The following is a 72089-nucleotide window of genomic DNA, read 5'->3' as shown; positions in this document are numbered from 1 at the left end:
TGTGATTCAAACTGCCATGTTCGTTGTAAATATTGTGATGAATTACTTCAATTGCATCAAATGTTCAAATGTTCAAATGTTTGTGAATTCCTAAGGGATCAAACGGCTGAGGTCATCGGTCCCTAGACTTACACACTAAATAAACCAACTTAAACTAACTTACGCTAGGAACAACACACACACCAATGCCTGAGGGAGAACTCGAACTCTGGCGGGAGGCGCCGCTTAATTACTTCAAATCAGTCAGAAGACTGAAGATTCAATAAAAAAATGAACAAGTAAAATAAAATAAAATATAATAAAATACGCCTGAATTTGCTGTTGTGATTCAAACTGTCGCCTTTGTTGTTAATTTTGTGATTAATTATTTTGATTGCGTGACTGATATTTTAAAAGATTTCAAAATTTGCAAATGACTTCTAAAAAATTTAATACCTTACGAAATTTCTCCTTAACTTGTGAGATTTTAAGAGATTGCCGAATTTCTGCTGAATTTCGCTTTATATATATATATAAAGATAATAATGTTATATATATATATATATATATATATATATATAAAACATTATTATCTTTGTACTTTTTGGTATCAGTGTGAAACAAAAAGCGATGGACACTATCTTGTTTTGTCTTGTTCAGATAGGACGTCATTGTGCGCAGTCTACATACTAAAATGTGTGTATATTTTGTTATTTGAGCAGTGAGCTCCAATATATGTCTAAGTATTTCTGTTATTAATTTTAATTGTAACCTGCACCACATACCCCGTTTGCTTTTGCCATCATTTTTAAAAGAATTTCAGACGCCGCGTTGGCAGCAAGCTGAACATCGCTGGACGGCGACAACTGGTCGTCATTAAGCGGTAATTTCAAATTATTGTAATTATTATCCAGTTCTTTCCACAGGCGACGTTGGACATCGGCGATGTTATTTCTTTCATACGTGATCTGTAGGAAACTGTAGTACTTAATGATTTACTCGTACGACTAATGTTGCGTGGAATAGGACGTAATTAATGCACACGTAGGTCCTTATGTTTTGAAAATGGTGAAATACTTTTTTGTGTGTGTATATAGGCTATAATGATTAACTGTTTTTGAGCATGGTTTCGTCTAAGTGATTTCAATAATAATACAGGATCCCAACCTACATTTTTCTGTCAGTAAAATCTAAGAACGATCCGTACCTTCTCATATATTTGCAATGAAACCAAAATCAAAAATAAAAATAAAATGTCATCAATTTTTTGTTTGGAGTTGACAAACGAGCAAAATCAGCGTTTCCATTCTAATTAATAAGTCTCTGAGCGCTTACATCAAGGGTTATGCATTTATACGTGAAAGAATTGTCACTATTACCGTCAATTTATATGGCATTGAAACAGTTACAATAGGGGTGTATGGATCCAACAATGATGCGGCACAGCAAACCCAGGACTTTTCTACCAGAAATTAGCCCATCTACTGAACCAAGTCAAAAAGCACCAAGAAGTAATAACAGCAGGAGTTTTTATGCGAAGGTTATGTAAATGATGCAGCAGTAGGAAGAGATTGTCAAAATGTCATTAATAGTTCTGTAGAAAATCTTGTAAAATTCTGTAACTAATACGACTTGAAAATTCCGAACGCACGCTATTCACAAAAGATATCCTCAGATATACATGAGAGAGACCATCATTACAGCAGAAATCAATAATTGATTACATCATTACCAAGCAACGGCCAAAAATGGTAGTTAAAGACTGTAGAGACATGCTAGAAGGCAACTGTGTGTCTGATCACTACTCAGTTTTTGCAAGGTTGACACACCCATTTAGGTGAAAACCATCAACAAGTGGCTGATCACAGCAATGATGAGAAATTAGAGCAGGCAAGGCAGAAATTCTTTCTCCTGAAGCAGTTCAACATCAAGGATTTATTTGAACGTATATTAGAAAATGAACTAAAAGTGATTCCAGAAGATGACAATCATGAAGTAGAATATGAAAAAATGAGAAAAAAAGTACTTGCAAAAGTTTCTCTAGAGGTAGTAGTGACTGAGAGTAAGGGTCTAGGTAAACTGGATCCTCCATGGATGCACGATGACCTGAATGTGTTGATTAGGGAAAAGAAAAATCTCTACAAAAATGGTTATTAACTGAATCACTATAGGACAGGCAAAACTACCAGACAACAAATTACAAATTAGGAAACAGAATTAAAATAGGAAAGAACAAGATATGGAAACGGAAATGTATTGAAATTCAGAGTCTAACAGGTGGATCAGAAACAACAGAAGTGTGGAGGACAATTACCAGTACGAAGAAAACATAAGTAAACAAAGCAGTCGACAACCTAATGCCCTTAAAGGAATGGAAAAAGCATTATGCAAACCTTGTAACTGAAGATAGGCCATATTACTCGCAAGGAGTGAAGAGAAGATGGAAGTAACTTATCGAAATATCAACATTACAATAGAGGAAGTGAATTGTGCAACAATTAAAATGAAGAATGGCCTATCACCTGGTCCAGGAAACATTCCTGTTGAATTATTGAAAGCTGGAGGAAGACATCTGAAGAAACGAATAACCTGCCTGATGAACAACTGTTGTAAAAGGATTGAAATTCCCTCAGAATGGAAAAAGTCATATACGATTTCTATTTTCAAGAAAGGAAATAGAAGATACAAAATGCTATAGACGCGTTAGTGTCAACTGTACAACGAGCCGCTTATTTGGCAAGATCGTGTTTGAAAAACTTAGTCAAAATGTTGGCCACCATATTGGGGAAGACCAGAGAGCGTTTAGGCAGACCAGATCATGTACAGATAACCTATTCATTTTACAACAACTAACGGAGAAATTTGTAGCAGTAGGGAAGGAGCTACACATTGCCTTTGTGGACTTAGTAAAAGCTTACGATACAGTCCCTAGATCTAAACCGTTGGAAGCTATGAAAGATATTGGTATGGATGATCACCTTTCACAAATTATTATTGAAATGTACAGAGATAATGTGGTAGAGATGAAACGAGGTTCAAAGTTATCAGAACCTATTAATGTCACTAAAGGTTTGCGACAAGGTTGTAGAGTGTCACCCATATTGCTCAATTTGTATGTAGGAGTGGGTCTCCGAAATTGGACGAACATCTGCAGAGCAATCGGGATCACTGTCAACGATTTACAGATATTTTCATTAAGTTTTGGTGACGATCGAGCTATTACAGTGCAAAATGATAATGACCTAGAGTTCTTGATACGACGATTATGTTAGGAATACAACAGATGGGGACTACAAATGAGTCTAACAAAAACAGAGTATCTGGTGGTGAAAAGTGATGCTAAATTGGAAGTATGCATCAATGACAAAGCAGTTATGCGACAGGTAGAGAAGTTTAAATATCTCGGGGCACATAGTGATAAAAATGGATTGGTCCAAAAAGAAGAAAAATATGGAATACAAAAAAGGAGAAAAGTGTTCGGGTGTAAAAATTCTTTTTGGTGGGAAAAGAATATTTACAACAGCAATAATAAAAGCGTAGGTAATATAATGGTTGAATCAGTGCTATCCTATGGGTCTTAAATGCGGATCTCAGAAGAAGAGTAATAGCTGTGGAAATGGATTATTTGCATAGGTATGTCAGAATATCAAGAATCGAAAGAAAAGCTAATGACGAAGGAAGAGCTAGAATGAAAGCAAATGATACAGCGATAAATGGAATTGAAAGAAAATCATTAAAATGGTACGGGCATATGATGAGAATGCCAGATCATCGGTGGCCAATAAAGGTTTATGAGTGGAAACCACGCGACAGACGTAAGCGCGGAAGAAAAAAAATGGTTCACATGACTCTGAGCACTATGGGACTTAACTTATGAGGTCATCAGTTCCCTAGAACTTACAACTACTTAAACCTAACTAACCTAAGGACATCACACACATCCATGCCCGAGGTAGGATTCGAACCTGCGACCGTACGCAGTCCCGCGGTTCCAGACTGCAGCGCCTAGAACCGCTCGGTCACCAAGGCCGGCAAGTGCGGAAGACCATATAAATGGAGTGATGGAACATCGCAGCATAGCAAGGAAGATGCACTGAATAAAGAGGCTTGGAGGAGGATGACAGTAATACAACAAGATCTTGTTATTAATTAATCTTTGTATTGATTAATCCTGTAATAATAATAATGATAAAAATAATAATAATAGCTAAATTACATAAAGTATTAAAACCCCACATTCACATTCCATTCAAGAACACACACATTAATAGATTATAGATACATACACTACAGTAGCTGGATAGGAAAACAAGCAAACCTGATAATAAAACGCCAAAAGCAATAAAACTGTTTTATATAATAGCGAAAGAACTGAAGCGAGGTGTAGCAAAGCTAATGCAGTGAGCGCTCAGCTACGATCTACTCTCTTCTGCAAGAAGGAAGTCAGTACCAAGACTAAGTTATCTGTGCACCGTTCAATCTTTCGACCAACTTTGTTGTATGGGAGCGAAAGCTGGGTGGATTCAGGTTACCTTATCAACAAGGTTGAGGTTACGGATATGAAAGTAGCTAGGATGATTGCAGGTACTAGTAGATGGGAACAATGGCAGGAGGGTGTCCACAATGAGGAAATCAAAGAAAAACTGGGAATGAACTCTATAGATGTAGCAGTCAGGGCGAACAGGCTTAGATGGTGGGGTCATGTTACACGCATGGGAGAAGCAAGGTTACCCAAGAGACTCATGGATTCAGCAGTAGAGGGTAGGAGGAGTCGGGGCAGACCGAGGAGAAGGTACCTGGATTCGGTTAAGAATGATTTTGAAGTAATAGGTTTAACATCAGAAAAGGCACCAATGTTAGCACTGAATAGGGGATCATGGAGGAACTGTATAAGGGGGGCTATGCTCCAGACTGAACGCTGAAAGGCATAATCAGTCTTAAATGATGATGATGATGATGATGATATATCATAGACGAAACTGAGTCTGAAATTATCGCTACCTCTAAATGTACATCAGTCCTTCACAGGCCGCCTGACGGTGTGTGACTGAGGGTACTTCTCGTACCAGTAACTGATTCCGGCATCGCGAATGGCGCAAGGGAAAAATGATTATCAGTAAGCTTCTGTATTGGTTCTAATCCCTCGAATTTGCTCGTCGTGGTCGTTCAGTAGTGGATTTCGGTTCCTATATGTGCACAATACGTTGAACATTTCTTGACATTCAAGGTCAGCTACCAGAGCCTGCACCATTCATCAGTCGTCTGTCGGGCATTCTGCAAATCGATACTGTCTTCTAGTGTTGATGATTTATTATAAACAACAACATCATCTGCGAACAGTCGTAAAAAGTCACAAACGGCCAGAATCTTCAGCACATTCGTCTTTTGAAGAAAAGGCACTTATAGTCATAAAAATATTCGAGCATTGGAAAGGCGAGTGAAATGTAAGAATGTGTGAATCATTAGACTCCATATAAAACTTCACGTGTTACGAAAACTGCGTATCGCGATAAGAACAGACAACACAAATACAGGGTGTCCCAAAAGGTACTTCACAGCTTCAGTGTCAAATAAAACGACTTGTTGTTAATTAAGAGAAAAAGGTACAGTTTGTCTCATGCACCAACTCAAAAATCTATCTTCAGCTCCTTATTTAAGAACCTTACCTTCATTAACTTTCCTTTGTGCTTAAAAAGTTGATTCATATGATGATGCTTCATGCCTTAGAAATTATTCAACCCTATCGACTCGTAGGCCAGCGGCCTCGCCGCAGTGGTAGCGTCGGTTCCCTTCAAATCAACGAAGTTAAGTGCTGTCGGGCTAGGCTAGCCCTTGGATGGGTGACCATCCGGTCTTCCGAGCGCTGTTGGCAGTCGGGGTGCACCTAGACCCTGTGGGGCAAACTGACGAGCTACTTGATAGAGAAGTAGCGGTTCCGGTCTCTTAAACTTACGAACGGCCGGGAGAGTGGTGTGCCGGCCACGTGCCCCTCCATATCAACATCCAGCGACGCCTGTGGCCTGAGGATGACACGGCGGCAACCGGTGCCGTTGAGCCTTCGTGTCAAGTTTTTATCTACATCTACATCTACATCTACATCTACATGATTACTCTGCAATTCACATTTAAGTGCTTGGCAGAGGGTTCATCGAACCACAATCATACTATCTCTCTACCATTCCACTCCCGAACAGCGCGCGGGAAAAACGAACACCTAAACCTTTCTGTTCGAGCTCTGATTTCTCTTATTTTATTTTGATGATCATTCCTACCTAGGTAGGTTGGGCTCAACAAAATATTTTCGCATCTCGGAAGAGAAAGTTGGTGACTGAAATTTCGTAAATAGATCTCGCCGCGACGAAAAATGTCTTTGCTTTAATGACTTCCATCCCAACTCGCGTATCGTATCTGCCACACTCTCTCCCCTATTACGTGATAATACAAAACGAGCTGCCCTTTTTTGGACCCTTTCGATGTCCTCCGTGAATCCCACCTGGTAAGGATCCCATACCGCGCAGCAATATTCTAACACAGGACGAACGAGTGTAGTGTAAGCTGTCTCTTTAGTGGACTTGTTGCATCTTCTAAGTGTCCTGCCAATGAAACGCAACCTTTGGCTCGCCTTCCCCACAATATTATCTATGTGGCCTTTCCAACTGAAGTTGTTCCTAATTTTAACACCCAGGTACTTAGTTGAATTGACAGCCTTGAGAATTGTACTATTTATCGAGTAATCGAATTCCAATGGATTTCTTTTGGAACTCATGTGGATCACCTCACACTTTTCGTTATTTAGCATCAACTGCCACCTGCCACACCATGCAGCAATCTTTTCTAAATCGCTTTGCAAATGATACTGGTCTTCGGATAACCTTACTAGACGGTAAATTACAGCATCATCTGCGAACAACCTAAGAGAACTGCTCACATTGTCAAAAAATGGTTCAAATGGCTCTGAGCACTATGGGACTTAACATCTGTGGTCATCAGTCCCCTAGAACTTAGAACTACTTAAACCTAACCAACCTAAGGACATCACACACATCCATGCCCGAGGCAGGATTCGAACCTGCGACCGTAGCAGTCGCGCGGTTCCGGACTGAGCGCCTAGAACCGCTAGACCACCGCGGCCGGCCTCAGATTGTCACCCAGGTCATTTATATAGATCAGGAACAGCAGAGGTCCCAGGACGCTTCCCTGGGGAACACCTGATATCACTTCAATTTTACTCGATGATTTGCCGTCTATTACTACATATAGAGTAATGTTCTGAGTTTTGACTTGTCATCTGGTTTGATTTTCCGTATAACTATAGTCTGTAGAGAAAGAGGTGAAGACAATTTCGGAGTACGCATTTCACTGATAGCGGTCCTCTTGATGTCTTCTCCCGTTACCAACCGTGGAAGACCCGTCGAATTCTCTCCTTACCTTTGTCACTTCCCCATGGCCTGCTACATGGCGCTTTGCAAGATGTCAGGCTATCTGGGCTCTTCATACACTTACTACGGGCCATTAGGCAGCCTATCTAGCGTTCTAAAATACGAATTTGCATAGATACAAATTAATGTTATTTCACTGCAGTATTACACTGTCATGCAAATTAGGTAATAGGATGCTTTTTACTGACATGTTCATGATCTGGAGCAGGGTGTGTATATATCATAATTCTGTTCAAGTAGGAGAAGAGCGTGAACTTTTATACTGTGAGCAGACCAATTGCTCACAATAGCAGGAGTTGGAGGGATATCTGGTTACTGTGAACTGTGAACAGAGTCCCGAACGGTAGCTGGTGGCTTTTTCTTTTGATGTCGAATGTCAGGGGTCAGAGCGACGTATGCTCCCTCTTTTTTTACAATGGCTGTGGGAAGTTTTCTCACGAAGGCCTCTTGTTTTCGGGAGCAACGCGCTAGCTCGGCGCTACGGCTGTAGTATTGTTTTGGACGTTACGGAGAAAGGATTGGCGAGCTCCACCGGTGTAGGCGGCGGAACGGCGCCACACATATCACCCCAATTATCATCTTCTGTTTGCATCCGATGCCAGAAAACTTTCCGCTCAGGGTCCCGGCAGGGGTTTGACAGGCTGCTCGAACACACGTTTGCAGTCACCGTCGGGATTTGGCGGGAAGGAACAGTAGTGGGAGTTTAGACACAATTGTTGTGACGCAGAAGCTTTATTTATAGTCGACGATTGGCCGAATCCTGACTGCGGAGCGGTCGCTGTCTAGGCGCAACGCGGAAGAGAATTTGATGTTAGAGGGGGGGGGAGGAGGGGGGGCGGGGGCGAGCTGGTACCTGGCCACCACAGGAATCGGCTGCGTACTTTGCCGCCCTTACTTCAGATAATTTCATTCGCTGTTTCACTTGTCCGCCCATACGGACAAACACTGTGTTTTTCGCGCCTTGCGCCATACAAACGGTAGCATACATAGCTTGGGCCCGTACGGTTTTAGTTCCTTTTTCAGCTGCCGTAAATTAGTATTGAGCTTTCTCAGCGGTGGCATACATAGAACCACTTTGCCTTCTTAGGTGTATCGTAGTACTGCATCCAGTCAACCACTTGCTTATCCATTTGGGAAGAGCTTTCATGAGCTCAGTGATGACGTTATCAGCGCGTTTGTCAATATTATACAATTGGCCTGATCTTTTTGCTCTTTGTATTAGGTTCTTGTCAACACGTCTATCAAGTGAGCAGTATTTACATGTTTGGTTTATGTTAACACGCATGATTTCTCGTTGTACAATTCATGATCAGTTTTGTGTTCACTTTATAGAAAATAAATGTAATTTTAACATCTTGGGACAGCATTTACCTCCTACACATTCACACTCACAAGAATACTTTACCATCATCATTTTCGGAAGGAAACTTTGATCAGTTAATTTAATGTATAAATTGTAATATCGGCTACCCACCACACGTAAGATTTATATCGGCGTCATTATAAAACTGCGTTACACGCTTTGTACAGACTCAGTATAATCCCACTTGAGTGTGATTTACGTAACAGTGTAATTCTGCCCCCAAATTTGCATATCGATTATGGGTCCCACCATAATAAACACGCGGCTAGTGTCCAGATCAAATACACATTTCTTTTTTTTTCATGAATTTACTGTGCCATTTTCTTACGGTTGGCCGAAGTGTATGTGGTTTTCCGAATCACACTCTGAAATTTCTCTTAACTTGGATGTCTGCCTTCGTTTCAATGAACCAACAGACACACCGTGCTTTCTGCTGTGCAGACTCTATTCCTGGATTCTTTCATAGTTCTCCTACCACTCTGCAGTAATAAAGAAAAAACGTTTTCGGCTGTTATGCTGCTCTTGTCACTTGTGAGTTGGAGCATCTGACAAACTTCACCTTTTACTTTAAATTAATCACAAGTGGAGTTATATGTCACTGAGTTTGTAAACTACCTTTTGGGACACATTATACAAGCTCCTCATGCATGAAATTCTTTGTTTTTACTTCCTTGGATTCAGGAGTAAGGTGATATTATTCAGATGTTCGAAAGTATTTCTTCATGAATAAGTTGTAGCTTATATTAGTGTCCCAGCCAGATTCACCTCTTTTTAAATTTATTTCACCATCATCCATGTCTCTTTACGATTTACTGGTGCTTGGAACGCGAAAGTATAGCAACTATTTCTGTAAATAAGTATGAATATGGTTAAAAACAAACATCTTATGTCTGGCTTTTTCGTCAGTAGGGGCGCTAGTGTCATTCGAATTTTCAGACGATAACAACTTTCACGGCAGTGAGTGACTTTCCCCCGTTTGTAGGCGAATGATAAACGTCTCTTAATTGTCAAGCGAAGAAATCAGCATCCATCCTTGGTATTGCAAATGATATTTCCTTTGAGGAGGACTGGAGTGAAATTTATTCAGCTTCTTGAAGACAGATTGCGATCTGATTGAAAGAGATGTAGCCGTAGAGATCTGAAGTTCGCATTAAGGGTCAGGAGCTGTTTACATGAAGTTCCCTTGTGGGTCAAATGGTTCAAATGGCTCTGAGCAATATGGGACTTAACTTCTGAGGTCATCACTACCCTAGAACTTAGAACTACTTAAATCTAACTAACCTAAGGACATCACACACATCCATGCACGAGACAGGATTCGAACTTGCGACCGTAGCTGTCACGCGGTTCCAGACTGTGGTGCCTAGAACCGCTCGGCCACCGCGGCCGGCGTTTGACAACGATTCAGCCATCTTCAGGTGGGTGTTTTGCATGGAACAACGGGAAAATTTAAAGAACCAGACATGTTATCTCCAACAGCTTACAAAATCTTCTGCTATCCACACGCCACATGAAAAAATGAGGAAACCTATGGCTATTGCGAACACGGCAGTACTCTGTCGGGAAAGTGTTTATGCCTGCAAAGAATTTTCTTACTACTTTTTCAGATACTGTCGCCGTACTTGATGATATTTTCCGTTACCGGTCGACCTCATGTACTTCTCTGACTATAATCCTTAAATTTACTGGTGTTTTGAAGCAGCGATAATAAGCTGATGGGGTTTTATTTATCACAAGTAATAAAAAGTAATAAAAATGTAATATACAAGTATAAACCATAATATTATGAACAAATACAATATAGTTCCTGGAGAGATAAAGTTACTAACGATTTTCGTAATGAAAGTGGGTAATCAAAATGGATATGTTGCCCAAAAATGAGCATACCACTCTTTTCTCAAAGACTTTTAGCTTTGGTCTCTACTTGTCTTGTACATTCTTCGTATATGGATTTTCTTGGCTGTAATTAACTGACAACCCTCTGAGCTTGCGTATGAGGGCTTACAGATCTCCAGGAATTTGTTTCAAATGCCTGCACTGCATATGCGGGAGAATTCTATCCCAAGCTGCTTTAGTGCTGCTCTAAGATTTGTTCCGTCTGAATTTTCAAGAGACTTTAACACATTCAGACTATTGACATATTAATGTTCAATGTAGCAAACTGTATGATCGTTAAACATCTCCTGGTTCGCCTAGATACTGAGTAGTAAGCCCTAAGCTGACCCATGGTATCAACTCCAACTTTAACTTTGTTTAACATCGGAGACAAAATCGGGTAAATAAAAGCCAAGTCATACTCATGGTTGTGAGCAACATGTTTCTGTCAGTAGGATCCGATGTAAATAAGACATAATTTTCATGTCCTTGCTGAAATAAAACTTCGATCCTTGCATTATGGTAGAGACTGCTTTTAAAAAATTGACTCCGAATCCAGGGAAGTAAATGAAAAGAATTACATCAGGAGCACAACTGAAGAATATTACAAGCTGCCACAGAAAAACGACGATATTTTATTCTCGTAGCACCGCCACTCCTGATGCATGCGCAGTAAGTTTCCGCAACGATAAGCTAGCTGGCTTCATATTGAGTTACTAAGAATGGACGAGAGATAGCAGGTAAGATTTAATATCACTGTGGAACGAAAAGTTGCTGTGTAAAATTTAATAAAGTATGCTAGGCCTCTTCACTTACGAATCGCTGAGCAAGAATGATTGCCAAGAAGGTTCTATAATGCTTAAAATATTATACGTAGCTAAAGTATTCTAACAGGCAGGCGACTTGAAAGTAGTACAGAAATCGCTGCTTGGTTGCTTGCCTGATGGAATGTGGTGTCATCTACCAGTAAAATTTGCAACTGCTGGCCGCACTAGTTCGTCTCAATTGTGCACGGGCGTGCAGTTGGAACGCCTCCCACGGCGACTGACAAAGCACAGTTTCTTGCAAAATTACTACTCAGACGAGTTTAGTATCCTCGAATCTAACCAGAGTGACAGCATGAGCTGCATCTGCTCAAAGCGCCGCTCTTCATTCGCAGCTGTTGATTGCATATTTCTTGAGGTCGACAGCCCCAGTTGCCAAAAATATTGTAATTTTATTCTTATAACAGATACAAGCTAACTTACAAGAAATTCTATAACACACCACGCAGGGATTATTGGACTGGCACGGGAATCGTTAGATGTGTTGTACATGTGCAGTCAGACAAATCATTAAACTTTCAGAAAAAATGGATGATTTATTCGAGAGAAAGAAATTCACAAATAAAGCAAGTCAGTTACGCGTGGGTCGATCTATGGTCCTTATGCAAGCAGTTATATGGCTTCGTATTGAGTGGTATTGCTGCTGGTTGCCCTACATCTACATCTACATGGATATTCTGCAGATCATATTTAAGTGTCTGGCAGAGGGTTCATCGAAACGCCTTCGCAATTCTTTATTAATTCAATCACGTACAGCGCGCGGAAAGAACGAACACATATATACTTCCGTACGAGCTCTGATTTCCCTTATTTTATCGTGGTGATCGTTTCTCCCTATGTAGGTCAGTGTCAACAAAATGTTTCCGCATTCGGAGTAGAAAGTTGGTGATTGGAAATTCGTGAGAAGATTCCGTCGCAACGAAAAACCTCTTTCTTTTAATGATGTCCATCCCAAATTCTGTATCATTTCTGTGACACACTCTCCCATATTTTGCGATAATACACTCCTGGAAATTGAAATAAGAACACCGTGAATTCATTGTCCCAGGAAGGGGAAACTTTATTGACACATTCCTGGGGTCAGATACATCACATGATCACACTGACAGAACCACAGGCACATAGACACAGGCAACAGAGCATGCACAATGTCGGCACTAGTACAGTGTATATCCACCTTTCGCAGCAATGCAGGCTGCTATTCTCCCATGGAGACGATCGTACAGATGCTGGATGTAGTCCTGAGGAACGGCTTGCCATGCCATTTCCACCTGGCGCCTCAGTTGGACCAGCGTTCGTGCTGGACGTGCAGACCGCGTGAGACGACGCTTCATCCAGTCCCAAACATGCTCAATGGGGGACAGATCCGGAGATCTTGCTGGCCAGGGTAGATGACTTACACCTTCTAGAGCACGTTGGGTGGCACGGGATACATGCGGACGTGCATTGTCCTGTTGGAACAGCAAGTTCCCTTGCCGGTCTAGGAATGGTAGAACGATGGGTTCGATGACGGTTTGGATGTACCGTGCACTATTCAGTGTCCACTCGACGATCACCAGTGGTGTACGGTCAGTGTAGGAGATCGCTACCCACACCATGATGCCGGGTGTTGGCCCTGTGTGCCTCGGTCGTATGCAGTCCTGATTGTGGCGCTCACCTGCACGGCGCCAAACACGCATACGACCATCATTGGCACCAAGGCAGAAGCGACTCTCATCGCTGAAGACGACACGTCTCCATTCGTCCCTCCATTCACGCCTGTCGCGACACCACTGGAGGCGGGCTGCACGATGTTGGGGCGTGAGCGGAAGACGGCCTAACGGTGTGCGGGACCGTAGCCCAGCTTCATGGAGACGGTTGTGAATGGTCCTCGCCGATACCCCAGGAGCAACAGTGTCCCTAATTTGCTGGGAAGTGGCGGTGCGGTCCCCTACGGCACTGTGTAGGATCCTACGGTCTTGGCGTGCATCCGTGCGTCGCTGCGGTCCGGTCCCAGGTCGACGGGCGCGTGCACCTTCCGCCGACCACTGGCGACAACATCGATGTACTGTGGAGACCTCACGCCCCACGTGTTGAGCAATTCGGCGGTACGTCCACCCGGCCTCCCGCATGCCCACTATACGCCCTCGCTCAAAGTCCGTCAACTGCACATACGGTTCACGTCCACGCTGTCGCGGCATGCTACCAGTGTTAAAGACTGTGATGGAGCTCCGTATGCCACGGCAAACTGGCTGACACTGACGGCGGCGGTGCACAAATGCTGCGCAGCTAGCGCCATTCGACGGCCAACACCGCGGTTCCTGGTGTGTCCGCTGTGCCGTGCGTGTGATCATTGCTTGTACAGCCCTCTCGCAGTGTCCGGAGCATGTATGGTGGGTCTGACACACCGGTGTCAATGTGTTCTTTTTTCCATTTCCAGGAGTGTACAAAACGTGCTGTCCTTCTTTGAACTTTCTCGATGTACTCCGTCAGTCCTATCTGGTAAGGATCCCGCAGCAGTATTCTGAAATAGGACGGAGAAGCGTAATGTGGGCAGCCTCCATAGTATATCTGTTACATTTTCTAAGTTTCCTGCCAATAAAGCGCAGTCTTTGGTTAGCCTTTCCCACAACATTTTCTAAGTGTTTCTTACAATTTAAGTCGTTCGTATTCGTAATTCCTAGATATTTAGTTTAATTTACGGCCTTTAGATTTGACTGATTTAACGGGCTCCTTTTAGCACTCGTGTGGATGGCCTCACACTTTTCGTTATTTAGGACCAATTGCCAATTTTCGCACCTCACAGATATCTGTTCTAAATCGTTTTGCAATTTGTTTTGACCTTCTGATGACTTTACTTTTTGATAAACGACAGCATCATCGTCAAACAACCTAAGGCAGCTGCTCAGATCGTCTCCCAGATCGTTTATATAAATACGGAACAGCAAAGGACCTACAACACTACCTTGGAGAACGCCAGCAATCACTTCTGTTTTACTCGATGACTAAGACTGTGACCTCTCTGACAGGAAATGCTACTGAGGGCAGGGATTTAAAGTCAGATTTTGGCCAATTAGCGCGTTAGACGTCTAATTCTAGAGATGGCTGAAGCGCCCTGCGTATAATGCTTTAAACTTTCTCAACTGGGAAGAGATCGAAGGAACTTGTTGGCCAACGTACGCTTTGGCAAGTGCGTAGACAAGCACTAGTAACTCTCACAGTGTCCGAACGAACATTATCTTGATGAAATGTAAGCCCAGGATTGTTTGCCATGAAAGGAAATAATAGGGGGGGGGGGCGTAGAGTACCGTAGGCGTAACGCTCACCTGTAAGGCGGCCGCCGAGTCTTGTTGTGAAAATAAATTGCGCCCTCTACCGTCACTCGCGGTTGCTGTGCCATGCTGCAGGCGTCAGTCAGACTGATACCCGACCGTTCTCTAGGCCGTCTTCAGACACATCGGTCTGGGATCTCATTGACTGGAACACAATTTTCAGTGATTCTCCAATCCCAGATGACCAGACGACAAGACGCGTCTGGAGACGCCTCTCACTGCGGTGAGACACCAATCTCACTGTCGCCAGAAATACGGCCTCACAACCAAAAGCGATAGTTTGGGCTGCCTTTTGATTTAATAGCAAGACCTCATTGGTTGTCATCTGTGGCGCCCTTACAGCATAGGTGTGCGTCGACGATATTCTATGCCCTATCTCGTTGCCCCTCCCCTCCTCTCCCCACTTTGGTTGCCTCCTTCTTGTTTCCCTTCATGGCAAGCATCGTTGGCTTACATTTCAAGGATATAAAGACCCTCCCCCGAATACGGCGGGAGTTTCTAGTGCTTATCTTTGTTCTTACCAAAGCCTCCCTTGGCCAGCAAGGTCGCTGGATCTCTCCATAGTGGAGAAAGTTTGGAGCATTATGACTAGGGCCCTCCAGTCAACTTGGGATTTTGACAATCTAATGCGCCAGTCGGACAGAATTTGGCACGATATCCTCAGGAGGTTATCCAACAACTGTTTCAATCAATGTCAGCTCGAATAACTGCCTACATAAGGACCAGAGATGGACCAACGCATAATTGACTTGCGCGATTTTTCAAGCACTTTCTCTTGCGTAAATCATTCAATGTTTCTGAAGTTTTAGTGATCTTTTTGTCTGCATATGTACATCACATCCCCCGATTTCCGTCCTGTTATGGCAATTCCTTCGTGGTGGAACGCTTTTTAGTCAACCGACGTAAAAATCCCAACACCCGCTTGAAAATGACTTAATTGAGTGTAAACAGATTGTAAGAATAAAGTAAGAATGAAACTACAAGATTATTGGCAACTGGAGCGTTTAGTTTTAGTAAACAGCCAATGTCAACACGACAAAGGACGAAACTTAACACACAAAGGAATGTTTGCAGCCGATTCTAGCAAAGTTAACTTCTCTAAGCGCTAAGGAATACGCTTGTGAAGAGCACCCTGATATTCGGAAGAGGCTCTTTTTGGGTCTGTAGGTCTGTTGGCAGGTAGATCAAGAGGACGCTTACAGGAGAATGGAAATGTTGGATGCATATCGATATCCCTGTCGCTAGTTACATATTGTACATATTTAGAAGTGAAAGCAAATACAAGCAGTCAGACCACTAGGGGAGGGAAGGGGGAGGGGGACTGGAACACTTTTATTGATTTCTTTTCCCCTAAACAGTTACGTATGCTTCCGAAGAACTCTGTACATACCTCTTATGAAAAACGACATACTATTCGGATAGGGGGGAATAGGCGGGTAGTAAACGTGCAAAACAGTTTTTTGCCACTCCTGAAAAATTTTAAGAAATGGAGTTTGTCATGTTTGTAACTGGACTACTCACATATTTTCATTCAATTGGTATTGTTACTGGCGTAACTACCGCACAGTATTTCTTCACAGGCTGTGACATTCTCAGTCCCTCAAAAATTCAATATTCAGTTTCCACGCAGTCTTCCCACTCACTGAACATGCCAATCGTAATTATATTTTACTGCTATGTATTTTGTGTCTTAAGTAAATTTCTATGTTTCCAAAACTGTGAAAGATGTGGACTTGAAATATTTATGGTGAATTCACACTTCTACATAATTGCAACTGACGAGAATAAAGGTGGAATAACGGTGTTTTATGTGATTTAGATGTGTGTACATACTGCAGCACACTGGATGACGTGTTGCACAGTGTGGGAGCCAACCACCTGGGCCCCCCTCTCCCTACAGCACCTCCAGAGGCGCAGAACTGCCATTAAGAATGGACAAAAGATAAAATTATATAAATAACAGCTTGGACGGAATATACGTTGTTGTAAAGTCCAATAAAAAGTACCCTCCGCTAATGAGTTTGTGAAGTCCAATAAAAAGTACCCTCCGCTAATCAGTTCAAGCGAGTATAATCGGAACGTAGCATCTATCAAGAAAGCATTCTAAATTTCTATCATCTTCTATACGCCCGACTGCAGGAGTACACTGTAGCTAGAAGAGGGTACCCGAAGTATCAGAAAGTGCCCGTAATTGTGTGTACAGGAGATTATTACCGTGCAGAGACTGTCCTACATGCGAACAATACTTCCACACACCCAGCTGCTAAAGTTCTCTGTTTGTACCAAGCACCTATTAACATGCCATCAATGTGCTGTTTTTTAATAATTTGATTGTTTTGAGACTACTGTTCAGTGATGTAATGTATTTGATTCCAGTCAGATTGCAGTGTACACCAAATCAATATTTTGATCTCCTTCACGAGCAGTGTTTTTCAGTTCTATCATATTCCCCTGTACTACCATACGCTCGCAGTCAATTTTTTTATAAAGTAACTATGTGTTTGACTGTGACTATAATGAAGGTCTTTGTGTAGCCTGTCAATTATAGCCATAGACTTCTTCCCAGGCAACAGATATCTGACTTTCTTCCCATAGCTATAAACGCCAAATTTGCTGTTAAACTGAAGAAACTGGTAGAGTGTAACAAGTTTGGAGTCCGATTTGCCGTGCTAAAGATACTTTTCTGGATTTGTTAAGGTTTATCGAGACTGACTTTTCGCTGACTTTGTGGCTAAAACGTCTCTAAATCCCTAAAATCTGTAGATTCCATTCCCTTGTTTCACTATGCTTAGTAACTCCTTGTTTGACAGTAAAACGTCTGTCACAGGACGCAAAGTGTTCAGTGATATGTATTTTCTTCCCAATTTGTAGCTTAAAAAGTAAAAGAATCAGAAATACGTGTTTTGGAGAGTTATGTAGGTCGCTGTGAGGAGGAGAGGTGAGTAGAAAGATTTTGGATGAAATCTCAACTACAGAAGAAGAAATTAGAAGAAAACGTGGTTTACCTATTGTCGTCACACTGTCTTCGCAGTTCTGTCTGTTATGTGACTTGTACTGCTTTATACCTACTTCGGCACTCACATCTCCTCAAATAGTCATTTTGCCCTACTGTGACGCACATCTCACGTGTACTATCTAAACATCGTTAGGGCAACAGCAACTGAGCAATCACAGACGGCTATGAAAGCTGCAACTCCCTGCACGTCCTTGATACTTTGTGCAGCAGACAGACTTGCATAAGCGACTGCTGTATGTAGCGGCATTTCCTGCAGCTGCCTAGCTCTGAGTGACACACACATCTGCGCCGAGCCGAGGTCTCCCCTCACACAAGGAGACAACAGGGCAAAACGTGAGCACGGTTGCACCTGAACTACAGTCTAACACAGCGGTCGTCAAAATGCGGTCTGAAGGCCTCAAGCAACCCGAGTCGACTATTATTGCAGCCCGCGGTTCTCAACCATATTTTATAATAAAATCCTTCTCGCAACTAACAGCAGATTCCAAAAACTGCAAACTACGTTAACAGCATTTCACGAATGTTTTCTTCTTCCTCAATAGCAAACAAATGTACCTCTAGAGACAGTAACAGTTTAAAATTTGCTTAATTTTAATTAACTTTAGCGATATCGGCCGAGAGTTAAGTACACTACTGGCCATTAAAATTGCTACACCACGAAGATGGGTGCTACAGACGCGAAATTTAACCGACAGGAAGAAGAGGCTGTGATATGCAAATTTCGAGCTTTTCAGAGCATTCCCACAAGGTTGGCACCGGTGGTGACACCTACAACGTGCTGACATGAGGAAAGTTTCCAACCGATTTCTCATACACAAACAGCAGTTTACCGGCGTTGCCTGGTGAAACATTGTTGTGATGCCTCGTGTAAGTAGGAGACATGCGTACCATCACGTTTCCGACTTCGACAAAGGTCGGATTGTAGCCTATCGCGTTTGCGGTTTATCGTATCGCGACATTGCTCGCGTTGGTTGAGATCCAATGACTGTTAGCAGAATATGGAATCGGTGGGTTCAGGAGGGTAATACGGAACGCCGTGCTGGATCCCAACGGCCTCGTATCAGTAGTAGTCGAGATGACAGGCATCTTATCCGCTTGGCTGTAACGGATAGTGCAGCCCCGACTCGATCCCTGAGTCAGATGGGGACGTTTGCAAGACAACAACCATCTTCACGAACAGTTCGGCGACGTTTGCAGCAGCATGGACTATCAGCTCGGCAAACCATGGCTGCGGTTACCCTTGACGCTGCATCACAGACAGGAGCGCCTGAGATGGTGTACTCAACGACGAACTTGGGTGCACGAATGGCAAAACGTCATTTATTCGAATTAATTCAGGTTCATTTTAAAGCATCATGATGGTCGCATCCGTGTTTGGCGATATCGCGGTGAACGCACATTGGAAACATGTATTCGTCATCGCCATACTGGCGTATCACCCGGCGTGATGGTATGGGATGCCAATGTTTACACGTCTCGGTCACTTCTTGTTCGCATTGACGGCACTTTGAACAGTGGACGTTACATTTCAGATGTGTTACGACCCGTGGGTCTACCCTTCATTCGATCCCTGCAAAACCCTACATTTCAGCACGACCGCATGTTGTAGGTCCTGTACGAGCCTTCCTGGATATAGAAAATGTCCGACTGCTGCCCTGGCCAGGACGTGCTCCAGATTTCTAGCCAATTGTAAACGTCTGGTCAATTATGGCCGAGCAACTGGCTCGTCACCACTCTCGATGAACTGTGGTATCGTGTTGAAGCTGCATGGGCAGCTCTACCTGTACACGACATCCAAGCTCCATTTGACTCAATGCCCAGGCATATCAAGGCCGTTATTATGGCTAGAGGTTGTTGTTTCGGGTACTGGTTCTCAGTATCTATGCACCCAAATTGCGTGAAAATATAATCACACGTCAGTTCTGGTATAATACACTCCTGGAAATTGAAATAAGAACACCGTGAATTCATTGTCCCAGGAAGGGGAAACTTTATTGACACATTCCTGGGGTCAGATACATCACATGATCACACTGACAGAACCACAGGCACATAGACACAGGCAACAGAGCATGCACAATGTCGGCACTAGTACAGTGTATATCCACCTTTCGCAGCAATGCAGGCTGCTATTCTCCCATGGAGACGATCGTAGAGATGCTGGATGTAGTCCTGTGGAACGGCTTGCCATGCCATTTCCACCTGGCGCCTCAGTTGGACCAGCGTTCGTGCTGGACGTGCAGACCGCGTGAGACGACGCTTCATCCAGTCCCAAACATGCTCAATGGGGGACAGATCCGGAGATCTTGCTGGCCATGGTAGTTGTCTTACACCTTCTACAGCACGTTGGGTGGCACGTGCATTGTCCAGTTGGAACAGCAAGTTCCCTTGCCGGTCTAGGAATGGTAGAACGATGGGTTCGATGTACTGTGGAGACCTCACGCCCCACGTGTTGAGCAATTCGGCGGTACGTCCACCCGGCCTCCCGCATGCCCACTATACGCCCTCGCTCAAAGTCCGTCAACTGCACATACGGTTCACGTCCACGCTGTCGCGGCATGCTACCAGTGTTAAAGACTGCGATGGAGCTCCGTATGCCACGGCAAACTGGCTGACACTGACGGCGGCGGTGCACAAATGCTGCGCAGCTAGCGCCATTCGACGGCTAACACCGCGGTTCCTGGTGTGTCCGCTGTGCCGTGCGTGTGATCATTGCTTGTACAGCCCTCTCGCAGTGTCCGGAGCAAGTATGGTGGGTCTGACACACCGGTGTCAATGTGTTCTTTTTTCCATTTCCAGGAGTGTATATTTGTCCAAAGAATACCCGTTCATCATCTGTATTTCTTCTTGGTGTAGCAATTTGAATGGCCAGTAGTGTAAAATTTGCCGCTTCCTTTCAAATGGCTCTGAGCACTATAGGACTTAACATCTATGGTCATCAGTCGCCGCTTCCGTCGGGGCAGATTGGTAGGCCTATGTAGCGCGGCCACCGAAGGGTTAATAGATGTTATAGGGGGAATATTTTATTGTTGGTCTTAAAATGCTGACACTCACGAGCGTTTGCTTATAGCAACTATAAGCTACTACGGTATGAAAGTCAGACAAAAGACATGGGCTCGTGAATGTACCTTATGAAGACGGTCATCTTCGAATGTGGTACATCTATGTATCACATAATATGAACTAAAATTAAGGCTGTTGTAATACAATGGGATGAGTAAAATAAAATTATATTCAAAGGACTTAGTAAACATTTGTGATCGCGTCTCATATTACTATTACAGTCATTAACTATTATAACATACTAATTTATATAGGTTACCAATTAGCAGTAAGATTGGTAGAGAAAGGTATGGTAAAGTTGTAAGGGCGGCAAAAGCGGCTGCTGCATATGTTTTGCCCTGAACAACACTGCTGCCTGCCTAAAAGTGATCAGAATAGTTCTAACAAACACTGCCATTGTTGACAGTGAGAATGAAATAGGGAGCTTGTTCCGCTATTTCTTAGTATAAACTTTTTTGTGTTTGAGTCATCTGATGTAGGCTATGACGTTCATATTTTTCTTGTTATATCACTTGTATTGAGAGTGATAATATTTTACAATATAGATGTTTAAGCAACGTCTTTTCTTTTCGCCTAAAAATGTGGCTCCTCGTTTTTTTTTTCAAGTTGTTAGTATTATCTGTGGATCACAAATCATGGGGCCCGGTCGGAAAAAGCGTCCAACCTACTCCTCTGGAAATGCGGCCACGTTCTTTGCCCAAATAAATTACCTACGTAGAAAAACTATGCATGATACAATAGATATAACTACCTTCTAAAAGCTGTTATACACAAAGCTGTCATCCAAGATTCTATCCGTTTGTAACTATTTCGAATTAATTATTTCATACTATTTAAAACTGTCTCTGTTGTTTTCTATTTGATCTAGTACAAAAATCCGATTGCAAACGGTCTGCTGCAGCCGGCTGGTATTCTTTCAGTTAATAGGGCCCGAAGATGCAGGGAACAAATTCCCGGATATCAAAAAAGTAAACATCGGATCTTGTTGCGATGACACGTACCACATTATCCGCTTGGTTACGAAAAACTGGACACAATGTAAGCCTTCAAAATACACTCCTGGAAATGGAAAAAAGAACACATTGACACCGGTGTGTCAGACCCACCATACTTGCTCAGGACACTGCGAGAGGGCTGTACAAGCAATGATCACACGCACGGCACAGCGGACACACCAGGAACCGCGGTGTTCCCCTAAACAGTTACGTATGCTTCCGAAGAACTCTGTACTTACCTGTTATGAAAAACGACATACTATTCGGGTAGGGAACCTCTTCGTTAATGGACTTTTTAAATGAAAAAGTGAATAGAGCTCTTACCACACGTAATACCACGGCAGTGCATGAACAATGGTGACAATCGTATACGCGTCACAGGCTGACAGAACGATTCGATCCGTCACTGTTCCCCCTGTACTTTATAATCTCCGCCTTAGCCCTGTGCTGCGTTTAAGGACTCGCATCATTGGGAGAGAGATAAGACGAGAGCTGAACTAGTGAAGCCCCAATCGTATTCTTCTCACAAGATATCATCTGAGCCACGGACACAGCAACCAGGTTGGCCCGATATTTACAGACTTGAGAAGGGTATTTGATTCAGTTCCAGATCGAAATCTAAAGAAGCAATTGCATTTCTATAGGATGCGACTATGTTAAAAATTTCCTGACATGCTGGGCAGAACGTGGTCCAGGATAGAGACTCATCTACAAATACTGAAACCATATGTGTCTTGAAGGGAGAGCAATGAGGCTGGTGCTATTTATGTCATATGCTAATGACTTAGGGAACAGTATTACTAACAGTCTCCAATTTTTAGTAGATAGTGCGCTGTCACATGAAGAAATAGTGTGAGGTAAGAAATTTTACCAATTTGTATTTCGATAGACTATAGCCTGGTTCCAGGACTGAAAACTAGTTATTGATGCAGACAAATGAAAAGATGTGCCCTTTCCGGAACATAGATTATGGCATCTTTTGACAGTCTAATTGCAGAGTCAGAAGCAGAGTGAGTCATTTAATAAAAAAAATAAAAAAACTTGGAGGTAGGATGTGATGAGAAATGGAGTCGAGCTACCACACAAGTAGAGTTGTATGTAAGGGTACTATTCTTCCGTATGGTACTGGAAAACTGTAATTCAAATAAATTGTGTAAAAAACCATTTTATCTCATGTTTAAGTACTGAACACGTGTGTATGTCCCATATGGGGTCAGAATAACACGTGACACTGCCGTAATGTAACACAGAGGTTAAAGGACTCCTGAGAGCACTTAACGGGCAAAGAGTCGAAGAAAGAAATCGTACATTCTGTGACAAAAACGGTCGATGAATCCATGTAAGTTCTTAAATCTTATTTACCAGGTGACCGTTTTCGATCGTTGTACGAGCATCTTCAGACCATTAACACTCCGTGATGACGGAATTGTAAAGCTCTTGAACACTCACTGGAATGACGTTTATTGGAAAGCTAGACCTAAAAAATGAGTGAAAGAAAAAAAATTAAAAGACTTTTGCTGACTAGGAAGTCAAACTCGGTGACTGTTAGTGGAGACCTCAACTATAATTTCGAGATTGCGCAGCCTTGGTCAGTTATGAAGAAAGGTAAACGGCCGAAAGACATAAATCCTACGTAACTAGTTCCTGGCATCAGAGTAAATCCCTCGAAGGTACAAAATGTCAGGAAGTTGCTTCTAAAACACGACGGGAAGCAATGGAACAATCGTGAGGAACTCAGATGGTTTCAGAACATCATTGATGAAAATGACACCAAACAAGAGGTACCTGAAGAAGTTGACGGCTGTGACTGTCTCATTCAGAATAATGAGGCTTATTATGACGTTGGGGAAGTGATTGTATAACTTCACCAACTGAACACTGTTGTGGTATGTATAGAGTAACAGAACCACTTCCTTACATTTGTATGCTTGATAAAATAATCTCATGTTCTTCAATAAAATTGGAAGTTCTGAGTTTTTGTTAAACGTACCTACAATAAATTTCAACAGTACTGATGACTTTACAGTGTTAGAACAGTTCAGTTTCCAGAGTTCAGTTAAAGTTCATTACATACACGGCCAACCTCATTCCTTAGTTACAGACATGGCCAACTCCATTTTTCAACTATCATTTCCTACTTAGCTATGCTAGATCATATGAGAATATTGATGTAAATACGATTCTGACGATGCTAAGAAACTGACAATAATAACCAACTTGGAAGGCGGGTAGTAAACGTGCAAAACAGTTTTTTGCCACTCCTGAAAAATTTTAAGAAATGGAGTTTGTCATGTTTGTAACTGGACTGCTCACATATTTTAATTCAATTGGTATTGTTACTGGCGTAACTACCGCACAGTATTTCTTCACAGGCTGTGACATTCTCAGTCCCTCAAAAATTCAATATTCAGTTTCCACGCAGTCTTCCCACTCACTGAACATGCCAATCGTAATTATATTTTACTGCTATGTATTTTGTGTCTTAAGTAAATTTCTATGTTTCCAAAACTGTGAAAGATGTGGACTTGAAATATTTATGGTGAATTCACACTTCTACATAATTGCAACTGACGAGAATAAAGGTGGAATAACGGTGTTTTATGTGATTTAGATGTGTGTACATACTGCAGCACACTGGATGACGTGTTGCACAGTGTGGGAGCCAACCACCTGGGCCCCCCTCTCCCTACAGCACCTCCAGAGGCGCAGAACTGCCATTAAGAATGGACAAAAGATAAAATTATATAAATAACAGCTTGGACGGAATATACGTTGTTGTAAAGTCCAATAAAAAGTACCCTCCGCTAATGAGTTTGTGAAGTCCAATAAAAAGTACCCTCCGCTAATCAGTTCAAGCGAGTATAATCGGAACGTAGCATCTATCAAGAAAGCATTCTAAATTTCTATCATCTTCTATACGCCCGACTGCAGGAGTACACTGTAGCTAGAAGAGGGTACCCGAAGTATCAGAAAGTGCCCGTAATTGTGTGTACAGGAGATTATTACCGTGCAGAGACTGTCCTACATGCGAACAATACTTCCACACACCCAGCTGCTAAAGTTCTCTGTTTGTACCAAGCACCTATTAACATGCCATCAATGTGCTGTTTTTTAATAATTTGATTGTTTTGAGACTACTGTTCAGTGATGTAATGTATTTGATTCCAGTCAGATTGCAGTGTACACCAAATCAATATTTTGATCTCCTTCACGAGCAGTGTTTTTCAGTTCTATCATATTCCCCTGTACTACCATACGCTCGCAGTCAATTTTTTTATAAAGTAACTATGTGTTTGACTGTGACTATAATGAAGGTCTTTGTGTAGCCTGTCAATTATAGCCATAGACTTCTTCCCAGGCAACAGATATCTGACTTTCTTCCCATAGCTATAAACGCCAAATTTGCTGTTAAACTGAAGAAACTGGTAGAGTGTAACAAGTTTGGAGTCCGATTTGCCGTGCTAAAGATACTTTTCTGGATTTGTTAAGGTTTATCGAGACTGACTTTTCGCTGACTTTGTGGCTAAAACGTCTCTAAATCCCTAAAATCTGTAGATTCCATTCCCTTGTTTCACTATGCTTAGTAACTCCTTGTTTGACAGTAAAACGTCTGTCACAGGACGCAAAGTGTTCAGTGATATGTATTTTCTTCCCAATTTGTAGCTTAAAAAGTAAAAGAATCAGAAATACGTGTTTTGGAGAGTTATGTAGGTCGCTGTGAGGAGGAGAGGTGAGTAGAAAGATTTTGGATGAAATCTCAACTACAGAAGAAGAAATTAGAAGAAAACGTGGTTTACCTATTGTCGTCACACTGTCTTCGCAGTTCTGTCTGTTATGTGACTTGTACTGCTTTATACCTACTTCGGCACTCACATCTCCTCAAATAGTCATTTTGCCCTACTGTGACGCATATCTCACGTGTACTATCTAAACATCGTTAGGGCAACAGCAACTGAGCAATCACAGACGGCTATGAAAGCTGCAACTCCCTGCACGTCCTTGATACTTTGTGCAGCAGACAGACTTGCATAAGCGACTGCTGTATGTAGCGGCATTTCCTGCAGCTGCCTAGCTCTGAGTGACACACACATCTGCGCCGAGCCGAGGTCTCCCCTCACACAAGGAGACAACAGGGCAAAACGTGAGCACGGTTGCACCTGAACTACAGTCTAACACAGCGGTCGTCAAAATGCGGTCTGAAGGCCTCAAGCAACCCGAGTCGACTATTATTGCAGCCCGCGGTTCTCAACCATATTTTATAATAAAATCCTTCTCGCAACTAACAGCAGATTCCAAAAACTGCAAACTACGTTAACAGCATTTCACGAATGTTTTCTTCTTCCTCAATAGCAAACAAATGTACCTCTAGAGACAGTAACAGTTTAAAATTTGCTTAATTTTAATTAACTTTAGCGATATCGGCCGAGAGTTAAGTACACTACTGGCCATTAAAATTGCTACACCACGAAGATGGGTGCTACAGACGCGAAATTTAACCGACAGGAAGAAGAGGCTGTGATATGCAAATTTCGAGCTTTTCAGAGCATTCCCACAAGGTTGGCACCGGTGGTGACACCTACAACGTGCTGACATGAGGAAAGTTTCCAACCGATTTCTCATACACAAACAGCAGTTTACCGGCGTTGCCTGGTGAAACATTGTTGTGATGCCTCGTGTAAGTAGGAGACATGCGTACCATCACGTTTCCGACTTCGACAAAGGTCGGATTGTAGCCTATAGCGTTTGCGGTTTATCGTATCGCGACATTGCTCGCGTTGGTTGAGATCCAATGACTGTTAGCAGAATATGGAATCGGTGGGTTCAGGAGGGTAATACGGAACGCCGTGCTGGATCCCAACGGCCTCGTATCAGTAGTAGTCGAGATGACAGGCATCTTATCCGCTTGGCTGTAACGGATAGTGCAGCCCCGACTCGATCCCTGAGTCAGATGGGGACGTTTGCAAGACAACAACCATCTTCACGAACAGTTCGGCGACGTTTGCAGCAGCATGGACTATCAGCTCGGCAAACCATGGCTGTGGTTACCCTTGACGCTGCATCACAGACAGGAGCGCCTGAGATGGTGTACTCAACGACGAACTTGGGTGCACGAATGGCAAAACGTCATTTTTTCGAATTAATTCAGGTTCATTTTAAAGCATCATGATGGTCGCATCCGTGTTTGGCGATATCGCGGTGAACGCACATTGGAAACATGTATTCGTCATCGCCATACTGGCGTATCACCCGGCGTGATGGTATGGGATGCCAATGTTTACACGTCTCGGTCACTTCTTGTTCGCATTGACGGCACTTTGAACAGTGGACGTTACATTTCAGATGTGTTACGACCCGTGGGTCTACCCTTCATTCGATCCCTGCAAAACCCTACATTTCAGCACGACCGCATGTTGTAGGTCCTGTACGGGCCTTCCTGGATATAGAAAATGTCCGACTGCTGCCCTGGCCAGGACGTGCTCCAGATTTCTAGCCAATTGTAAACGTCTGGTCAATTATGGCCGAGCAACTGGCTCGTCACCACTCTCGATGAACTGTGGTATCGTGTTGAAGCTGCATGTGCAGCTCTACCTGTATACGCCATCCAAGCTCCATTTGACTCAATGCCCAGGCATATCAAGGCCGTTATTATGGCTAGAGGTTGTTGTTTCGGGTACTGGTTCTCAGTATCTATGCACCCAAATTGCGTGAAAATATAATCACACGTCAGTTCTGGTATAATACACTCCTGGAAATTGAAATAAGAACACCGTGAATTCATTGTCCCAGGAAGGGGAAACTTTATTGACACATTCCTGGGGTCAGATACATCACATGATCACACTGACAGAACCACAGGCACATAGACACAGGCAACAGAGCATGCACAATGTCGGCACTAGTACAGTGTATATCCACCTTTCGCAGCAATGCAGGCTGCTATTCTCCCATGGAGACGATCGTAGAGATGCTGGATGTAGTCCTGTGGAACGGCTTGCCATGCCATTTCCACCTGGCGCCTCAGTTGGACCAGCGTTCGTGCTGGACGTGCAGACCGCGTGAGACGACGCTTCATCCAGTCCCAAACATGCTCAATGGGGGACAGATCCGGAGATCTTGCTGGCCATGGTAGTTGTCTTACACCTTCTACAGCACGTTGGGTGGCACGGGATACATGCGGACGTGCATTGTCCTGTTGGAACAGCAAGTTCCCTTGCCGGTCTAGGAATGGTAGAACGATGGGTTCGATGTACTGTGGAGACCTCACGCCCCACGTGTTGAGCAATTCGGCGGTACGTCCACCCGGCCTCCCGCATGCCCACTATACGCCCTCGCTCAAAGTCCGTCAACTGCACATACGGTTCACGTCCACGCTGTCGCGGCATGCTACCAGTGTTAAAGACTGCGATGGAGCTCCGTATGCCACGGCAAACTGGCTGACACTGACGGCGGCGGTGCACAAATGCTGCGCAGCTAGCGCCATTCGACGGCTAACACCGCGGTTCCTGGTGTGTCCGCTGTGCCGTGCGTGTGATCATTGCTTGTGCAGCCCTCTCGCAGTGTCCGGAGCAAGTATGGTGGGTCTGACACACCGGTGTCAATGTGTTCTTTTCTCCATTTCCAGGAGTGTATATTTGTCCAAAGAATACCCGTTCATCATCTGTATTTCTTCTTGGTGTAGCAATTTGAATGGCCAGTAGTGTAAAATTTGCCGCTTCCTTTCAAATGGCTCTGAGCACTATAGGACTTAACATCTATGGTCATCAGTCGCCGCTTCCGTCGGGGCAGATTGGTAGGCCTATGTAGCGCGGCCACCGAAGGGTTAATAGATGTTATAGGGGGAATATTTTATTGTTGGTCTTAAAATGCTGACACTCACGAGCGTTTGCTTATAGCAACTATCAGCTACTACGGTATGAAAGTCAGACAAAAGACATGGGCTCGTGAATGTACCTTATGAAGACGGTCATCTTCGAATGTGGTACATCTATGTATCACATAATATGAACTGAAATTAAGGCTGTTGTAATACAATGGGATGAGTAAAATAAAATTATATTCAAAGGACTTAGTAAACATTTGTGATCGCGTCTCATATTACTATTACAGTCATTAACTATTATAACATACTAATTTATATAGGTTACCAATTAGCAGTAAGATTGGTAGAGAAAGGTATGGTAAAGTTGTAAGGGCGGCAAAAGCGGCTGCTGCATATGTTTTGCCCTGAACAACACTGCTGCCTGCCTAAAAGTGATCAGAATAGTTCTAACAAACACTGCCATTGTTGACAGTGAGAATGAAATAGGGAGCTTGTTCCGCTATTTCTTAGTATAAACTTTTTTGTGTTTGAGTCATATGATGTAGGCTATGACGTTCATATTTTTCTTGTTATATCACTTGTATTGAGAGTGATAATATTTTACAATATAGATGTTTAAGCAACGTCTTTTCTTTTCGCCTAAAAATGTGGCTCCTCGTTTTTTTTTTCAAGTTGTTAGTATTATCTGTGGATCACAAATCATGGGGCCCGGTCGGAAAAAGCGTCCAACCTACTCCTCTGGAAAAGCGGCCACGTTCTTTGCCCAAATAAATTACCTACGTAGAAAAACTATGCATGATACAATAGATATAACTACCTTCTAAAAGCTGTTATACACAAAGCTGTCATCCGAGATTCTATCCGTTTGTAACTATTTCGAATTAATTATTTCATACTATTTAAAACTGTCTCTGTTGTTTTCTATTTGATCTAGTACAAAAATCCGATTGCAAACGATCTGCTGCAGCCGGCTGGTATTCTTTCAGTTAATAGGGCCCGAAGATGCAGGGAACAAATTCCCGGTTATCAAAAAAGTAAACATCGGCTCTTGTTGCGATGACACGTACCACATTATCCGCTTGGTTACGAAAAACTGGACACAATGTAAGCCTTCAAAATACACTCCTGGAAATGGAAAAAAGAACACATTGACACCGGTGTGTCAGACCCACCATACTTGCTCCGGACACTGCGAGAGGGCTGTACAAGCAATGATCACACGCACGGCACAGCGGACACACCAGGAACCGCGGTGTTGGCCGTCGAATGGCGCTAGCTGCGCAGCATTTGTGCACCGCCGCCGTCAGTGTCAGCCAGTTTGCCGTGGCATACGGAGCTCCATCGCAGTCTTTAACACTGGTAGCATGCCGCGACAGCGTGGACGTGAACCGTATGTGCAGTTGACGGACTTTGAGCGAGGGCGTATAGTGGGCATGCGGGAGGCCGGGTGGACGTACCGCCGAATTGCTCAACACGTGGGGCGTGAGGTCTCCACAGTACATCGATGTTGTCGCCAGTGGTCGGCGGAAGGTGCACGTGCCCGTCGACCTGGGACCGGACCGCAGCGACGCACGGATGCACGCCAAGACCGTAGGATCCTACGCAGTGCCGTAGGGGACCGCACCGCCACTTCCCAGCAAATTAGGGACACTGTTGCTCCTGGGGTATCGGCGAGGACCATTCGCAACCGTCTCCATGAAGCTGGGCTACGGTCCCGCACACCGTTAGGCCGTCTTCCGCTCACGCCCCAACATCGTGCAGCCCGCCTCCAGTGGTGTCGCGACAGGCGTGAATGGAGGGACGAATGGAGACGTGTCGTCTTCAGCGATGAGAGTCGCTTCTGCCTTGGTGCCAATGATGGTCGTATGCGTGTTTGGCGCCGTGCAGGTGAGCGCCACAATCAGGACTGCATACGACCAAAGCACACATGGCCAACACCCGGCATCATGGTGTGGGGAGCGATCTCCCACACTGGCCGTACACCACTGGTGATCGTCGAGGGGACACTGAATAGTGCACGGTACATCCAAACCGTCATCGAACCCATCGTTCTACCATTCCTCGACCGGCAAGGGAACTTGCTGTTCCAACAGGACAATGCACGTCCGCATGTATCCCGTGCCACCCAACGTGCTCTAGAAGGTGTAAGTCAACTACCCTGGCCAGCAAGATCTCCGGATCTGTCCCCCATTGAGCATGTTTGGGACTGGATGAAGCGTCGTCTCACGCGGTATGCACGTCCAGCACGAACGCTGGTCCAACTGAGGCGCCAGGTGGAAATGGCATGGCAAGCCGTTCCACAGGATTACATCCAGCATCTCTACGATCGTCTCCATGGGAGAATTGCAGCCTGCATTGCTGCGAAAGGTGGATATACACTGTACTAGTGCCGACATTGTGCATGCTCTGTTGCCTGTGTCTATGTGCCTGTGGTTCTGTCAGTGTGATCATGTGATGTATCTGACCCCAGGAATGTGTCAATAAAGTTTCCCCTTCCTGGGACAATGAATTCACGGTGTTCTTATTTCAATTTCCAGGAGTGTATGTGTGCAGTTTCTATATAACGTTTTATTTTTGACCTAAACTGCTTGGTGTGATACCTTATAAAACGTAGATTAGAGTATGTTAGTCGTAAGCTTTTATCGGTACCCATGGTTCGCTGAAAATGGAATTTCTCTTTGAGCAGCCACTTAACACCCCCCCCCCCCCCCTCCCTGGCCTCATCCCCCACCCCCAACTCCTTCTACGGCCCAGGGTGTAAGTTATCACGCCACCTAACGTCAACACTGGTCCTTGACTGAAATAGTTGACGCCCACTGGAGTTACACCTGTACTGAACACACCCCTATTCAGTCTTGTTATACACTACCACAGCAGCGCTCCAAGCGGACAGTCACCAGGACTTTTGAATACGATATCGGATGAGAACGAATAGTATCGTTTATATTAACGTAATTTCACAAGAGGGAGTGAATAATGCATTGAAAATTGACAATAATTAAAAAAAGAGATTCCTAAGGAACTTGGGAGGTATGAGACCGACAGGATAGATTATTTACGATTCTCTGCTATACGGGTGTTTACGGAAAAATGTCCTTTCCTTTCAAGAACGAAAAAAGGGAATGTAAACAGCAAAATGCCTCACCCTTTAACTGTAAAAGTTGTAAAATTCCCAACAAGGAGAAGCTTTGTTTCCTACACTACCAGGAAAATCAGTGAATGTGAAACGCCGGAAACCTGTGTGGAATACACTACGTGCGTTATTTTACGACCCAAATAAATCACCGCAAATGTACTGGATAGTAAACCACACAAAAGTGATAATAAAACGCCGAAAGCAATAAAACTGCTTTTCCACCACAGACGAAACCAATACTTCGATTGTTGTTAACTCTGCAGCTACACCATGTACATCAATAATCCGCAAGTCACTTGACGACGTGTGGCTGAAGGTACTGTAAGGTGTCAGGCAAATCCAACACCTTCCATGAAAACCCTGACATTATAGCAAATCCGGCAGTATGTCACATAGCTCCGAATAAATCCTGACATTAAACTAACCAAAGTAATTCGATCAACGAGTGAGCAAATGGAATACCACAGACTAACACAAGAACGCCTAAATGCATGTCATACCTTCTCACCGTGAAACAGACGCATTTCCGAGGGGAGAAACGAGAACAGAAGCCGAGAGCACAATCGTGTAAGCTAGAAGGCCCTACGATAAGGGACGGACACCCACGTCGCCAGCCAACCACCAGGACCACCCCCATGCCCATGTTAAAAGATAGAGCACTCCAGAAGAACAGTATAGATCTTACGATAACACTAAAAGGGCCACACCAGCTGCAAGTTTTAGCGTGAGACTATACGTGTGTCTGTTACGTTGCAAACGTTAAAAATATTGCCCCACCACGAAAAGTATAACGTTTCTCATTGGATAGACAGAATTTTTGTAGGCGGAGCTTAAGGTTAACGTTGAGACCCTGATTGGTCAGTTGGAAACATAGCCAGATACCTTTTTCTTAAACCAGCTTCGGTAAATTGTAGTAAGGAGAGGTTAGAGAAGAGTTGCTTCCGACATGGCGAGGTGTGTGGAGCTGCGCCGCCCACTGCCCCCTGACGCTGACTAACCAACGACAAGGTAATGAACGCAGGCGATGCCACGCGCATAAGGCTTCACTCAGAACTGCAGAAGTCTCATCTGCTACATTCCCTTTTTGCTCATGGTATTCACATTTGCTACGTGAAGTTCAAAATCTGAAACACGATGATTTTTCTGTTATATAATTATTGAGAAGCCACATCAGCCACTGTAATTTATGAGTAAGTTAAATAAGTAATTAATGATAATTGAGGGTCACTGTAGACCATTTTGATAGTTTTCTCTTTTATGAAACTTAAACCTAGATTATAGATGTGATATGGCATAGGTCATCCTTCGATCCATTGTAGAACTTGGAAACCCATTCAGGGAATATTCGTTCACATTTTTGTTGAACGTAGTTGGTGTTTATCATCCTGTATTAAAATATTTCCTTTTATCAATAGTGCAATTTATAAACAATGTTTTGTGAGTAGAATAATAATTCCAATGGTAAACTTAACTGCGTTTTCGACATTATTTTACCACCTAACTAAAAATAGGAAAGCCTTGAACCCCTTCCACTAAATTTAGTTAGTATTAAGATTCTTTTACAGGGAGTGCAGTGGAGCTGACGCTGAAATCATTAAGTATTTGATTATATCATCGCTAGTCTCACTGAACTCTTCTGAACTCTACATGTCATGTGTGGTCTGGCGTCTCGTTGCCAGGAACCGGTCGCAGGTTCAAACTAGTCAATTCCCTAAAAAACACGCTCAGAGCGTCGTTGCGCGAAAGTGGTAGGGAGACACGACTTAGAACAAACAGACACCATGCAGAATGTTAGAGTACTTCTGGTACCACCGGCGGAACCCTACTTCCCTGTTTCACAGCAGTGCTGTTACCGACTTTGAATGTGAAATGTGAAGCACTAACAGCTGTTGGAGACGCAATAGTCATCTGCGGAGTTACCATAGAGACGCCTACAAAATCGCTTTTGTAGCGTCTTCTGTTCTCTTAGCGTCTCGAATTTAGTACTTGATTCGAAGGAAACCTCTTTGACAGTTAATTGTAACACATATGCAACTTTTCGTGTGCAAAATGCCTAGCCATGCCTTGAGGAGATGAAAATTTTAACACTTCATTTACACAGGTAGCAGCAGCTGTTCAGCAATTTTTTCGTTTCTCCTTCAAATCACTAATTATGGTTTCTCTTAATTACTCTGATTCTTTCAAGAAATCAATTTTTTTTTTTTTTTTTTTTTTTTTTTTTTTTTTTTTTTGCAAACCTTCACCTCGCTCTCGCCTATTTGATATGCCATTTCTTCATTGCCCACACTTCGTTTTCTTATGAAAATTCGTACAGGAACTCTTTATGTTATTTCTAGTTAATGATGTTTATGTTATACTCTGTCGTTTGAGCAAAAATGCAGAATCGATCAAAATCAGTGAATATTACTCTGAAAATAGCCAAATCCATTGAGTTTGCTAAGGAAATGTCGTTTTCATAAGAATACTGATGGTGTATTTGTGAAGGCGTCTTTGGACCTGCGATCTTCCGTAGATAATTGGATGCTTCATCTATGAAAGTTACTACCAGCAAACGATATGAAATTTATTCCATATACTGGCTTATTAGTGGCCCTCGTCAATGAAAAACTTGTTCCTACTCCTTTTGCCCTTTGCTGTATGTTTCTTTTGTTGTTGAGCCTCTGTTTGTCTTCCCATTTTCACTTCATAAGGAAATACATAATAAGTAACTGGACATGACATTAGTACACTGTTACACCATAACCAGTTTCTCATATGTCATCATTTTATTTTAGGTTAGATAAGCATCAAATGAATTTATAACAAAATGCATCCTCTGTAGCCATTATTAGACTTAAATTATAACAAATAGGCCCATGATATCCAAAATTGTAACAAAGTCCTCCCCTTGTAGCCTCAAAATTTTAACAAATTTGCTCTCCATAATTTAGTAGCCTTGCAATACTTGATATTAATATGGAGTGACCACACTTCACATTTGTGATGACTCAAACTGTGCTGGGAACAATGATGTGTCTGAATGTCTCTGGAAGAATGGCAAACCATTATTCCTAAAGATCCCATATCACTGAACGTAGCGATTTTGGAAACTGTGGTCTGAAGGGAAAACGACGTTATCATTCGTCCCAGAGGTGTTCCATTGGGTTCAGGTCAGGAGTCTGGCCAGGCAAATATATCTCAGGACTGTTATTGTCCGCATACCATTGCCTCACAGATGCTGCTTTATGGCGTTTTCATCATTCCCGACTGTTCCTCACCTGTGCACAGCAGTACAAATAGTGATCATATCCTTCTGCATCCAGCATTTTCTAGAGCTTGATAATGGTCCACATGAAACACACTCCCATTTCGTAACACCACCCACTCTATACTTCACTGCTGGCACTACATGTGGCTGCAGGTAATATTCTCCAGGCATTCACAAAACCAACATCGTTGAGCCAGAATGCCACATGGTATATCATGTTTCCCCTCTCCAAATAACTCATTTTCAGTGATTCAGTATCCACGTGCATCATCCTTAGCACCACCTCAACTGTCACCTGACATTGACTACTAATGCAGTATGTGTGCCATATAAATAGCTGGCCGACAACCGTGCTCCATTCTTTTAACTCCCTACGCAAAGTCATTGTCCTAGCTGGACTGTTGGTGGCACTTTGGTCCTCATGAGTAATTCAATTAACTGATCTCATGTGATTCCTTACAACCACCCGCCGCTATGCTGGATGGTCCCTTTCTGTCAGTGCAAGAGGTCCGTCTGATTCTGGGTTAGCTGCAGTTGTTCCTCCACATTTCCACTTCACGACCAACAGTCGACTTGTGCAATTTTAGAAGGGATAAATCTCTCTGATGGATTTGTTATTCAGATGTCATACAATGATCAGTCACCATTCGAAGTCTCTGTGCTGTTCTGACCAACCTGTTGTGATTTTACTGCTTCCCTGCTGACGACCCAATTCTCAGTTATACTTTTCATACTGGCAGGTCCACCACTAGTGACATTCAGTCTTCTATATTGCGTTACATAGGGACGTCATGACATGTTCAGTCAGATGGTGCCCTTCGCATTATGGCAAAAATTGTAACAAGTTGTCGTCCATAACGATGCACCACAACTGTCACAAATCAACCCCTGCTACAAACTGGCTATCTTATAGCAAAACTGTAATAATGAGCCCTCTGTGTAACAGAAAATATGTATCAGTTGCCAGTGTTGCAGCAAATTGCAAACAAACCGCCCACGTGACTGCTAAATTTTAACAAAGAGCCTATCTTACACAGCAAAACTGCAATAAATGACCATCCATGTTACAGTGAAACTGTAACAAATTGCCCATTTTACAGTGAAAATACAACAAATCGTCATCCATGTTATAATGAAACTGTAGCAAATTCTCTATGAGGCCTTTCATACTGGAGTCCTTGGAGAACTCAGTAAACTTGCCCTGTCTAATTCAGATAAAATCGCTATCTTTTGATGACTACCTACATCACCATCATCCTCAGAGACTAATCTCACTGTTGTGAAACTCGCGAGGGTTCCCCGCTTATGCCCAAGTGACGGCATGTCATTGGCTGAATTGCAGCCCTCGTTACACAAGACTGAAAAAACTGCCCGCCACCTTACAGCAAAACAATAACAGATAACCTATCACATTCCATTGCTGAAGCTGTCAGATAAACAAACAGTGATGCCCATTCCGAGAAGCCCAAAATCTCTTCTTGTGTCTTTAAAGTGAATATTGCGTAAGATGTTTTAAATATGTATCCTCAAAGTAGTGGCCGATACACCACTTGGACTAACTTGTACAAGGTTTTTGAGAAACACATTTTTCTAGAGAGGACGCCAGAAACTTAATGGAATCTATAAACTGAAATTTTATGTACCTAACATAGCCCACTTCCATAGATTTAGTGAATGCTGTAAATCTTTTAAAGTTTGCTGCAATCACAGAAACATGGTCTGAATTTATTTTAATCATTTCTTCCACATATTCACATAGGTTCCTGATTATAAAATGAATTGTAATTCATCAGATTGTGAAACACACCAGGCACAATAAACCAGGACTATAACTGAAACTACATCTGCCATGTAAAACTGCACATTAAATGACAGGATATTTATATTTCACATCTGTTTGCTTCCAGCATTTCCTACAAATGTCGCAAAATTCTGGCGCCCCTTGTTCTTTGGAAGTTATAATAATGTTTTTTTTATACAAAGTAATTTCTATGCTCTCTACTATCTGATACAGCTATCAGTCAAACCGTACCATGCAGTCTGCACATCGGTACAACTGAAATGCAACACATTCTGATGGATTAAACATTTTAACAGTGTGTCTTCAGATGGACTCCTGGAATATAACACTGTTTTCCTTTTTTTTTTTGGATTGAACACGAAGAGAAGAAATGTCTGATTCGTTTAAAAAGGGCGCAATTTCCTCTCATGTAGAAAAAAAATTGAGACTTCACTTTTTACCTTTAGTCACTGTAAGTACTTCACACCTATTAAAACACAAATGTAATCTCAAGATAAAGAAGCATGAGCGAAAATTTGTGAAATATTCTGATTGTAAGGGAAGATGACGAGGAAAAACTGAAATTGTGATCTGGTGGTGTTATTAAAACACCCAAAATCATCAAAGACTATAAAGAAATTTTAAGCTCTCCACTTGATGTAATTCAAAGTGCCAGTTTATTGGCACAAAAACCTCAAAGAACACTTTATGATACTAAGTCCATGTTCATGACCTATAAATAAAACCTCATAACAAATTTGGTGATGATAATTTAAATGCATGTATATCAGATCTCAGTTCCTTTTCAGACATCGATGATTTGCAAATTACTCCGTGCTATTGCTTTCAAGAACATAAGTTTTGGTTATTAATCAGACACGAATCCACAATGAAGATGATGGGTCATCATTAAAGACCGGATTATATACAACATAAGAAAGCTCAAAATATGCATGCAAATATGCATGAAAAGTTCTTAAAATATGCATGAAACATGCAAGACCATATAATAAAAAACGTGGTAGTTACTGCAAGTGATGTATCTCGAAGCAGTACCTGTGAATATCGACTGCTAGGAAGAGCGCCGGCTTCGACAGAAATCATGACATTTAGAATGCTGACCTCAAGATCTGTATGCTTTGTGGTAGAGGTTAAGCAGGACCCTTTATCAGATTAGTTGTTACAAAATTGCTAAAAGAAGCACACCGTTTTTCAAACATTGTTCCTTCATTGCATTGTAACAAGTGAATGCGATGCGAATTAGTCACAGCAAAACAATCAATATGCAAAGGTCCACATTCGAGACCTATCGCACCTAGAAGGGACGCACAAGAGCTCCGTAATGTGTTATTTAAAAAACATAAAATCTGTAACATTTTGAATAACATTAACTTTTAATTAATATCATCGCACTAAAGTATAGTTTACAAATTACTTCATACTTTGCTACTATTGTAAACATAAACGTTGAGGTACTGTTCCAAATGTTCCGTTGTAAGACTGTGTCTTCAATCACTGAAAACATTTTTATAAGCAAAAAAGGATCGTTTTACATCAGCTGGGGTAACCGGGAAGCATATCAATTTGGTGGTATGTCGGCACGTATTTTTCCTGGCAATAGTTCACCCGTCCCATCAATAAACCCATTTGGGACAAGGGTTCAAACCACTGGCAATTGTTCAAAATGTTTTCAAGCTCTTCTTTAAAGTTTCTCTAGGGAATTACTCCAACAGTGAGTATTCCAGCACAGCAATTTTATTCATTAACTGAATAGATTCATTCAGAGCCAAACCTTGAGTTTCAAGCTTTTTAATACCAGCAGCTATATGGGAAAAATGAGTGCTAATCATAGCAATGTTTTTTTTTTTAATACTGGAATCATTAAATGCCTCCTCGCTCTGGTAAACTGCCAAAGGCTCTACACCATCGACGTCGTTCATTACGTCTCCGATGGCCTCGAAACGTTCACTGCGAAACAACACACTTTCGATCCTTGTACCCTAACGAACAACCACTGGTCTGATAGGTGAGAACACATTTGTTAGTTTCCTTTGTAGGTGTTGATACGAACAGGTGCCTTAAGAAACACTTTCTTTGCGTATGAAATCAGTTTATTTACGGTCCAAAACAACTTCAGTAAGACGATCAGTAAACCACGTCACATCAATCAAATTGAGGAAAAATACGGGATGTTCAAAAAGTCTCTCCACAGTGCCGTTTGATTTTTAGCCGCGCGTGCCGTATGCCGCAGTGAATATACCGAAATGAAACGCAATGAAATGTAAGTCATTAATTTATTGAATATTCATATTTACTTACAAATTTTCACATTAAATGTTGAGTTTCCCAACTGTTGTTGAATACACAATTCAGTTCCAAACACAAGCTGTAATATTTCTTCTGTAACAGAAGCGGTGAAAGTGCATATTAATGTTTTCAGTTCATCGATGGATTTTGGACGGTTTTTATAGACAGTTGCTTTCACTGCTCCCCAGAAGAAAGTCAGGTTGTTTTAGGTCAGGCAATCGTGGAAGCCAAAGTCTCTGTGAAATTACGCGATCACCGAAAACATTAGCAAGCAGTGAAATTGAAACGCGAGTTGTATACGCGGTTGCACCATTTTGTTGAAAGTAACCAGTATTTCACTTAACACAAGTTCTCCTCTGAATGAGTACAGAATATCACTGCAGTATTGTTGTGCGTTTGTTTGGTTGAAAAATATGGGACCCACAATCCGACGTCTAGGAATTGCAATCCAAACTCCAATTTTCACAGAATGAAGTGGTTCCTCACGAATGCACAGCGGATTTGCAGTACTCCACATTCGAGAATAAATGAAACCCCGCCTCATCAGTGAAAAACGTTTCACTAAAAATATCGCTTCCATTTTGTTAAACGAAATTTTTGCCATGATCAGTAATTTTCAGTTCTTGCATGTCTCGCACTTTGTATGGGAAAAGTTCTAATTTTTTCCCAATAGCTTTGTGAACGGTTCCGGCACTAACATCGATTTCCTGGGCGTGTTTTCTTACTGACTTGTTCGGACTCATGGACATTTTACTGGAAATATCGAGCAGTTTATCCTCAGACTGAACGCTAGGACGACCACTTCTCGGTGCATCTGTCACTGAACCCGTACTTCTAAATTTGTTAAACATATCTCGCACAGTATCGTGATGTGGGAGTTTTGTCTTCGGGAAAACCGAATTAAATGTTTGACGAACTGAAACTGCGTATTTACCGGCAGCTTTGAACACTTGTTCGACTAAAAACACACTTTCTTCAATGGTTAACATTTTAACAGTGACAAAAACGAAACAAACGAACAAAGGAACTGAACTTAAACGTTCACATCAACACGTAAGACACACACCAACGATATTACGGACGCTGGCTGAGATAAACGAAACAATGGAATGTTGGGAGAGTTGATTTGAAGGAAAGTAACCCAGGCAAGCGAACAATAATACAGCACGCATGGCTAACAATCATACGGCACTGCCTAGAGACTTTTTGAACACCCCGTACTTGGAGGCCTTTTCCTGCGTTGCTGACACGGGAGTAGCATCTGAGAGAAACGCAACACTTTTTCATCTGCAGAAGATTCTGGAAGTATTTTTCTAATACCCTTGTTCACGAATCTGGCGATCGTAGAATGATACGTCTTTTGAAGCTCTTTAGAGGCCACTAAATATGAATAAGGCTCCTGTTTTAACGTACCAACAATTACATTTGCGATGTAACGGGCACAGGTGTCGGTAGTTTCGTCAACTAAAATCCAAATAATGTTTTCCTTAAAGTTGACTGGGTAATTCTTTCAGAATATCTAGGAAAATTGTCGGTATGTAGCTATTCATTGTCGATTCACCTGGTATACGCCCAATTTGTTTTAAGCGCTATTTGCACAGGAAGCCTTTGAGGGTAGGGTTTGTAAGTTTGTGAAGAGGGATATTACTTGCAACTCTCCATGTTAGAGCGATCTGTTTGGTTACATCTGGGCACTAAATTTCTACTACGTGCCGCCGTCAGAAGTTGTCGTAGGCCTTCTTTTGCATTCCTGCTGTATGAAGACTTGTCTTGACATACTGCTATGTTTGAAACTATTTTTTGCCGCAAAAGTTCTTCTGGCAAACTCCACACTATAAAACATTTCCGTCATATGTAATTGTTCTAGTATGGTCAGTTATACGAAACGACATTAAGTTTTTGGGCAGCATGTTGCATAACACGTTACACACTAAACGTAAACACGTTTAACTTTGAATAATCAAATAGAAAGCTAAACTGAAACAATGGACATGCATCCAACAACTCCTGTAATTTAATTGTTGCCGACGCGTGCGGTGTGGCAGGGGAAGGAATTAAGCAGGGACGCATTGACTGTCTGCCTGGTCCTGTTCAGTAATCGGTTTTCGCTTGCCAGTAACCTCTCGGATAGCGATCACACGCACTTGTAGATCGCGGTTACTGTATAAAACATCAAAACGAAAAAATGAAATTGAGCTAGAACCCACCCAGCTGGTTTTTTAAATATTGTAAACATACAGCTAAAATATACCTCATCACTAGTTTTTAGTTAAAATATGCAATAACCGTTGAAAAGGAGCCAAATATGCAAATACAGATCCAACATCGAAATGCATATCTTCCGGTCTGTCATCACACTCTTATTTCCCAAAACTATAAAAGCCGACGCCTACATCTCCATGAAAATGAATCTTCTGCAATCCACACTTAAGTGCCTAAGCAGGGAGTTCATACAGCCACCTTCACTGTTTTTCCCTACTGTTCAACTCTCAGAGCACGGGGAAAACGAGCACGAGAATGTTTCCGCGTGAGCTCTGATTTCTCTCATTGTGTTACAATGATCACTTCTCCCTCTACCGGTGGGTATCAACAAAATATTTTCGCATTCGGAGTGGAAACTTGGGAGAGCATGTAGTTATATAAAATAATTAAAGTCTTTAAAAACTGTAGGCAATGAAACCAGTCTGAAAATGCCAGATACGCTCCGTTGTATTCACTGTGGTCTCCACATTTAAAAAAAAAAAAATATTGGTTACTGCCCAAATACTGTCCTGCCTTCAGTGCCATTTAGTCTCCTAAATGATCCACACGTAGGTTACGCATTTTAACATTTAGACGAAAATATACACACAATACATCGATATTAGTGCAAATGGATTCAGAGAGAGAGCAGGGAGAAAGAAGATCTGAGGGAGAAAAAAAATGAGAGAAATACATGCACAGCGAGGGAGAATGAGGGAGGGAGGGAGCAGACACACACACACACACACACACACACACACACACACACACACACATACACTCACGCTCGCACGCACATAAAGAGAGAGACAGAGAGAGAGAATCAGAGGCAGAAAATATGACAAATTAAGTACGCGCCTGTTCAAATATTTCTTCAGTTGCATGATCTTGGTGACGTCCAGGATATTGGCACCACTACATCAGATACGGCACGTGCACATATGGCACCAGCCGTAAACGCTGTTCTTTTGTTCTTTAGATGTGTGCGTGGGTGCCGCCAGCACGTGAATACTGCGAGCAAGCATCCCCACATAAAAGAGGAACATCGGTCGTCGAAGGTAGAGCAGAGTGGCTCGCAGGCACAGTACAGCAGCGTAACACGGAAATGATAACCGTAAGTAGTTACTCGTCACCGGCTTTAGAATCCTTTAAGCCTGACAAAGCAGATCATTCAATATCTGTAAAATCTGCACTTGACGAATAGGCCATGGAACAAATATGTCTTAGCTTACTTCGAAACTATAAGGCTAAAGCATCAGTTAGATTACATCAAGTGGATAGAAATACACATAAGTGAAAAAGGAAGGAGGCAAGATGATATTATGACCTGGAAAACACCGTCTAAAACACAATATTATGTTCTTGAATTAAACTGGAAGAGTTCATATCCACGGATGTTGTCGGTATGACTACCTATTTTCGTGTAAACTGTTGCGTGTGCGTATATGACAGTAATTAATAGCGAGCCAAAAATGATGTATAATTGGAAAGGTGAGTGGTTGGATTCAGAAATAAATAAACAGGAGGTCAGTGATGGCACGGTAATCATTTTGATAGCTAAACGGCCTATTCAAAACTTAGTTTCCAATTTTGTCAGGAAACGTAGAGAAAATACAGCTGTGGAGAAAGCTGTACATTTTAAAGAGTACACAAGTCTGGAGAAGACTTTTATTTATTACAGAATGGTACTGACGGATTAAATGATTGATACTGATATGATGGTGATAATGGCGAAGCCTTAATAAACGTGTGATCTTATCACTATATTTGCAGGAGAATCGTTCATAACTGGAACCAGAGCAGTTGTCGATCACATTCGTTTCATGTGTTGCAATTGCATCTGTGAAATACATAACAAAAGATCTAGTAATTATGATGAAATATGTCTTTGACGTAGTTTCAGAAAGCCCATACGAGCCAGCTGTATATTTGTCAAATCAAATGATTCATTACCAACTGTCCCGTACGCGCAGACACAATCAAACAGGAACTTCACCCTGTCATTACGTGATTTGAACACATATGGGTATGACTTATTATGATACGATGAAACATAAAGAGGTCAGCTGTGCAGCGCAATGAAACGTGGCATTTAATCTGACAGAATATGGGCGTGTCTGTCAACTGGTGTGGCAATGTATTACATGAGATAGATCTCATGGTTGTGATATGTGAGACTTCCTGCATTGCAATTTCCGTCAAAATACTTTACATTTCTAGTCGCCATACACAACATCCATTTGAGAAGATACTTGTGGCTCATTTTCTGTCACATTTTTAGATTTGAACTGTAGTACTTGTGGTTGAGCTTCTGTACTGTGTAGGCGTAGACGTATGGTTAAGTAACACTGATGACTGTGAATGCTGCCCGTTTCATTATGTATTTTAGTAATTTCGTAGGTTAATATAAACGAATTACGGGGTTAACATAATGATCTCAGAATCTATTTATCAGGAAAATGTGTCACAGTTTCCCCATCCAATAAATTGGTACGAGAATTACCACGAATGTAAGTTTTTTGTGCACCATTATAGGAACAATGATCCCCGTAGCTACGTAAAAATGGACAGTCGTTTGTCAGAAACGAATTTCAGTTGTGTATAATGTTCGACCGTTAAAGAGTAGTCGAAGGAAAATATGAAAAACTAATGAGTTCATTCACAAAATTCAGTTTTATGATATTTGTAAAAACATCAACACACACTGTTTAAAATGACAGAATAAGTCAACAGTGCCTGTGGCACACAGTAAGTTTTGCGAAACTACTTCAGTTACGGAAGGAAAACTTCGTTTGGATTGACTAAGGCTATCTTAGAAATCAAGATCGTGTTTGAAATCGAGAATGGGTACGATGTGAACAGCATAAACTGATCCCAAACAGAATGTGTTATTCTGGTGAACTCCCTCTGCCAAACTATAAAGATAGACTCAGCTACCACTAAAGACATATGCAGTACGTCCGGCTAATATACACAGGATGTAGCGTAAGAAATGCTTGTTTATGCTCGCACGTATCAGTCGTTGGGGAAACTCAAATTTTGTTTACAGATACATGTGTGTGCAGTTCTGTAGGACGTTTATTGAAAGAATACAGTCAAATTAGTTTGTGCTATTGTGAAATGCTCACTGAGATAAGTTCACACAGGATGAACAATTAGAAGTTTCAAAAAGCCACTACATTTCTATTGAAAATAAATCGTTTCGAGTTGTTCGTGCTTTTGTTACTTTACTTTCGTACTATGTAGGTAGATACAATACGAAGTAAGCGAAGTACTTTAGTTGCTTACTTTCGACAGTGGGAAGAGAGAAAGGTCTGATTACTTCATAGGACTATACGATCAGTAAATCGACACAGGGGTACTTTTTATCGAGGAGCATTGAAAATAAAAGCATGTGCTGTGATAGAGCAATGTGTATAGACTTATAGAAGCAATCAATGAAATACTAGAAATCGATGAGAAGCACTGATTTTCAGAGGAATATGGATTACTGTTTCAACGAGGTTGAAATATTTTCCCATCGAGAATACTACTGAAGATAGTTCTCACATAATCGGCCCTGGATATTTCCTTTACGAAGTAATTAGATGATAGTGGGGAATCAGATACTATTAAATAATTACCCATCGAATATGTTGCACTACAAAACTGGGAAGAGCAGATTCATTTTCTTCTTCAAAGAGAGCCCGTTTCGGTGCTGCAGTATCTTCTGTTGGTGGATGTTCGTTAATTAAAATTCGAAAGTGATGTAACAGTGAAGAATGGTGTTGTACTTGGCTATAGTCTTCGTTTGCCAGACGAGCAATTTCCCTAGTTGTAGCTATGAGAATATCTCTGCTTGACGTAAGAAACTGATATGGGTCTTCATTCATGAACTATCATCACATTATGATACATTTGTTTATGTCATCAGCGCGTTGGATAGATTACTGAAAATCTCTGGAATGAGGGGAAGCAATGGATAAGGCACAGCACTTTCATTTTGGAAAAGGAGGGGCTCAAATTTCATTCGACCTTCGAGATTTACTTTTTCCATTATCTCTCCAAATCAATTGAGGGGAATCTCTTGAAGGTTGCTTACAATGGACACGGCCTATTTCTCACCCATTCCTGTCCAATCTGAGTTTCATGTTCCATCTCCAAGTACCATGTCGGTGAGGGGAACCTTGGAACACACTCTGAATCTTGCGCTCTGCCTTTAAACACGTGGTCGTGGATAGAGAGCTAAAGTCCAATCTTAATTCCTTTCTCCTCTTTGTGAGTCGAGGGGCTATTCTTGCTTCAGTCAGTCCACGAGCTATTCAGTTCTCTGCTATGTCGAAGGATGCTCCTAGTACCAATCTATGAGAGTAACCGATATTGGAACCTGGATCTGTATGTGGTGCCGCTGGGATTGGGGATTTGCTACTAAACGTGGCGCAACACTGTCATATATCTAGATGACTAAATTATATTCTATTTTACAGAGCTCAGTGTTACCCATGGTGATGGTAATATACCGACGTTAGCCACAAACTACTTATCTATGTCAGTGGTTTTTGGAGTTGTAACAGTTTTTTTAAACTGGTTAATCGAGGCGAATATCACGCATGCTACAGGTTCATATGTTTTCAGGCTTTTGCATCATTTCAGTGCAAGTTAAATCCTCAAAGACCAGCATCATTGCCGGCCGGGGTGGCCGAGCGGTTCTAGGCGCTACAGTCTGGAACTACGCGACCGCTACGGTCGCAGGTTCGAATCCTGCCTCGGGCATGGATGTGTGTGATGTCCTTAGGTTATTTAGGTTTAAGTAGTTCTAAGTTCTAGGGGACTGATGATCTCTGAAGTTAAGTCCCATAGTGCTTAGTGCCATTTTAACTATTTGAATCAGCATCATTTGTGCAGAAGTTGTAAACTCTGAATGAAAAGACAAGTCGCAGGTGAAATTAGCATTGCAGTGTGCTTCATGAGCTCTGGAGACACAAAAGGCACCGAAATCAACAGCTCTGGCCCATCATCGACATCGTAGTATGGGAGCAAATGAATGTTCTTGATGACAGCTTGTAATAGGTAGTAACTTCAGCCTTTGGGCATTTCTTTGCTCACAAAACCTTCTGCATTTACGTCTATAATCCGGAAGCCTCTTTGCGGAGTGTGGCGGAGTGTACTTTTTGTAGCACTGGTACTTTCTGTAGCACTGTCACTTGCCACTTTTCTGTTCCAGCAGCGAATATTTCATAGTAAGAACGATGCCGATAAGACACCGTACGAGATGGGATCTCTCTCTAACTTTTTTGTCATGGTCTTGTCGCAAGATATACGTAGGAGGAAGGAATTTATTTTTAGACTTCCAGGAACGCACACTGTTGGAATTTAAACAATAAAGCATAGTGTGGACACAGAACGCCTTCGTTACAGCTTCTGCCCCCGCAGTTCGCTGATATCTCTGTGACACTTTCGCGCTTGCTAAATGAACCCGTAACGAAGCGTGCTGATTTTCTTTGGATTTTCTCTAATTCTCTGAGAGTCCTCTGTGGTATGGATCCCATAATGACGAGCAATATTCAAGTATAGGTCAAACCAGAGTTCTGTAAGCCACTTACGTTGTTGATGGACTACATTTCCTGAGGAGCCTTCTAATGAATCTCGGCCTTGCATCTGCCTTGCCTGCGATTAATTTTATGTCATCATTCCACTTCAGATCTACGTCTAGATGTTTTATGAAAGCAAGTGCTTCCAGTGATTGTTCTACAATCGTGAAATCATATAACAACGATCTTCCTGTCTATGAATTTGCAATAAGTTGCAGTTGTTTATGGTGAGAGTCAATTGCCACTAAAGCGTCAATCCTCTGAAAGTCTCCTTACATTTTATAGCGTCACGAGTTCTCTGTGTATAACACAATCATCTGCGAAGAGCCTCGTGGTGCTTCCGGTGTTACCTAGTACTCCGATTGCAACATTCCTTCTCTTTTTCGTCTACAAAAATGGTTCAAATGGCTCTGAGCACTATGGTACTCAACTTCTCAGGTCATTAGTCCCCTAGAACTTAGAACTAGTTAAACCTAACTAACCTAAGGACATCACACACATCCATGCCCGAGGCAGGATTCAAACCTGCGACCATAGCGGTCTCGCAGTTCCAGACTGCAGCGTCTAGAACCGCACGACCACTTCAGCCGGCTTTCGTCTACAACATGTGCGTATCTTCAGTACATAATCCCCCATTAATACCTCAAGATCCACCATCGTTAGGGTGTTCTGTTGTGCCATGATGGGAAAAACGCTTCGCTTTTGGCGTTCGTGAATCAGGGAGGGCAATAGCAACGCGAAACGCTAAATGTGTACATAGTACTGGCGTCTGCAAATTGGTTTCCTAGTACCTCCATGGAGATATTTTCGGAATGCTGGGTTACTCTTGTGTTACACCATCTTACAGCGCCTTCAGTAACTGAGTGAGAATGTAACACCCCACCCGTCACTTACCTGGTTTTGGTGTGTGTTCACCCCCGCTAAATGACTAACAGATCAACAGAGAGTGCAAAACTGCCGCAATATCGGATAACGCAAAGAAAGTAATAAGGCCCTGTCACTCCTGATTGAACTGCGGTGGCAGTGTTGACATTAATTGATTCAGAATTGATCACTTTTAATTAAAAAGGGGTGTACATTGATGTTATATGCAGCTATTGAACACAGATGCAAATGTTGAACATAAAATTAATTAAGAAAGTGACTTGGGATTTCAAGTACTTGATTGAAAACAGATGCAGTCGATTATCACAAATTTATTCTTAACTCACGACCTTCAATCATCACATTGCATGACTCTCCTACCAGACAGTGGTAATAAATTGCGTCTGAGTGGAGTAAAGCTCGATAACTCAAAAGGAATTCCTATCAACTGACCCAGGCGCAATGCGAATTGCGAGAAGAATTCTACAGTACACGGCCCACGAAACCCTTGTGGAAACTTTGCCGACGTGATCCAACAAATTAATCAGTGGCCGGAGTGGGCACAGTATCACCGAATACAGCGTGGCGGAGCAGCGTCATTGTGTGGACGTCGTCCGACCTCATGGTGCTGCAAGGGTGCGCTTGTCTATTCACTCCTAGCTATCTTGCTCAGTACGTAGCTGAACCAAAACTTTTCTATCTCCAGGCTCAATCATTCCATTTGCTAAGTCCTAAACTGCAGAGATGCTCACTCTTTCTCAGGCAAGCTGAGTAAAGAACGCTACGTCTGCACTCTAGGCAAGCTGAGAACGGAAGACCTCTACTGAGACTTCTGCCAGTCCGCTCTTCACCTCGGTTTTCCCTTCAGCAAAATCACTTACGCCAATTGCAGAGCAAGTGGCGTTAATTTTGCGTCACTTCCCAGCGCCGACCAATGCCTGCTCTGGGAAGTGAACAAATTCCCACAAAATTTCCCTTCCTCTCAACTTCTTCTATTTTGCTTCCCCCAGGCCACCCATCAAGGTTAGCGTCTGCACAAACATCAAGTTTTCCGGAGTTTTGACTCCCAGGAGAGTACTTCAAATTCCTTGGTCATACGTTGCCATTGAAGGCCGGCGTAGTTCATGCTGTCGCTCTTCACCTGATTTACTTCAGGCTCTGCAGACCGTGAATTCAGCGTGAGGTTGCTATAGTCACAAACACGCATATTTTAACCTCTGTTGACCGCTCCACCGTAGCTTGCGCGGCTTTGTCGCATGTTTCACAGAAAACGATGATGGACATTTATCAACAGGCATACAAGTTCTCCGTCTGTTTCCTGGTACACCAGCATGGAGTCCGGGTCAACAACCCACTCACTGTCACTCATCTTAAGGCGGCTGGTGGCTGCGCACCGTTACCGCTTTCTATAGAGTTTGAGCCGCCCTAAGCTGCCTATTGTCGCTTCCCTTTGCCGCTCCTCCGCCGGCCATGGTGGTCAACTCGAATACTTCTCTGGGGTAAACTAGCCTCCAGTAAATCGACGTGTTTCCACAAAGTTTTCATGTCATGTGAATTACTTTAAACAATCACCCGATATTAATTACTCCAATACATCCATACTATACCCTCTACAAGATTCATTGTGCCTTGTCAGTCATTTTTGTTCAGCCCTACTGTTCGCTCAACGTGAGTTAGGTGATCTTTAATGACTTCGTGTAAGAAAGTCCAATTTTTTAATCGTTGCGTTCCTTTGAATTATATGTTTGGTACCCTGCTCGACCATGAAACCTACTTGGTGGTTTGTCGTTCGCCATCTTGGTGCAGTACATTAAATCAGCGCTGAGGCGCCCTTTGGTAGCCGAAGGATTCCATCAAGGTACAAAATCACACAGATTGTCTGACTCTAGAATGGAGACACTAAATGCTAGTGTGAGAAGTATGGCATTGCTTACAGTGCATATTTTGTACCTGTTTCGCCTTCTTCGTTGTCAGCGTCCGATCTTTATGGCCAGCTTGTGACAGCCACAGGAGGCCCTGGGTTCGGTTCCATGTACTATCAGCGATTTTTCGTCTGTGAGAAGACTAGAACAGGCCATGTGCAATCCCTAAAGCCAGCTGAGGAGCTATTTGACTCAGGACCCGGTAGCTCAAAGTTTTGGGAATCTGACATCGGCCAGGGCAGCGGTGTCCTGATTCATGCCCCACCATACCACATAGAAATGACGTCATATGCCAGAGAATGGCACGTCGGCCTATTCTTATTGCTTGGTGCCCTACGCCAAATAGCATAGTTACTTTTCTTGTATAATATCAATGCAAATTAAAAGCAGTTCCACTAGCTTGTGCGCCGCACATGGCGCTGCTTTTTTCGATACATGCTTAGTGAGCAACCAAAGTCTTACTAGGTCGGTGGATTTTGAATGTCGAAGAGCAGGATATTTCATTTTTCATAGCATTAACTCTGTCAGGATTAGTGAGACTGTTTTGTTGGTGAGTTCATTCTGGAATCTCGTACGACATTCTGAGAGCAAGAGGAATGCCCTCTGAAACGCCCAAGTTATATTATTTTAGATATCAATAGGGGCAGAAAATATGGTAGCGCAAATCTTAATTGTAACGTCTTTGATAATGTCATACTCTCCAAAGCCCACCAATAAATCCTTATATTATAACGGCAGTACTTGTAGTTGCTGTCCCACATTAGGTTACGGTTACCAGTAGTCCGACTAAAATTAACATCACGACACATAAAAACTCATAACAGCTCACGGCGTCAGGTTCCGGTGTTGTCTCACCGATGGCGTTGTCCTGTCAGAGCATTTAGTGTTGTGTGATTTATACGTACTTCTTTTTCGCCTTTGTCACTTATAATCATTGATCGTTACCCACAGTTGCGAAATAAATCGTTTGTTTATTATGGAACTTTCGTCTGTCTACTAAGGTGTTGCTGGTGCCAGGCTTAAATCTATTCATGTCTACTTGGTACGGCACAGTCATTCTTGTAATAATTAGTGATGCGCTTGACGCTCGTTCACAGGAAACAGTATGTCCGATGAAGCGACAAATGAGTGGCTGTTGTGAACTCAGCTCTTGCTCATTGAATGGAACTGTAAATTCTGTTATGAAGGAAAAAGAGTAGTGAAGTACTAATCATTTGTATTCATCTTTCATTTGTCGGAGTTAAACATTTTATATTTATTTCCTCTGCTCGACAAAATTCTCGATATCCAGCAACCTGTCACTGGGTTCCTTGTCAGTTGCGAAGATTGCGCACTATAGCTGTCAGAAGTTCGTCGTATTTGGCGGCATCTACAGTGTGTACCAACGTTCGGTCCTCAAAGATTAGCACCTATAGTGCCGATGCGGCGGACTCTGTGTGAACGTTAGCATATTTTGAACTGAAGGCGGAATTAACTTCTGATACACGATCCACGAGCGCTGAAAGGAGTAAAGCTGTAAAGGCTCTAGCCTGCCATTGACGTCGTAATTTAATGATAGGTGAGTATCTTTGATGGCGGCCTATAATAGGTACTAACTGTAGTGTTTCTTGCAGTCACCAAATCTTGGCCAAAATATCTCCTCTCTGGTGGCGACGTGTTTTGCCTGTGTTGATTGCATAGTCTACCATAAACACTTCACAACCTCCGTTAACGTGGTCTGTTGTGTCGTGCTGGGGTGTTCATACCTCTTCGGTGTTCATGACACAGTGGCGGGAAGTAGCGACGTGAAGCATTAAAAGTACACCTGGGACTCTGGTCTGCATATTTTATTTCCTAGCCCCACCACGGTGGAGATAATTCCCGATAGCTTGGTTACTCTTATACTGTATAATATTACGCTGCTTTTAATAGATGAGCCAATCATCACACGTCTCCTGTCCAGTTTTGTACACCTCGTTCACAGGAAACTAGGTCTTTGAATTACTTATTAGAGACACAGCTTCTCAAAGACACGTGTAAAGTGGATTTTTCATGCGTCATTTTGTTGTAGCACAGTAATTCAATGATAACACGAGTTGTCGTGAATGAAGTATTGTATGAATCGTGTAGGTTCTCTGACTCCAGAAAACATTAAATTTTAATGTGAGAATAGTAGCTTTGCTTACATCAAACCTTTTCTTCCTAATTCGTCCTCTTTATTGTGACGTCAGTGTGGGTAATTGACCGGCCAGCTTTGACCTATATGACACTCATTGCGAGGGCCTCAGCATGCGCTCCCCTTAGGCCAACTGAGGAGGTCCTTCAGTGAAGAGTAGCGGCTGCAATCCATGCCGCCATAGGATGACGCAGCAGCCTGACTCTTCGCGTAGTCTCCAATGCCAGATCGTACAGTTACCTTCTTGTATAATGTCGGCGCAAATTGAACGCGACCCTCGTAACCAATCCACTTTGCCTGCTTTGGTGCCGTAGAATGAGCTATTTCATTGAATACGTGTTAAACCGGCTACCAGTAACTTTCTTTATCGCTGGTCTTTGCATGTTAAACATGTGGACATAGCTCTTTCACATTACCGCCTTCATCAAAAATGGTAGGGCAACGTTTTTGTTGGCTTCTTTCTGGAATCTCATGCGTCATTACGAACGCTAGTGAAGTGTAAGCTGAGAGGTTCAGGATAGCTTATCTCGTATGTCTCCCGAAGCAGGAAATATGGTAGCGTTAAGCAAAACTGTAGTGGCCACGAAACTGTCATCTTCTTCGAAAATCACCGGCAAACTCTTATACAATAACGGCAGGATGCTGTTGCCGACCCACACAAGGAACGATCGCCAATACTCCGAAGAGCGTTCCTTAAATAGCACGGCATATAGAAACTCACGAGACGTCAGTGAGTCAGCTTCTGGTAATGTTTCATCTCACGGCCTCGGCTTCTCATAGCGCATAATGATGCATCGCTTTGTCTCTTGTGTTCATTGATCGTTAATGGTGGAAATATGTTGGGTAGTTGCTTGAAGTAATACTTGTTTATAACGGAGCTTGCCTCTGCTTGCTAAGGTCCTTTGTCCTGAACGAGTTTAAATTGTCTCTTTCTGTAAAAGGACTGAGTCCTATGAGAATTTCTTCAACTAAAGACTTCATAGTCACATCTTTCTCTATGTTCAGCTATAGTACCTTTCTTCTTCGTACGATATAGAAAACTGAAACCCATCGGCCCAGAAGAAACAACTCCATTTTGTATGACACTTTACACGGGTAAAGGCTTAAATCTATTCATATCTATTTATCTGATACAGTGCAATGGCTCCTGTACTGACAAGTGATGTGCTTCGCAACAGGAAGCAGCATGTCAAAGGCAAGTCGTAATTCTGTACTTGTTGATGAATTGGATCCTTGATAATTGAACTGAACTTTTCGAATCAGTTGTACTGAATTTAAATTTGTCGCTGATGAACATTCTATGTTTATCCTCTCTTCTCGACAGCAATATTTCTCTCTAGCAACTTGTCGCTGGGTTCCTTGTCAGTTGCGAAGATTTGCTTCCTCTTTGTAATAAAGTCTTAAATATCGTAATGCAGCCTGGGTATTACGTGTGAGATACGGATGCCAAAATTCGGGCTGACACTAAACAGACGTTCCCAACTCTGTGATTTTGTTGTAAGTTCGTATTGATGTAAAGTGGAAGCATTGAAATAACTTATCTGTTACGACTAAATATTTACAATTACATGTAGCCTCCATTTGCACACGTACCAGATACGTTAGTGGATTGCAGAAGTGATATAGACCGTTAAGATGACACTGCAGAAATTTTTTTCAGTTTTTCCATTGATTTTGATGGAGTTTGCCACCATTTCCTATGCGGTACCAATCTCTTCTCTTCAACTCGCAGTAGAATTTAACACCCATTGTCCTCGATTACCTGTTGCGCATATTCTGATGATTCCCCCTAAATTTCGGCCCTCTACGCCTCCCTCTGGTGCTTAGCAAGTTAGTTCTACCTTAACATATGTATGTCTTCCTGTCCCGTCCGTTGCGCGGGGTTTTCCAAAGTAATATTCCTCTCCTCGCCAACTCTGTAGATAACCTCCACGTTTCTTCTATTACCAATTCCCTTAAGTTTCATCCTGCATCTACAACATTGCATTTTAAACGCTTCGATTATCTTCTTTTCGGATTCTCGCAAAGTGTATGATTACTTGCATTCAGTGCTGTCCTCTCGCTGTAAATTCTCGAAAATTAATTAAGGATATCTGCTTCTGTATCGGCTTCATCAGGATGTAAATGATACACTACAGATGTCAGGTGTACGAACAGAATTAATTATACGGTACGGAAGGGCAGCTTTCACGTAAGAGGTTTAGACTGCCATGCTATATTTGCTCGTTTAAGACTATGAACAGAAGCCTCTGAAAGCGTTATCTTGTAGTGCGGCTAGAATTGTTTTAACACGTGAAGTGTATAATTGAATCATCAAGCAGTATCACAACCATAGCATGGCCACAGTTACAGACACACCCACGGAGCACAAGCCGCACACCTGAAAAGATGGCTAGAAAGGATTTACCTTCCCTGTCTACGTAATGGTCTCAGCATTCTTCGGCAAGAAACTGCCAGTTTTGGAGAAAAGAAAAGCTCTAGGTGGAAACCAAAGACTGCTGTTACCGTAACCTTTCGACGTAAAGTGTGTCCCTTTTCCTCATTAAGTATAAAGGATGAATTTCTTCGCCGCAGCCATTTACATGAAGAACACGTCTATATCGCTCCAGTGAATAAAAAAGCTGTTCACTTTGCTGTGACTACCGATGTTTTAAATGTAAAAACTTCATTATTCAACAACAGAAGATGATAAATATTGAGGGTTTTTAAAGACAGAGACAGGAAATCAACACAGAGGGAGTCAACACATCACTCCAGAAGAAGATAAACAATGAAGATTCTGAACGATACAGGCAGTGGAAACAGCGCGAAGGGTGCTCGCTGCTGAGGACTCCGAGACATCGACGGACGGTGGACGATTCGTCGCGATCACCTTAGTATTAAGTATGTAAGTAATGAGACGACCTTTTTATGCTCTTTAACGCAGTGTCTGCTGCTATAAATATTTTTAATTAGCTTTAATTCTACGTAGAACTGAAATCGAGTCCAGGAAGCACACCTTTAAAGGTCAGTGGGTTAGCAATTGTACGCTCTCCTGCGAGAGATGAAAACTTTGGACGGAAGAGTTGGTAACTGAGGAGTTTAGTGTACGAATAGCTATATTAATAATGCAATGTCCCAGAGGAGCAGACGCCTGGGTTCGTGTCTCGTTCCGGCACACTCGCTCTAACACACACACACACACACACACACACACACACACACACACACAAGAAAAAGAAACATGACGATATACCACAAAAGAATTCTCGGAATGGATCTGAAATCGGTAGACACGGTAAACATGTACAGACAAACAACTGATAAACGTTTCAAAAATTTGAAGGATTATTTCAAGAGAAAGCTCCACTTGTGGCCCTTATGTAAGCAGTTTTCGGCTTGGCATTGATCGACAGAGTTGTTGGATGTCGTCCTGAGAATTATCGTGCCAAATTTTGTCCGGTTTAGACTGTCGAACACTCGAACTGGTTTGACGGCCCAGTTCTCAGTGCTCCAAATGCTCTCAACTGGGGAGAGATGCGGCGAACTTTCTGGCCGAGGCAGGGATTCGCAAGCACGAAGACCAGCAGTAGAAACTCTCTCCGTGTCCGGGCCGGCACTGTCTTACTTAACTGTAGACCGAGGATGGTTTGCTATGAAGGGCAACGAAACGGGACACGGCATATGGTCGACGCTCCGGGTACTGTGGTTGATAACTAAAGGGTTCGCGCCATGTAATGAAATGCCACTCCAAACCATCACTCCTGGTTATCCGGCCCTATGGCGGGCGACAATCAGGTTGGTATCTCACCTCTCCCTGAGCGTCTCCAGGCACTTCGCTAGTCATCAGGCTTCAGTTCGAAGAGAGACTCATTACTGAAGACAATGCTACCTAAGCTAGTGAGATCCCAGAACCGATGATCAGCGAAAACTTGTTTGGAGCCACCCTGAACGGCTGTGGGATACCAGCCTAACTCGCCCGCTACACAACCCGACAACCAGGAAAGATGGAGTCCCATTTCGTTTCGTAGCAGGTCTCATTTGGTTGCCATCCGCGGCTCCCTGACAGCACAGCGATACGTCGACAGTATTCTACGGCCTGTTTTCTTGTCCTTCATGGTAAGTCGTCCTGGGCTTACGTTTCAGCACGATAGAGCCCGCCCACACACAGCGAGAGTTTGTACTGCTTATCTCCGTGCTTGACAAACCCCTATCTCGAACAATGTCACCGTATCTTTCCCAAATTGAGAGTGTTTGGAGGATTATGGGAAGGGCCGTACAGCCAACTATATCAAGCAAAGCTGAGCCAAATAGCTTCTTGGGTAAGGGCCAGAGGTGGACCAACGTGCAACTGACTTAATTAACTTGCTCTCTATCTTGACTAGATCATCCAATTCTTCTGAAAGTTGCTCATTTGCGTGTCTGTATGTGTACATCATATCTACCGATATCCGTCACATTTGAATAATTCCCTTGTGGTGAGCCGTCTTTTTTTGTCTTAATGTGTAATTTTTATTCCTCGCAACTAGATGGTAGTGATATTTATAGTACTGCTATCCTTGAGTGTGGTATAAGGAAGCAAAACTAAAACGTTGTCAGTTAATAGTTTCAATCATTTTTCTCTTCACAGATTGTGTTTCATAGTACTAATGGTCTCTACACTCGGGACTCCGCTCTACGATCTACTGGCGAACAAACTGCTCGTGTGGTGGTTCTCAGTGCCACTGAGAGTGTTTGGTTACATGAATGGGTAATTATAACAACTATTTCTAAAAGATATAAGTAAATAGGAAAATTTTGAACGGTAATTACTTCAGCAGTACATAATGTTGCGTCATTTATTGTCACCCAGACTAAACGAATGATTGGCAGAGAGTCTGTTACTATACTAATGGCCATTAAAGCTGCTACACGACGAAGATGACGTGCTACACACGCGAATTTAACCGACAGGAAGAAGATGCTGTGATATGCAAATGATTAGATTTTCAGAGCATTCACACAAGGTTGGCGCCGGTGGCGACACCCACAATGTGCTGACATGAGGAAAGTTTGCAACCGATTTCTCATACACAAACAGGAGTTGACCGGCGTTTCCTGGTGAAACGTGGAAGTGATGCCTCGTGTAAGGAGGAGAAATGCGTACCATCACGTTTCCGACTTTGATAAAGGTCGGATTGTGGCCTATCGCGATTGCGGTTTATCGTATTGAGACATTGGTGATCGCGTTGGTCGAGATCCAATGACTGTTAGCAGAATATGGAATCGGTGGGTTGAGGAGGGTAAAACGGAACGCCGTGCTGGATCCCAACGGCCTCGTATCACTAGCACTTGAGATGACAGGCATCTTATCCGCATGGCTGTAACGGATCGTGCAGCCACGTCTCGATCCCTGAGTCAACAGATGGGGACGTTTGCAAGACAACAACCATCTGCACGAACAGTTCGATGACGTTTGCAGCAGCATGGACTATCAACTTGGAGACCGTGGCTGCGGTTACCCTTGACGCTGCATCACAGACAGAACTGCCTGCGATGGTGTACTCAACGACGAACCTCTGTGCACGAATTGCAAAACGTCATTTTTTCGGATGAATCCAGGTTCTGTTTACAGCATCATGATGGTTGCATCCGTGTTTGGCGACATCGCGGTGAACACACAATGGAAGCGTGTATTCGTCATCGCCATATTGGCGTATCACCTGGCGTGATGGTATGCGGTGCCATTGGTTCCACGTCTCGGTCACCTCTTGTTCGCATTGACGGCACTTTGAACACTGGACGTTACATTTCTGATGTGTTATGACCCGTGGTTCTACCCTTCATTCGATGGCCTACATTTCAGCAGCATAATGCACGACCGCATGTTGCAGGTCCTGTACGGGCCTTTCTGGATACAGAAAATGTTCGACTGCTGCCCTGGCCAGCACATTCTCCAGATCCCTCACCAAATGAAAACGTCTGGTCAATGGTGGCCGAGCAACTGGCTCGTCACAATACGCCAGTCACTACTCTCGATGAACTGTGGTATCGTGTTGAAGCTGCATGCGCAGCTGTACCTGTACACGTCATCCACGCTCTGTTTGCCCAGGCGTATCAAGGCCGTTACGACGGCCAGAGTTGGTTGTTCTGGGTACTGATTTCTCAGGATCTATGCACCAAAATTGCGTGAAAATGCTATCACATTTCAGTTCTAGTATAATATACTTGTCCAATGAATAGCCGTTTATTATCTAAATTTCTTCTTGGCGTAGCAATTTTAATGGCCAGTAGTGTACATGACTGATCAATAAGTGCTTGACTGAGGGAGCAAAGTTCACTTCCAAACAATATGTATATTGTTTGAGTCTGTAATAATGCATGGAAGTAACGGAAACTTGTATCCTTGTGTTGAAGACAATATTTCTCTAATTTTGACACAGTGGTCACTCTACAATATAATATCAAAGTCAAAAAATACACTATCTGATGAAAACTAGCGGAACACTGCTATATAATGCGCAGCTGTGCAGTAAGTGTCGTGGGAGGCAGGCCCGCCATTACAAAAGGAGGAGTGCAGTATGGTGTACTCAGCAGATAAACAGTAACTGCAGAGTGGGTCGATGAGGAGAGCTCGATTACTTAGTATGTGGACTAGTCACTGGATGTGATCTGAGTCACAAATGCGTCAGGGACATTTCGACCCTTCTAAAGCTGCCTAAGTGAACTGTTGGTAGTGTGATTGTGAACAACTTGCAGTTAAGATGGGAACAGGCTGACACCACGTACTGGCGAACAGGGACCGTCGAGCACTGAGGAATTCTGCTGTAAGAGTCGCATTAAATTAGCAGAAGTAAACGCTCTTTAGTTCCAGAGTTGTGTCAGCAGTCGAGCTAGCACGATGTGAGTCGAGAGTTACAAGTAACGGACACCAGTGATAGAGCTGCTCAGCTTAAAATGGACAATTCTGTAATGAGTACCAACGGACGCATGAGCTGGTGTAAATAGCGACGCCGCGGGACAGTTTATGACGAAAACGAGTGATTTGGGGCGCTATACCCAGTAGCAATCCGATGGAAGTGTTTGCGTTTGGCGAAGCCTGGGGAACGTTACATGTCGTCATCTGGAGTGCCACAGCGAACTGCAAAGGAAGTAGTATTGCGTTTATCGTTGTTGGAGTTTTACGCATAAGAAAACGCTGAATGCGGAAGGATATGAACACATTGCACTCGCATTTAGTATTGCCTACATTGGAGGGACGGCTCGAGGACACAACAGTTGTTTTTACCAGCAAAAAAATGCAGCTTGTCTTAAAGCAGCCATATGAGAAGTGGTTTGCTGACAATAAGTTTTTAGAAATGGACTGGCCAGCCCCGAGTCAGGAGTCATTGGAACACCTTCCGGATGAATCAAGAAGTCGTGCTCCGATCCAGATTTCAGAGTCCAACATCACTATCTTCTTTGGTTTCGGCTCTTATGGAATAATGGGCTCTCGTTATTCCACAGACATTCGCACACAGCACTGATAGTGTCCCCAGCAGATTTCATGAAGGTGAAGGGTGGGCGCACCCTATAACAATGACTACTATTAGGTGTCTGGATACATTAGAGCTCATACGTATATTGTTATTTGGGGGAGAAAGTTGCTGACTGAAATTTCGTGAAAATAATTATTTTAATCACTGCTATCGCAACTTGGCTGTAATATTTGTCACTTCCTCTTCTATTATAACACAAAACATACCACCCATTTTTGAACTTATTCGATTTTCTCTATCAATACCATTTTGTAAGGAATATACACTAAAGCGCTAAGAAAACTGGTACAGGCATGAGTATTCAAACACAGAGATATGTAAGCAGACAGAATATAGCGCTGCGGTCGGCAACGCCTATATAAGATAACAAGCATCTGGCGAATTGTTGGATTGGTTATTGAAGCTACAATAGTAGGTTATCAAGATTTAAGTGAGTTTGAACGTGGTATTATAGTCGGCGCACGAGCGATAGGACACACCATCTCCGAGGTGGCGACGAAGTGGTGATTTTCCCGTACGGTTATTTCATGAGTGTAGCTCGAAAATCAGGAATCCGGTAAAACATCAAATCTCCGACATCGCTGCGGTCAGAAAAGGACCCTCCAAGAACGGGACCGAGGACGGTTGAAGAGAATCATTCGACGTCACAGAAGTGCAACCCTTCCGAAAACTGCTGCAGATTTCAGTGCTGGCCCATCAACAAGTGTAAGCGTGCAAACCATTCAATGAAATATCATCGATATGGGCATTCGGAGCCGAAAGCCCTCTCATGTACCCTTGATGACTGCACGACACAAAACTTTACGCCTTGCCTGGGCCTGTCAACACCGACATTGAACTGTTGGTGACTGGAAACCCGTTGCCTGGTCGGACAAGTCTCGTTCAAATTGAATCGAGCAGATGGACGTGTATTCTGTCTGATCACCTGCGTCCATTCATGTCCAATGTGCATTCCGAGGGATGTGGAAAATTCCAGCAGGACAATGCGACACCCCACACGTCCAGAACAGCTACAGAGTGGCACCAGAAACACTCTTCTGAGTTTAAACACTTCCGTTGGCCACCAGACTCCCCGGATACGAACAATATTGAGCATATCTGGGATGCCTTGCAACATGCTATTCAGAAGAGATCTCCATTGTTTCGGACTCTTACGGATTTATGAACAGTCCCGCAGAATTTATGTTTTCATTCCCCCCCCCCCCCCCCCACTACTTCAGACATTAGTCAAGTCCATGCTACGTCGTGTTGCGGCACTTATGCGTCCTCTCGGGCGCCCGACATAATACACTCCTGGAAATGGAAAAAAGAACACATTGACACCGGTGTGTCAGACCCACCATACTTGCTCCGGACACTGCGAGAGGGCTGTACAAGCAATGATCACACGCACGGCACAGCGGACACACCAGGAACCGCGGTGTTGGCCGTCGAATGGCGCTAGCTGCGCAGCATTTGTGCACCGCCGCCGTCAGTGTCAGCCAGTTTGCCGTGGCATACGGAGCTCCATAGCAGTCTTTAACACTGGTAGCATGCCGCGACAGCGTGGACGTGAACCGTATGTGCAGTTGACGGACTTTGAGCGAGGGCGTATAGTGGGCATGCGGGAGGCCGGGTGGACGTACCGCCGAATTGCTCAACACGTGGGGCGTGAGGTCTCCACAGTACATCGATGTTGTCGCCAGTGGTCGGCGGAAGGTGCACGTGCCCGTCGACCTGGGACCGGACCGCAGCGACGCACGGATGCACGCCAAGACCGTAGGATCCTACGCAGTGCCGTAGGGGACCGCACCGCCACTTCCCAGCAAATTAGGGACACTGTTGCTCCTGGGGTATCGGCGAGGACCATTCGCAACCGTCTCCATGAAGCTGGGCTACGGTCCCGCACACCGTTAGGCCGTCTTCCGCTCACGCCCCAACATCGTGCAGCCCGCCTCCAGTGGTGTCGCGACAGGCGTGAATGGAGGGACGAATGGAGACGTGTCGTCTTCAGCGATGAGAGTCGCTTCTGCCTTGGTGCCAATGATGGTCGTATGCGTGTTTGGCGCCGTGCAGGTGAGCGCCACAATCAGGACTGCATACGACCGAGGCACACAGGGCCAACACCCGGCATCATGGTGTGGGGAGCGATCTCCTACACTGGCCGTACACCACTGGTGATCGTCGAGGGGACACTGAATAGTGCACGGTACATCCAAACCGTCATCGAACCCATCGTTCTACCATTCCTAGACCGGCAAGGGAACTTGCTGTTCCAACAGGACAATGCACGTCCGCATGTATCCCGTGCCACCCAACGTGCTCTAGAAGGTGTAAGTCAACTACCCTGGTCAGCAAGATCTCCGGATCTGTCTCCCATTGAGCATGTTTGGGACTGGATGAAGCGTCGTCTCACGCTGTTTGCACGTCCAGCACGAACGCTGGTCCAACTGAGGCGCCAGGTGGAAATGGCATGGCAAGCCGTTCCACAGGACTACATCCAGCATCTCTACGATCGTCTCTATGGGAGAATAGCAGCCTGCATTGCTGCGAAAGGTGGATATACACTGTACTAGTGCCGACATTGTGCATGCTCTGTTGCCTGTGTCTATGTGCCTATGGTTCTGTCAGTGTGATCATGTGATGTATCTGACCCCAGGAATGTGTCAATAAAGTTTCCCCTTCCTGGGACAATGAATTCACGGTGTTCTTATTTCAATTTCCAGGAGTGTATTAGGCAGGTATACTAGTTTGGCTCTTCAGTGTATTACTGTGCAAAAATACGGACAGAAGTAATGTCAGCAGTTTCTTTAAGGGGATTTATTGCACCATCATCAGTTGTAGCTAGAAATCTGTTTTACAGATAACAGTAGTTGCCTGTATCTTAACCTTCATTAAGAGGGAAAGAAATACACTCATGTTCAGAAAAAATACAGTACGTTGAACGACTAGAGATGGGACGCTCACATTTATAGGACATGCATATCACTTTTTACTGCAGAAATGATTAGCATTGCAGTCACTTTGGTTCTGCATGCGCCTAGAAGGCACAAGGTGCACCATGGGCGCTGATAACTTGTTCCATGCGCGACGGCATCGACGCATATAAGGCACAAATGACGCCCTATGTTACAGCCATCCGTATTGCATTCATCTGCTTCCAAAGTTCATCCGTTGTGGTTGGCACTGGGTCACAGTGCTGCACTAATCGTTTCACCATATCCCACACATTTTCGCCTGGCGACGAGTCTGGTGACCTGAGGGCCAGGGCAAAAGACTGACATCCTGTGACACCAAGAAGGAACATCTTCGTGCAGCAACATGTCGTCGTGCGTTGTTTTGCATAAAAAATGGCGACTGGGTTGTTGTGCAGAAAGGATGTGTCTGCAGGTCGCTGGATGTCATTCAGGTACGTCACACCAGTCACAGTGCTCTGGACACGCATCAGCTGTGACTTGTGGTTGTACCCAATAGTACCCCACGCCATAAGGCCTTGAGTTGGCGCTGTATGTCTCGTGCGAATGCAGTCACTGTGATGACGCTCCCGTGACGGCGGCGAACCAAAATTCGGCCATCATTTTCAAATAAACGCAACCTGGATTGGTCTGAAAATACCAGTTAATGCCATTCGTGTCCCCAGTCACGTCGTTCCAAACACCATTGTTTCTGCACATTCGTCAAAGTTAGGCGGAGAAGCAGACGACGCGCACGTAACCGATGCCGTAATAAACGGCGACGGACAGTCTCCCCTCATAGTGTACGATGTGTTCCAATATTTCACTGTTGGGCCAGAGCTGACCAGAACTCAGATCTGCGCTGGAATGCAATTCGGTTGAAATGTCAGTCTTATCGGGGTGTGGTCTGGGTGGTGCGACTTGACCCGCCTCTCTGTGTTGTACGGTCTTCCCTGAACCATTCCGAACACACCCGTTGCACATCCGAAACAATGCGTCCCACAAGAGCAGTAACCTTTTGGGTCGATGCATTACATTCTGTCATACGAATAATGCGCCCTCTTTGAAACTCATTGATCTGACGGTACGGTTCGCGAATACGTCCTCCAGGCACACTGTACGTCTGCTGAAATTACTCTGATCCATTAACGTCGGTTTATAGTGACAACGAGAGCCGCAGGCACATTATACTGGTAGGTGGTGTTGTGCTTCGATATCGACGTTGACCTTGAATCCGGGGCCAACATGGTTCAAATGCTAATCATTTCTGCAGAATGTAGTAATAGGAACGCTGTGTGAATATGGACGTCCTATATGAAGTCGTTCCAGGTGTTCTGTTTTTTTTTCTGAATATCAGCATATAACTGACCGAATATGACTGGGTAATTCATACCATGCAAACTAATTATGATATGGTGATACGTTGTTCAGGTTTTTCATCACATTGGTGATATTCTTGATAACATTGTGTAGCATACATAATATGACCACATATGATGTTTTACACCACACACGTTTCATTGACGGTGCGCAAATGAGACGTTATGACTTAACCGTTTCTGGTGCTTAGTACAGGAATGTTTACGCTATTTCTCATGCGACATGATCCAACAGTTAGCAACAATAAGCCTTATTTAAAGACTCAGAATTTCCCAGTGCTTGTCGTATGTCTGTCACAAATTCTGTTTTCAGTTTGTTCGCGTGGTTTCCTACTTAGATGCAAATGTATAGATATTAACAAAAAGATAACTAAAAGACGTGCAACGAGCAGCAAATGTTATTTGCAACATATTTTTTACTTCTGAAGATGGAACGCTGGTACACAAGTATGTTCCCAGACTTACTTGTCATATACTGATTTCCTTGATATATTGCATGAGGTGTGGCATTCAAATCCAGCATCGTGTTTTAGGCTTGCTGGAATTGTTTTTTATGTAATTTTTGCCAGCAACTTAGAAGCATGAGCTGTGAAGCAGATTCTGCAACAGCTCTCCCATTAATGGACCCTTGCTACCTTCGCCATTTTGGGAATTATATTCTTCGGAAAGTTCATACGTTGTAAAAAATAATTTGAATCATTTGAATAATCGTTTCGTTGTTACTAGAACCTTCGACTTTAGAAATTCCGTATTGATGTTATCTATTCCTTTTGCCTTACTGTATCTTCAAAACAATCATTCTAAAAACTCTAGGCCCTATATCTTATAGTTTCACTAGCATGAATAAGATGAGCATATACTGAAATTTCGTTTTTCCGTAATTGAGAGAGAATAACAGCTTTCATTGTTTGTTTATCCTCCAGAACACAGGGTGCAAAAATAAAACTTGATAATAAGGACACAGTAGGAGACGTCAAGTCGGACAAAATTTGCCAGACAGATATAGCTCGGAACTGTACTCTGTTTTTGTGACACATTTTTGACTTGTTTCATTATAATACCTGAGTCTATGCTAGCAAATTATGTTATAAGGACTGTTAGATGCTCATTATGACTAAAACTCGCCATTAGTCACCGTCTTTTCTAGTGGAGGTGAGAGAAGCGTGTTCATTCTCCGCGACGAAAATTCTTACCGACGAAGCAGGTCAGTTAAAGCAAGAGAACAATATCCAGAAAATAAATCACCTGTTATCACATTATGAATCGAACCAGCTTCGAGTGATTCGTGCCACCCTCACCTCAAAGCAGTCTGCTGCCTCTCGCCTATGGTCCCACCGGATCCAGACAGGTGCTTCCACGAAGATGCGAGAGAGGAAGGAGGACTACGGCTTGATGTTCACTCGATGACGAGTCCTTCAAAAACGATACACGGGCTCACTATAGAAGAATGGGGCAGAAATTTGTCGAATATGACTCAATTGTCTTAACAGGTCCGCCATCTAGGCTGGTTTTCCTTCGGAATTAAGAGACAGTGATACACATAGATCTGGTAGGTACTCTTATGGAAAACCATAACAAAAATGAATGTGGAAAGATTGTAACTTATTGTGTGTTGTCCATACGCTTGTCAAAATTGTTGGGCAGCTTATCTTAAAGTATCTGTGAGTAACTGGTTCATCCATTATTAGCAAGTGATTAAATCTGCCACGACGACTTGAATCATAGATACATAATTTTGGATGTGTGTCCATTTCACTTTCACACTGCTTGTCAATTGCTAAGGAACAAATGACACTTGCTAAGGAAATACAGAGGTCGGGACGTGTTAACTGCAGAGAACCCTGAGCACGCACACATTCGACAGTTCATGCAGTACGGTATTTGACGAAAGTTGTTGTGGAACCGATTAGTGCGACATGCAGTATGGTACGGCAACATTTCTGGAATGCATCATTTGAATGCTTATGATCGTGGACGAGGAGTACGGCCGTCGAAGCCGGTCAAAGTGTTACTTCAGTGGCCACAGTAATGGGTGTGTCATCTCGCGGTTAAAAAAGGCCGCTGAAGTTGGAAATGCTATGCGAAAACATGCTGGTGGTCGTAGACGGACGGACCACCACACCACAACAGGATCGATACGTAGTCCTAATGGCGAAATGGAACAGACAGTCTGGAACCGCGCGACCGCTACGGTCGCAGGTTCGAATCCTGCCTCGGGCATGGATGTGTGTGATGTCCTTAGGTTAGTTAGGTTTAAGTAGTTCTAAGTTCTAGGGGACTGATGAAATCATATGTTATGTCCCATAGTGCTCAGAGCCATTTTTTTGGAACAGACATTTCAATCCAAGGCAGATCACTACAGAGCTTGCAACCGTTAACGGTGCACGTGTCTCTGCCAGAACCATTTCTTGACGATTACATAAGTCTGATTTGCAAGCACGAAAGCCTGTTAAATGCATCCCATTCGATCCTCGTCATCGTCGAGAAAGATTTCGTTGATGTAAGGAGCATGTCGGTCGGGGACCAGAGAGATATTCTCCAAAGAATCCCGCTTCACCATGGCTCGTATTTCAGGCCACCAGTTAGTGTGGAGCGACAAGGGAACACGTTACACATTGCTATGGTGTAGACAGCCATTATACACAATGGCCGAACATCGCTGCACATCCTTGCGCCAAGTAGGGTTTCAGGACAGCGGTATTGCAGGGAGATTATTATGGATCATGCCCTTCTGTTTAGGGGTGTAGTAGGTCCCGGATTTCTGTTTATGGACAGCAATGACCGTTCACACAGGATCACTGAGGTGTCGGACGCACCAGGGGGTGAGGATACTGAATGTGTGGAGTGTCCTATGTACTTACCGGACCTAAACGCCATAGGGCATGCCTGTGATATTCCTGGCAGACGTGTTCCTCAATGAACACACTCGCCCCGAGCCGTGCATCAAATGAACATCGTCTTGAGAGAGGAGTGGAGCAGAATCCCCCAAGCACACCTCTACAGGTTGGTAGCCAGCATGATTAACAGGTGTAACATGTGATTTAGTGTCGAAGGAGGAAATGTCCCTATTGACAGTCAGATATTGACCTTTACGTTGGCAGTATGAACTGTATCATAAATGAAAGCTATTTATCTCTTCCATCCTGCTACTCCACAAGGTCTAATTGATACCGTTTTTGATATAAATATATCACTCCACCTATATTACGTGTGTACAGTGTGTCATATCGTCCATCACTACCGCGATTAATCCTGATCGACACTCTCTCTGTTTCTTACAAGGGAACCTCCCCATCGCACCCCTCTCAGATTTAGTTATAATTTGGCACAGTGGATAGGCCTTGAAAAACTGAACACAGATCAATCGAGAAAACAGGAAGAAGTTGTGTGGAACTATGAAAAAATAAGCAAAATGTACAAACTGAGTAGTTCATGGGTAACATAGGCAACATCAAGGACAATCTGAGCGCAGGAGCGCCGTGGTCCCGTGGTTAGCGTGGGGAGCTACTGAGCGAGAGGTCCTTGCTTGAAGTATTCCCCCGAGCGAAAAGTTTACTTACTTTATTTTTGCAAAGTTATGATCTGTCCGTTCGTTCGTTGACGTCTCTGTTCACTGTAATAAGTTTAGTGTCGGTGTTTTGCGACCGCACCGTAAAACCGTGCGATTAGTAGACGAAAGACGTGCCTCTCCAATGGGAACCGAAAACATTTGATCCAGGAAAACACGTCTGATATATTCTATACGACACTGGTGACGGCATGTGCGTCACATGACAGGAATATGTTGCCGACCCACCTAACTTGCACACTTGGCGAATAGGTAAAAAGATTCTTCTACCTTGCCCGATTTAGGTTTTCTTGTGGATGTGATAATCACTCCCAAAAAGTGATGAAAACATAAGAGTGTGTCACATAAACTGCAACAAATGAATGCAACAGTTTCACAGTCGCACAGTTTTCTCTGTGCTCCGTCAAAACATATGTTTTTAACGTTTTCAAAGTTTTACTTGTGTAGACCGTCAAATCTGAACATGTCCTGGAATTTTGGAGAGCGAAGTTGATTATGTGTGAGTGCCTGAACTCTGATAATTGTCTGAAAATAAAAATTTAAACTTTTCACTCGCGGGAAGACTTGAACCAAGGACCTCTCGCTCCGCAGCCGCTCACGCTAACCACTGGACCACGGCGCTCCTGAGCTCAAATCATCCTTCATGTTGCTTATGTTACCCATGGACTACTCAGTTTGTATATTTTGTTTATTTTTTCATAGTTCCACACAACCTCTTCCTGTTTTCTCGATTGATCTGTGTTCAGTTTTTCAAGGCCTATCCACTGTGCCAAATTATAACTAAATCTGAGGGGGGTGCGATGGGGAGGTTCCCTTGTTAGTAACTGTCAAGCAATACAATATATGTAAACTGAGACTCAAGTTTTTATTTCAGCACTTCTGACATGAATTTTGTATAACTGAATCCCAAGATTCGCTTGTTTTGCACAGTGCCTAATCTTTTTTTTTATTTTATTAATTGATTAATACCACGAAATAACTTTCAGGACTAATTTTACCTACAGTACGTCGTGACTGTATTATAGTTTTATTACATACTAAGAAAAGACTATTAACATGCATGCTCTCATGTATGATTTTTACCGCCCATTAAGTTTCAGGCGGACTTTCACAACCAGTTAAGGAGAATGAGGGGCAGCCATCGACGCAATTCTGCAAATGGTTGCTGTAATACTGGCGGCGTCGCATCAGTACGGTATGCAACGTAGTCCCCTCTGCAGTGGACTAGCTCGCTACGTGCTCTAACACAATGCAGCGTTTCCTTCAGGAGACACCATGCCGGAGTGAGCAACATTCCTTCAACGCCGTGCATTCGACCGGTAGAGTCCTCACGACGGACATCGGTCGAATGTGCAGCTACGTCACTGCTGACTCAACGAGCTGCGTCAGCAGCCGCTGATCTACGAGCCCTCAGATAGTCCTGGTGCATCCGAGCTTCGAACTGGATCCACCAAGGCGAGGCCACACGCTGGTTACCATCTGCTTGCACCCCAGCCACTCCCCGATGCTCCCGGGTTCAGGTGGGGCGCCGGTAGTTCCTGCCAGCCTCCTGGGGCCATGTGGAGTTCGCACTAGCCCAGCCACCAACTGAGCTGCAGAGGTGAAACATGGTATCCGTCAACAAGGGCGCCGTCGACCCAGCCTCTATAACGCTGTCAACAGCATTCCTCTGACTCAGCGTACGTCACTCGCTGCCCGCTAGCTACGGTCGGAGTAAACATTCCCGACTCCAAGCTCGCCACGGTACTGCAGATCCCATCACACAGCTTCCCGTACAAGCCACTCTGGAGCCGGAAGTGGCCATTCTGCAACACTGCTACTTCGCGTGTTCTCTAACATTGTATTCGTAGGTAGAGCCCAGACTTTTACGTAATCCAAACAAACAAATAATGTACATATTTATGACATGAAAATGAGTGAAATTTCTAAGAAAAAATGAAATATGATGAAAATGTTTTATGAAATATTTAACATAAAAGTTATTTTTGTTGAAATAAAATTCTGAAATACACCATAGCCTACTACATTCTATTAATATGCACTTAAACATATCAGAAACACGACAAATACATTAAAAAGGTTTACATTACTTTGTTTTTTATTATTTGTATTGTGCTAATATAATGAAATTACTTACGGCCACATTCACTTACAAAAGTGTCGATCCCCACTGACATTACTAAATTGCCTTATCCTACATTTCCTTTCGAAGCACAGTGAACAACGATGTACCTATCCCAATTTTCACTGATGAGAAATAAAATTTCTTTTTTTCAGCAGGAAAATCATCTTTCCATGTAGCAGGACGTTGACTGCGCAAATTATAGTAGCTGAAATATTTCTGCAGAGATGTTCCCTTCACCGTTTTTTCTTCTCCTCTCGCTCCGTTAGAGCTTGCAAAAATTTAACTGGACATAGGAGATGCTCCAGTGAATAACTTTAGGAAGGGACATGGGGTCGGAGTAGTCAGCTGAAGGATGCAGGCCATGGATTAGGACATCCCCTTCCAATCCAGTGATCAGGAAATAATTTAACAGTACTGCTCCATCGTATTGTGGTTTATGCCCCCTGAATAGCACTGAGTAATGAATGGGTCTGTAGTTGACTGCCTGCCGCGGTGGCCGAGCAGTTCTAGGCGCTTGAGTCCGGAACCGCGCGAATGCTACGGTCGCAGGTTCGAATACTGCCTCGGGCATGGATGTCTGTGATGTCCTTAGGTTAGTTAGATTTCAGTAGTTCTAAGTTCTAGGGGACTGATGACCTCAGATGTTAAGTCCAATAGTGCTCAGAGCCATTTGAACCATTTTTTCTGTCGTTGATTCGTAGTACATTCTGTCATGAGACAATGTATATGTGATACAACAGAGCTACCTTTAGACAGGTAAAGTAAACAAAACCTCCAGCAAATAAAGAACGCGCAGTAAACTGCATCAATACTTCAAAATTCACACTTAAGTTGGTTGGTTTGGAGAGTAAGTGACTGGCAGAGTGTTCATCCAACCACTTTCACATTATTTCACAGCCGTTCCACTCTCGAACAGCGTATGCAGAAAACGAATACGTATCTTCCCGTACAAGCTATGATTTCTCTCATTTTGTTTCGTTACTCATTATTCCCTATGTAGGTAAGCGTCAAGAAAATACTATATTATGATCTCGCCGCAACGAAAAGCGCCTTTGTTATGTGATAGCCACCCCAAGTCGCGTATACAGGGTGTTGCAAAAAAGTACGGCCAAACTTTCAGGAAACATTCCTCACACACAAATAAAGAAATGATGTTATGTGGAAATGTGTCCGGAAACGCTTAATTTCCATGTTAGAGCTCATTTTAGTTTCGTCAGTATGTACTGTACTTCCTCGATTCACCGCCATGATTTCATACGGCATACTCTAACTGTTCTGCTAGAACATTTGCCTTTACGACACAACATGTGGTTCATGCACGATGGAGCTCCTGCACATTTCAGTCGAAGTGTTCGTACGCTTCTCAACAACAGATTCCGTGACCGATGCATTGGTAGAGGCGGAACAATTCCATGGCCTCCACGCTCTTCTGACCTTAACCCTCTTGACTTTCATTTATGGGAGCATTTGAAAGCTCTTGTCTACGCAACCCCGGTACCAAATGTAGAGACTCGTATTGAGGACGGCTGTGATAAAATACGCCATTCTCCAGGGCTGCATCAGCGCATCAGGGATTCCATGCGACGGAGGGTGGATGCACGTATCCTCGCTAACGGAGGACATTTTGAACATTTCCTGTAACAAAATGTTTGAAGTCACGCTGGTACGTTCCGTTGCTGTGTGTTTCCAGTCCATGATTGATGTGATTTGAAGAGAAGTAATAAAATGAGCTCTAACATGGAAAGTAAGCGTTTTCGGACACATGTTCACATAACATATTTTCTTTCTTTGTGTATGAGGAATGTTTCCTGAAAGTTTGGCCTTACCTTTTTGTAACACCCTGTATTAATGACACCATTTTCATTTAAATTTGGAAAACCAATTTAGTTGCTTCATCTGTTTTCCGTGCAATGGGGTATCAGTTCCGTGCTCATTAATTTATTTAGTACTGGATGTTTGTAATTGAAGTGCAGCTACATACTGAGTTCAGTGTGGGCTTTAATTGCGATATGGCAGCGAAACTTGGTCGTTGTGCTGATGCCTTAATGCGGAACCAATTTCAACTGGAAAGAAGTGGTGTGGCGCTAGTGCTGTACAGCATCTTCTCGAAATCTGTGTTGCTCATACCAGGGTGATTTGACAAGTTTGTTGTATTTCCACGAAATAATGGAACACTTTTGTTACGCCCTCACATTAGGCAAGCTTGGTTATTCTGACGACCTTATAAAGAATATTAACAATGTACAGCGTACAGTTCATTGTTGGCAGCTCTCTGAATTGATCAGCGTGTCGACTCCGCCTGGCAATGGAGGAAACTGATTTTCATGCTGTTATTAAACATTTTCTTTTGAAGGGGTGAACTGCCACACAAACCAAAACAGAATTGGATGAAGGTCACACAGACCCTGTACCATTATTTGAGACAATTTACTTTTTGGTCAATGAATTTAAACGTGGTCGGACAAGTCCAGAAAGCGAAGCACGTATCAGACGTTCAATTGAGGTCGCCACAAAGGAAACAATTGACAAATTCCATGACATGATAACGGAAGGCCGCCGAATAGAATTTCGTGAGATTGCGGAGGCTGAAGGCATCTTACCACAGCGAGTGTGCAATATCTTGTATGGAGAACTGCCCATGAAGAAGCCGTGCTGCCTTCACAGCGCCAGATTGACACCTG

The 72089-nt window shown here is 43.2% G+C and overlaps 1 long non-coding RNA gene across 2 annotated transcripts; it reads left to right on the top strand.

Annotated features, from left to right (window-relative positions):
* The first annotated feature begins 32778 nt into the window (after window positions 1-32778).
* Window positions 32779-69323, top strand: LOC126094797 (uncharacterized). Of its 2 annotated transcripts, XR_007521880.1 has the most exons (4): window positions 32779-32829; window positions 42376-42510; window positions 56517-56636; window positions 68378-69323. It is a non-coding gene; the product is annotated as an uncharacterized LOC126094797 (long non-coding RNA). The 2 variants fall into 2 exon arrangements; XR_007521879.1 differs by lacking the exons at window positions 32779-32829; window positions 42376-42510 and adding an exon at window positions 49840-54794 and having other exon boundaries at window positions 68378-69321.
* The last annotated feature ends 2766 nt before the right edge of the window (window positions 69324-72089 follow it).

This window comes from Schistocerca cancellata, chromosome 8 (assembly GCF_023864275.1).
Source record: "Schistocerca cancellata isolate TAMUIC-IGC-003103 chromosome 8, iqSchCanc2.1, whole genome shotgun sequence".
Classification (NCBI taxonomy): Eukaryota; Metazoa; Arthropoda; class Insecta; order Orthoptera; family Acrididae; genus Schistocerca; species Schistocerca cancellata.
Note: the sequence above shows the minus strand (reverse complement) of the source record. Positions and strands in the feature narration are given on the sequence as shown.